The sequence below is a fragment of the Zingiber officinale genome, chromosome 8A (assembly GCF_018446385.1).
Source record: "Zingiber officinale cultivar Zhangliang chromosome 8A, Zo_v1.1, whole genome shotgun sequence".
NCBI classification, from domain to species: Eukaryota; Viridiplantae; Streptophyta; class Magnoliopsida; order Zingiberales; family Zingiberaceae; genus Zingiber; species Zingiber officinale.
Window position 1 is genome coordinate 17,729,063 of NC_056000.1, and position 71,382 is coordinate 17,800,444.

At 41.9% G+C, this 71,382-nt stretch overlaps 5 protein-coding genes and 1 pseudogene across 6 annotated transcripts; 5 read left to right on the forward strand and 1 right to left on the reverse strand.

Annotated features, from left to right (window-relative positions):
* Nucleotides 1-24,477: 24,477 nt before the first annotated feature.
* On the forward strand, nucleotides 24,478-27,873 carry LOC122012850 (ABC transporter I family member 1-like). 2 transcript variants are annotated; one of them, XM_042569508.1, is made up of 2 exons: nucleotides 24,478-24,787; nucleotides 27,097-27,873. In XM_042569508.1, exon 2 carries the CDS (start codon nucleotides 27,119-27,121, stop codon nucleotides 27,791-27,793), a length of 675 nt encoding a protein of 224 aa, XP_042425442.1. In that variant the 5' UTR covers nucleotides 24,478-24,787; nucleotides 27,097-27,118; the 3' UTR covers nucleotides 27,794-27,873. The 2 variants fall into 2 exon arrangements, with proteins under 2 accessions (XP_042425442.1, XP_042425441.1); XM_042569507.1 differs by having other exon boundaries at nucleotides 24,479-24,678.
* Nucleotides 27,874-28,023: 150 nt separating this feature from the next.
* On the forward strand, nucleotides 28,024-29,126 carry LOC122012849 (annotated as a pseudogene).
* A 1,209-nt stretch (nucleotides 29,127-30,335) lies between these two features.
* LOC122012851 (ABC transporter I family member 1-like) lies at nucleotides 30,336-33,753 on the forward strand. The gene is made up of 2 exons (XM_042569509.1): nucleotides 30,336-30,428; nucleotides 32,844-33,753. The coding sequence occupies exon 2, from the start codon at nucleotides 32,866-32,868 to the stop codon at nucleotides 33,538-33,540; it is 675 nt and encodes a 224-aa protein (XP_042425443.1). The 5' UTR covers nucleotides 30,336-30,428; nucleotides 32,844-32,865; the 3' UTR covers nucleotides 33,541-33,753.
* A 1,614-nt stretch (nucleotides 33,754-35,367) lies between these two features.
* LOC122012848 (polyubiquitin) lies at nucleotides 35,368-37,229 on the reverse strand. The gene is made up of 2 exons (XM_042569505.1): nucleotides 37,071-37,229; nucleotides 35,368-36,751 (listed from the first exon to the last, which is right to left on the reverse strand). The coding sequence occupies exon 2, from the start codon at nucleotides 36,749-36,751 to the stop codon at nucleotides 35,606-35,608; it is 1,146 nt and encodes a 381-aa protein (XP_042425439.1). The 5' UTR covers nucleotides 37,071-37,229; the 3' UTR covers nucleotides 35,368-35,605.
* Nucleotides 37,230-56,047: 18,818 nt separating this feature from the next.
* On the forward strand, nucleotides 56,048-60,217 carry LOC122012854 (RING finger and transmembrane domain-containing protein 2-like). The gene is made up of 8 exons (XM_042569511.1): nucleotides 56,048-56,952; nucleotides 57,624-57,700; nucleotides 57,802-57,970; nucleotides 58,074-58,162; nucleotides 58,825-58,989; nucleotides 59,181-59,258; nucleotides 59,776-59,879; nucleotides 60,026-60,217. Exons 1-8 carry the CDS (start codon nucleotides 56,331-56,333, stop codon nucleotides 60,129-60,131), a joined length of 1,410 nt encoding a protein of 469 aa, XP_042425445.1. The 5' UTR covers nucleotides 56,048-56,330; the 3' UTR covers nucleotides 60,132-60,217.
* An 830-nt stretch (nucleotides 60,218-61,047) lies between these two features.
* Nucleotides 61,048-71,272, forward strand: LOC122012857 (probable calcium-binding protein CML27). The gene is made up of 2 exons (XM_042569514.1): nucleotides 61,048-61,751; nucleotides 71,233-71,272. The coding sequence occupies exon 1, from the start codon at nucleotides 61,161-61,163 to the stop codon at nucleotides 61,734-61,736; it is 576 nt and encodes a 191-aa protein (XP_042425448.1). The 5' UTR covers nucleotides 61,048-61,160; the 3' UTR covers nucleotides 61,737-61,751; nucleotides 71,233-71,272.
* The last annotated feature ends 110 nt before the right edge of the window (nucleotides 71,273-71,382 follow it).

Genomic DNA, 71,382 nt, shown 5'->3' on the forward strand with positions numbered 1-71,382 from the left:
GAACGTAAGCCTCTTGTATTTGGTATTATTTCCATAAATAACTAGCATGATGCGGAAAGAAAAATTACTAGTTATACCTTGTAGAAAAACCTCTTGATCTTCTATCGCATTCCTCTTCTAACCTCGGACGTTGTGTGGGCAACGATCTTCCGAGATGAGAAACCACCAAGCACCTTCTTCTCCTCCTAGCTAGGTTCGGCCAAAACAAGAAAGCACCACCAAGGAAGAAGAAGAAAAACACCAACCAAGCTCTAAGAGATGCAAGCTTCCTCTCCTTCTTCTTCTTCTTCTCCAAGTAGTATCTGGCCTCCACAAGAGCTCTAAGCAATAGAGAGTTTCGGCCACCACAAAGAGGAAGAAGAGAAGAGATGATGGCCGGCCACAACACCAAGGAAAAGAGGGAGAAAAAATAATAGAGGTTATCTCATGAAGGCACCCTCACCCCTTCTTTTATATTCCTTGGCCTAGGCAAATTAGGAAATTTAATTACAATAAAATTTCCTCAATTTCCTTGACATGATTTTATTGAGAAAAATAAAATAAAATTTCCCAAATTAAAACCAATGGCCGGCCACATCAATGAAGGAAAAAATTAGACAAGTTTTAATCAACAATTAAAACTTCCTAATTTATTTCCGAAAATTTAAAAAAAATAAAATTTCTCTTTAAAATCTCTTCATGGTTGATAAAAGGAAATTTCTATAATTTTAATTTTATCAACATGTGAATAATTTTTAAAGAGAAAATAAAACATCTCTCCAATCTACAAATAAGGAAAGAGATCTAATCTCTTTCTTTAATCTCTTGTAGATCTTTTACAAGAGAGATATTTTAATTTTAATTCTCTTTAAATTATATCTTCCACATAATAATAAAAATTAAAATTAAATTTCTTTTTTAATTTAATTTGGCGGCCCTACTAGCTTGGGTTTATACCTAGGCCGGCCCTAGCTTGTTCCCAAGCTAGCTTGGTCGGCCCCCTATGGGTGGGTATAGAAGGTGGGTATAGGTGGGTATAGAACTCTATAAATAAGAGGCTACGATAGGGAACGAGAGGAGGAATTGGTTTTGATCTCCGATAAAATTAAGCATCCCGTGTTGCCCAACACACAACTTAATTTTATCAATGATAATTCATTCCACTAGAGAACTATCATTGAACTACCGCACCAATCCCAAATTACATTTTTGGGCTCCTTCTTATTATGAGTGTGTTAGTCTCCCTGTGTTTAAGATATCGAATGCCCACTAATCAAGTGAGTTACTGACAACTCATTTAATTAATATCTAAGTCCAAGAGTAGTACCACTCAACCTTATCGTCATGTCGGACTAAGTCCACCTGCAGGGTTTAACATGACAATCCTTATGAGCTCCTCTTGGGGACATTATCAACCTAGTATCTCTAGGACATAGTTTCCTTCTATAATCAACAACACACACTATAAGTAATACCATTTCCCAACTTATCGGGCTTATTGATTCATCGAACTAAATCTCACCCATTGATAAATTAAAGAAATAAATATCAAATATATGTGCTTGTTATTATATCAGGATTAAGAGCACACACTTCCATAATAACCGAGGTCTTTGTTTCTTTATAAAGTCAGTATAAAAGAAACGACCTCAAATGGTCCTACTCAATACACTCTAAGTGTACTAGTGTAATTATACAGTCAAGATAAACTGATACCTAATTACACTACGACCTTCTAATGGTTTGTTCCTTTCCATTTTGGTCGTGAGCTACTGTTTATAATTTATAAGGTACTGATAACATTATCTTCTGCATGTGACACCACAAGCTATGTTATCTACAATATAAATTAATTGAACAACTACAAACAAATGTAGATAATTTGACCAAATGTGATTCTTTATTCAAGACAAATGTTTACAAAAGCTTAGGCTTTCAGTATACACTCCAACAGACCGGCGTACTACCCGATCAGAGAAATTCGATTAATGGTATTCTTCAGTCGCTCAGAAAGACAACTTCGTCCATCCGGTCAATATGCGCCACCAAAGAAACCTGTTTTATCAGCTGGCTAATCACGACCGGTGATAATGAACTAGCTAACTTATCCAGTTCATCTGCTACTTGATTGTCCGATCGAGCGATCTTCTGTATAGTGACTTCTTGAAAATTTATCTTTAGCTTCTCAAAGGTTTCTGCATATAACTTGAGTCAGGGGCTAGTAATCTCAAACACCCTCGCCAGTTGTTGGGCGGCCAACTCAGAGTCCAAGTGAATGAGGACCTTTGTGGCTCCGACATGCTGCATCACTTGCAAGCCGGCTATCAAGGCTTCATACTCAATTTCATTGTTGGTGGCGCGATAATCTAACCGAACGGAAAGTTACATTCGATCTTCCCTTGAGGAAATGAGCAGGATGTCGACCCCACTGCCTTGTCGGGTGGAAGAGCCATCAACATATATTCTCCAAGTTGCTTCTAGCTCGTCGTTCTAGATTTCTATGACGAAATCAGCCAAGGCCTAAGCTTTTATCACCGTTCGGGGCTGGTATTAGATGTCAAACTCACTTAGTTCAATTGTCCACTTGATCAGTTGGCTGAATGCTTCTGGGTTGGGAGGACTTTTCCCAAAGTACTGTTGATCATCACGATGATTGGATGGAAGAGGAAGTACGGGCGGAGTCTCCAAGCGGCTAGTACTAAAGCGTAAGCTAACTTTTCCAAACCAGTGTAGCGGGATTTGACATCTTTCCATATATGACTTAAAAAATACATGGGCTCTTGATCTTGCACATTCTTCTTAACTAATGTCGAGCCAACCGCATTCTTGGTGGATGACAGATAGATCCAATGCGGCTCTCCTATGCTCGGCTTAGCTAATATAGATAAGGAGTTGAGATAATCTTTGAGCTCTTCGAATGCCCGATCGCACTCTCCATACCACTGGAATTTTGTCGCCCGACGTAGCACCTTGAAGAACAATAGGCTCTGGTCGAATGATTTAGATATAAATCTGGATAGAGTGGTAATACGTCTGGTCAGTCATTGGGCTTCCTTCAAGTTGTGTGGCGATGACATATCTTGCAGAGTCTTGACCTTGCTTGGATTCGCCTCGATCCCCCACTCAATGACGATGTATCCTAGGAATCGGCCACTCTTAGCGCCGAATATACACTTATTCGGGTTCAGCTTTATTCCATAAGCCCTCAGAGTTTGGTAGGTCTCCTTGATGCATGCGCAAAGATCAATAACTCTTGGAGATTTTATTAATATGTCGTCGACATATACCTTTATGTTGCAGCCGATCTACCGCCAAAACACCTTGTTCATGAGCCTCTGGTAGGTGGCGTCGGCATTCTTTAGTCCGAACAACATGACATTATAGCAGAATGTTCCGTTGGCCATGATAAAGTTGACCTTTTCTTGATCTTCTTAGGCGAGCAGTACTTGGAGATAACCTTGATATGCATCGAGCATGTAGATCAACTTACAGGCTGCCGTAGAGTCCACCATCTAGTCTATCCGGGGCAGCGGATAGAAATCCTTCAAGCACGCTTTATTCAAGTCGCGGAAGTCTATGCAGACCCTCCATTTGTTGCCCGGCTTGGGGACCAGTATGATGTTAGCAAGCCAACTCAGAAATTGTACCTCCTGTATATTGGAGCAATCCCAATGGTCCGTGTGACCATGTGTTTTGGTATTTGAGCAAAGAGTTTAAGTTAGATTCACCCTTGTTATTTGATATGTGCATGTGAGTGTGCAGGTTTACAGGATACACATGTGACTCAGGTTGACGGCTTCAAGTCCGGTGAAGGATGGAGCATTCGAGGGACCGTGGACAAGGCAGTAAGGATAAGGGCCGAGGGAAGCGACTTCGAGTCATACGTGAAGGATGGCATTGGGGGCGAGCCGCAGGCTTGAATGCATCCGAGGGACGAGAGCCAAAGGAAGTAGGCTTGAAGGTAAGAGGTCGAGGCTGCGAAGGAAGCGTCAAATCAGTCATAAGGGTGACGGTTCGAGTGCTGAGAGATTGTACTCGGGTACCAATCGACTGGTGGTTTCATCAGTCGACTGGTGTAGTTGACTGGGAGCAAACAGAATGCTTCTGTTCGTCGACCACTGTGGAGCAGTCGATTGGTACTTTTACTAGTCGACTGGTATCGAGCCGTTGGGATGTAATGATTAAATCTCCACAAGAGGGCAGTCGACTAATGATTTTGGCAGTCGACTGGTAGGCGGAGTTTTCAACCCGTGGCCTATATAACCAAGTCTTGGGAGTTTGGTTAAGGTTGATGAAATTAGTGGTGGTAAACCCTAATTAGTAGTCTACTAGTTCTCAAGTGCTTGTGAGTGTTGTGGTTAGGTTTCTCCACCCACAAGGAGCGACTTGAGATAGCCGGAGTTTGCCGGGGGCTAATCCACCGACGGATCGGGATCGTCCACTTACGGACAACCATGGAGTAGGAGCAACCAATATGGAATGGGGCAAACCATTAGAGTGGTTGTAGTGTAATTAGATATTAGTTTATCTTGACTAATAAATTACACTAGTACACTATGAGTGTATTGAGCAGGACCATTTGAGGTAGTATTTTTTTATACTGATTATATAAAAGAACAATACCTCTGTATTATGGAAGTGTGTACTCTTAATCATGATATAATAACAAGCACATATACTTAATATTTATTTCTTTAATTTATCAAAGGGTGCAATTTAGCTCGTTAAATCAATAGACCCGATAAATTGGGAAATGACATTATTTATATGGTGTGTTGTTGATTATAGAATGAAATTGTGTCCTAGTAATCTAGGTTGATGATGTCCTCTTGAGGAGCTCATAAGGATTGTCATGTAAACCCTGCAGGTGGACTTAGTCCGATATGACAATAAGATTGAGTGATACTACTCTTGGAGCTAGATATTGTTGGTGCGGTTAGCACTAATGATTTAACCCAGGTTTTGATGAATGACAAATCAAGTTAAGTTAGTTTGTTGTTGTCTGACACTTTGATCGAGTGTGCAGGAGAAGTCCAGACAGGTCGACGGACTGACCGGATGTCTGGCACGAAGCCCAGCTAGGTCGACGGGCTGACCGGATAGCTGGTGAGAAGTCCAAGCGGGTCGACTCTTGGCGAGAAGTCCAACTAGGTCGACGAGCTGACCGGATAGCTGGCGAGAAGTCCAGACGGGTCGAAGGGCTGACCGGACGTCTGGCAGGTAAGTGAGGTAAGTCACTGGAGGGGAGTGACTGCGAGGACGCGTTCCCGGGAAGGGAACATTAGGCGTCGATCCGGCTTAGATCCATTTCGGATATCTAAGTCGAGATCGTGACTAGATTCTGGTCTTGGAAAGACGGAATCTAAGTCATACTCTTTTCTGATTCATACTCAATTTGCTTATCTATACAACTGTGCTAACAATCTGTGTTGCAGGGTATATTTGCCTCGGACTAACCTTTTCTTGCAGGAGAAGGACTTTCTGGAGAAGAGGGGTCCGGGCGCCCGGAGGTCCAAGCGCCCGGAAGGGATCCGGGCGCCCGGAGGTGAATTATATCCAAACCGAGTCGTCGCCACGTGGAGTTCGCTGATTAGACCTGCCACGTCGCACCAGGGCGCCTGGAAGGGATCCAGGCGCCCGGAGCAGCATATAAAAGAAGCCCTAGGGGTGGAGCTTCAGAAGTAACTCAGAACTCTCAAACTGTCTGCTCTACTGCTCTGCGCTCCTGCGACGCTAACGAAGATCCGACGATATACTCCTTTCCTATTCTTTAATTCTTGTCGGTATTTTCTTTATTTTGCTAGCATTACTGTACCTTAAATTGTAATCATTTTCGAACTGCTAGTAATTGCCCAACGAAAGTACTCACGGAGTACGGGCCTTCGAGTAGGAGTCGTCACAGGCTCCGAACGAAGTAAAATTCATTGTGTCCAATTTTTATTCCGATGCGTTTATACTCGTTATTTTTTGAATCGATATTCACCCCCCCCCCCCTCTATCAACGTTTCACGATCCAACAAGTGGTATCAGAGCCGGTACCGCTCTGATTTAGTGCAACCACCAATCAGACAGGGGGTGAAAATTTTTTGCCTAATTCTAATATGATATTATTATTATTAATCTGGAAAGTTTTTTTTCTTTTTCTTTCCTCCGTTGCAATTAAATCCATATTGGTGTAACACTAATTTAGATATTCTTATTATCTTTCCCGCACTTCTAATCCAAGACCAAGTCTTGGAATATTTTTGTTGTTGTTTACTTGTGTGCAGAATGTCTCAACTAGAAGACTTTAGCACTGTACGTCCTCCCCTATTTAACGGGGATGATTTTTCGTATTGGAAGAAAAGAATGGAAGTATACCTAAAGATGGATTACGATCAGTGGTTCAGAGTTATAAAGGCCTACCGAGCTCCATCCGACAACTCCGAAAATCCACTAGACACGGAACAGTGGACTCCGGACATGAGGAAAAAGGCATCGACAGAAAACAAAGTGATCAATACGCTACACTGCGGCCTAACACGAGAAGAGCTGAACCGGGTCGGACCACATCAGAATGCTAAAGAATTGTGGGACAAATTGATCGAGTTGCACGAAGGAACAAGCGACGCTAAGGTAACAAAAAGAGACCTACTTTTAAATAAAATATTTAATATAAAAATACAGGAAGGGGAAACGGCAAGTCAACTACATGCAAGAATCAAGGATGTCCTCAACGGACTTCACGCGATATGCCACCAGATGGAAAACAGAGATTTAATAAGGTACGCTCTAAATGCTTTTCCTCGTAATAGCTTGTGGGCATCAATCGTAGATGCCTACAAAATTTCGAAAAATTTATCTAAGTTAAAATTAGACGAGCTTTTCTGTGAGTTAGAATTACATGAACAAACTAATGCTGGAGCCGAGAAAGGTATTGCTTTATTTGCAGGCTCATCCAAAGAAAAGAAAAGCAAGCCTGAATCTGAAGAAGATTCTGATCAAGATTCCGAAGACGAAGAACACTTGGTGAACCTGGTAAGAAAAATTTTCACCAGGAGAAAAAGAGGCTTCAGCAAGAAGGACCTTTAAAAGATCAGTTCTCCCTCGGAACAAAAGAACGTGACGTGCTTCGGATGCAACAAAAATGAGCACTACAAGAACGAATGCCCAAGGCTGAAATTCGACAAACCGAAGCCAACCAAAAAGAAGGCCCTCAAAGCAACGTGGGATGACTCCTCGGACGAATCGGAGGGAGAAGAGCAGAAACACCAGATCCACCTTGCGCTGATGGCTCGCGAAGCTGAAACAGAAGACGAGTCGGAAGATGAAGACGGGTCTGAACCCGAATCAAGCCACGAGTTCGTACTCGTTTCCGAAGGCCCGGATGAGGTATATTTTAATCTAAACAAAAAATTCTTTAAAATGATTTCTTGCCTAAATAGTAAGTTAATTAAAATAGAAAATGAAAACAAATCACTCCTTGAGGAAAATCAAGACCTCAAGGAACAAATAAAAAAATTAAATCCAACTCAAGATATAATACTTGAAGAGAACTCAACATTAAAATCAGAAATTAATAACTTAAAAGAAATACTAGAAAAATTCACTACAAGATCAAAAAATCTAGACTTAATCCTGAACAATCAAAAAGCATGTTATAATAAAACCGGACTTGGATACAAGTCGAACTCAAATAAAACTTTCAACTCGTTAATAACCCAATACAAATCAACTAATCAAGCTTGGGTTCTGAAAGTGTGTTTGACCACGCAAGTAGGTATTAATCAATATTACATACCTAAAGAAAAAATATACTATATTAACTCGAATAAACTAAATCAAAACCCAAAACACAAATCAAAGAAATCAAAATTTAAAAATATTAAAACTCAACAAAATATAAATTATCACCAAGTTAATTATAACTATAAGAGGAATCGACACTGATCCGGCGGTAAGAATGGGGGACCCACTTCCTGAAGGGTCCCAGCCTGAGGACAGATGGAGGGCTGACTAAGCGGGTAAGGGCCGCGTCGAGCAGTTGAGCGGGTCCAAGCGGAGCCAGATATAACCCAGCCATCGGCTTGGGTTTCCGACGCCAAGGCGGGTGTCTGCCCGGCTGGAACCGAAGGGTCGAGCGGGTGTCTGCCCGGCTGGAACCGAAGGGCCGAGCGGGTGGTCCGTTCGGCCAGGATAAGGGCGAGGATACAAAGATTAGCCGAACGGTCTATTCGTTCGGCTCGGGATATGGGATGTCAGCAAAGGCATGTCTAATGATTATGCCGTACACAAGATTTCACGATAGAGGATCTTGCCGTCACATCATGGAGAGGTTGATACAGTAGCGGTATGGCCTTATGGATGCCCTTCTGACAGACTCATACCTGGGCATGGTCGAAAGCAGGTGATTGCTTTGATTGGCGCGCCCAGGCTCCTTCGAGAGGTCTATATAAGGTCTCCATTTCTTCACCGGAGGTACACGAGTCTTCTGTTTCTAAGCCACCTCTTTGTTATTCCTCGCCTGACTTGAGCGTCGGAGGGTCGTCGCCGGGACACCCCTCCCGGCTCGGTTTTGTTGCAGGTTCGCCGGAGCACTCGAGGATCTAGCAGGGAGCGCCACATCCCCAGCGTTCGTTGACCCCTGGTTCGGACAGGATCAGACACAAACCTAAAACCAAAAATTTAAATTAATGGCTAATAATTCAAGGGGAGGCTCCAGAATAGCTGGCACCTCCAAAACTAACTTACCCGACAGGGTAACCTAAACAAACTAACCCGGCAGGGTAATTAGGATTAGTTAAAGAGAGACCAAGTTTAACTTGAATCATGGTACTGGTGAAGTTTTTGGATGATAGTACGTTAGGGAAGCTTGGGCATCGCATGTCTAGAAAGATATGGTTTCGATCTAGTGCATTTGGCCAAGTGGAACTGACCGAAGCTACCCTTAAATGAATCCCAACCAGTTAGACCAAGTTTTAGTACTAAGCTCCGTGGACAGGACTATTCGGAAAACCTCGAAAGGTTGGTTACTTCTAATGGCGTCCATGTGACTCACCAAGCTTAGAAGTTTATCCGAAGAATGCCTGTTTGTAGAGACCAAAGCTAAAACTGAATCTAACACAAGTTAAACCAAAACTCCATAATTAAAAATCCAATCCATCTCACAAAATTATAGGATTCCCTGATTGACAACTTAGATCAGGTGAGATGACTAAGAATCTAAATTAAATTTCAAATTGAATTAATTAAATTAAATTTCGAATTAATTAAATTTTGAATTAAATAAATTAAATCTCAAATTAAAATTAATTAAATTAAATTTCGAATTTCAAATTAAATTTTGAACTGAATCAGTTAAATTTTAAACTAACCAAATTTCGAATTAAATAAATTAAATTTCAAATTGAATTAATTAAATTAAATTTTGAATTAATTAAATTAAATTTTGAATTAAATAAATTAAATCTCAAATTTTGAATTAATTAAATTAAATTTCAAATTTCAAATTAAATTTCGAACTGAATCAGTTAAATTTTAAACTAACCAAATTTCGAATTAAATAACTAAAATGAATTATGATTAATTTACTTTTAATTCTAAAACCAAATTAACCTCAAAAACTAGTCTTAAAATTATTTTAATTTAAAAAAAAAAAAAAACGGGCCGGTTAGCCCTGGTATACCCTTCCGGGGCGCCCCGCCCGAAATCAACCCCGGGCGCCCGGAGTTCTCTATAAATAGGGGGCAGCAGGCGCCCCCAACATTTGCCACAAACTCCTTCACTCTTACCAAGGTTCTATCTGAACCTTAGTGTGAGTGTGTTCTAAAAATTAAATTTTCTTGCGGTAAAGACGCTGCCGCGACTCAACCGAGGTCATCAGTTCTATATTTTACGATGACTCCTCGGTAAATCCTTTTTCCTTGTCCAAAATTTTTTTAAATATTGTCTTAATATTTTTATTTAGAATATCTCTTTGATATAACAGTAGGAAACGAACAAATACTGGTGCTGGACCCTCTAATGCTAGTACTGACCCTAGGTTTCCCACAGATGAACTTAGGCTTAGATTTGAGTCAACCATTTATATGGCCATTAGGACTAAATGCATAGATAGATCGTTCTTTTTAGTTTCTTGTGCTCCTGTTATGGAGGTTATAAACTATTATAACCTACGAAACCTTGTTGAATGTACTAGTCCTGTAAACATAAGTCTGTGTGCTGAATTCTGCAACAACCTAGTAAAAGTAGACGACCTTACCTATACTACTAGGGCAGCAGGTACTGATATCACGCTATCACCTACGACGATCCGGGAGTTTTTAGGGTTACGTCCATCCACTTGTTCCTTTTTGTGCTATCCTCCCGGGGATCTACCATTCGGAGATCCCTACTCACATATCACTCTTGATACGATTTATTCGTATTTTTTTGGGGGAGAGCGAGATCTCACTGTGACGCAGTTTAGGTCTGTAGAACTTCGAGTCCAGGACTACGCTCTTTATAGGGTCTTAGTCTTTTGCATCTTACCACTGACTACTCGGGACATCGCTGTGATGCGCCCGTTCCACTCATTTTTACTCTATGCCTTGAGTCATAGGTTAGATATTGACATCAGCCTACATATCTTCTCCACCATTATCTACTCTGCTGGATATGTGACAAATAGTCGAGTCCACATGCCTTTTTGTCACATTCTGACAGCATATATGTCCTCGTTGCACATTGATGTCACTAGAGGAGGCATTCGTTGTATGACTGAGTTTGACGTCATAACAGCTAGGAACTTCTCTCTGGCTAGTATCCACATAGATGAGGGCGACGGTACTATGTCTTGGCGGAGGGGGGCACAGCACCAGCATGACCCAGGCGCGCAGGGGGAGGCCGAGCAGGATGAGTTCATGCTTGCACTATTTCCGGAGGAGGCCGTTCCACCTCCACCACCAGCTCGAGCACCACGTCACGCACCACGCACTCTAGCCGACCGCATGACTGGACTAGAGAGGGCCATGGCGAGTCTCCAGCAGGAGAACTCTGACTTTCAGCGTGACATGCGGCAAGAGGTCTCCGAGTTACGAGCTGACGGACAGACTCGACACACTGAGCTGATGACACTACTCCGCTCCTGGGGATCGGGACCACCTCCTTCCTCATTTCAGTAGCTCTAGTTGTAACACTTCAGATATCGACATCACTTGTAGGATACTTATTGATCTATCTAGTGTTCTTTCTGGTATGAATTGATCATGTACAATTTTAATAGACTAGGAGTTTCAAATTTCAAAAATATTTTCAAAAATGATTATTCTCAAATTATAGGTTAAAACATATTTTGTTTTCAAAACTTTCCTATTTTTTTAGATTTTCAAATAAAAGTTTTAGCCTTAGTGTAGTTCAAAATCCTTAGAGAATATGTACCCACAGGACTAGCTTTGAGCATCTCACCAAAACCCTAGGCTTACCTTGCTTGTGTTTGACAAACATAGAAAGGGGTGAGATGCATAGGCCACTTGCCTAAGACTTAAGATGCTTACTTCAGTGCATCGACATAAGTCTGGGCGTTAAATACAAAATATATATTAATCAAGCTAAGGTTGACCTTAACTTGACTAACCAAGTGAAAGCTGCTATCCTTTGATAAGTCAGTCAGTAACAAACTGGTTAGACATTTGATTTAATGTCAGGTTCAGGGGGAGAAATACAACTATTTCAGACTTTTACATTAAACTTTAAAATTATTTCTGAAAAAGAATTTTACAAAATCATTTTAAAACTCCTTTATCTACTATGAATATTTTAAAACTATGTTTGCAAACTAACTCGTATACAATAAGTTGTATTGGGTTTCACTTTTTATTTAAAATTGATTTTTAGATTTAACTTAGTTTTGAAAATTAAATCTAGTTCTCAAAATTTGATTGTCCTTGATTTGAAAGTTAAATTTTGCAAAAATTAGTTTTAAAAATTACTTTGTTATTGAAAAATTGTGAAAATTAGATTTTTTCAAAACTTAAGCTTACAAACTAAGCTTCTCAAAATCATTTTCCTGAGTTTTGAAAATTGAATCTTTTACAAACTTAGTGTTGAAAAATAAATTTCTTAGCATTTCAAATTAAGTTTCAAAATTAAGTTTCAAAAACTTATTTGAAAAACATTTTGATCTTGAAATTTATAACTTATATACTTATGTTTGAAAATTAGACTATCTAAACTTAGCTACTTTTGTAAAAGCTAAAAGCTAATGCGTTAAAACAAGTTTTCAAAAAATTTAAACTCTCCCAGATTAACTTGACATTATTTCTTACTTTGTCTGAAGTCTATGTTTACTTAATCCATGCTTATTTTTTTTGATGAATGCCAAAGGGGGAGGGTTAGGTGGTTAAGTTAACTGAACCAAACTGAAAATTCAAACTAACTTAAAAACCACATAAATGCATGTTTCTTGCATATGTTTTCACTAACTTAACCAGGTTGTCATTCCATCAAAAAGGGGGAGATTGTTGGTGCGGTTAGCACTAATGATTTAACCCAGGTTTTGATGAATGACAAATCAGGTTAAGTTAGTTTGTTGTTGTCTGACACTTTGATCGAGTGTGCAGGAGAAGTCCAGACAGGTCGACGGACTGACCGGATGTCTGGCACGAAGCCCAGCTAGGTCGACGGGCTGACCGGATAGCTGGTGAGAAGTCCAAGCGGGTCAACGGGCAGACCGGACGCTTGGCGAGAAGTCCAACTAGGTCGACGAGCTGACCGGATAGCTGGCGAGAAGTCCAGACGGGTCGAAGGGCTGACCGGACGTCTGGCAGGTAAGTGAGGTAAGTCACTGGAGGGGAGTGACTGCGAGGACGCGTTCCCGGGAAGGAAACATTAGGCGTCGATCCGGCTTAGATCCATTTCGGATATCTAAGTCGAGATCGTGACTAGATTCTGGTCTTAGAAAGACGGAATCTAAGTCATACTCTTTTCTGATTCATACTCAATTTGCTTATCTATACAACTGTCCTAACAATCTGTGTTGCAGGGTATATTTACCTCGGACTAACCTTTTCTTGCATGAGGACTTTCTGGAGAAGAGGGGTCCGGGCACCCGGAGGGGAACCGGGCGCCCGGAGGTGAATTATATCCAAACCGAGTCGTCGCCATGTGGAGTTCGCTGATTAGACCTGCCACATCGCACCAGGGCGCCTGGAAGGGATCCAGGCGCCCGTAGCAGCATATAAAAGAAGCCCTAGGGGTGGAGCTTCAGAAGTAACTCAGAACTCTCAGACTGCCTGCTCTACTGCTCTGCGCTCCTGCGACGCTAACGAAGATCCGACGATATACTCCTTTCCTGTTCTTTAATTCTTGTCGGTATTTTCTTTATTTTACTAGCATTACTGTACCTTAAATTGTAATCATTTTCGAACTGCTAGTAATTGCCCAACGAAAGTACTCACGGAGTACGGGCCTTCGAGTAGGAGTCGTCACAGGCTCCGAACGAAGTAAAATTCATTGTGTCCAATATTTATTCCATTGCGTTTATACTCGTTATTTTTCGAATCGATATTCACCCCCCCTCTATCGACGTTTCACGATCCAACAGATATTAATTAAGTGAGTTGTCAGTAACTCATTTAATTAGTGGGCATTCAATATCTTAAACATAGGGAGACTAACACACTCATGATAAGAAGGAGCCCATATAGTAATATGAGATTGGTGCGGTAGTGCAATAATAACTCTTTAGTGGAATGAGATATTATTGATGAACTTGAGTTGGGTGTTCGGGGCGAACACGGGAAACTCAAGCTCATTGGGAGACCAAAACCAATTCCTCCTCTCGGTTCCTATTATAGTCTCTTATTTATAAAGTCGTATATCCACCAAAACTCACTTTCTTACCCACCTCTTGGTGGCCGGCCAAGCCTAGCTTGGAGCCCAAGCTAGGGCCAGCCAAACCAAGCCAAGAAGGGAGCCAAGTTGTGGTCATCCCTAGCTTGGAGCCCAAGCAAGGGTGGCTGGCCACATTGAAATCAAAAAGGAGTTTTAAATTTTGAAATCTTTCCTTTTGTGGAAGTCATGGTTTTAAAAGAGAATTTTAAAATTTTAAAATCTTTCTACAAAGGATTAAGAGAAAGATTTGATATATTTCCTTATTTGTAGTTAAGAGAAAGATTTTAATTTTTGATAAAACTTTTCTTTTTGTAACCATCCACATGTTTTAAAAGAAAGATTTTAATTTATAAAATTTTCCTTTTATAACCAACCATGAAGGGATTTAAAGAAAGAATTTTTTTAATTAAAATTTCTTACCGGAAACAAATAAGGAAATTTTAATTTCATGTTTAAAATTTTCCTTGTTTGGATTTAAAGGGGTGGTCGACCATGACAAGAAGAAAAAGAAGTTTTAATTTTTTGTTTTAAAACTTTCCTTTTTAGTCATTGGCAAGGAATATAAGAAAGTTTTAATTATGTTTAAAACTTTTCTTATTTGCCAAGACCAAGGAATATAAAAGAGAGGGTAGAGGTGTCTCGCCTTTATATACATCTATTATTCTTCCTCTCTTATTCCTTGTGGCCGACCCTTCCTCTCCTTCTCTTCCTCTTTGGTAGTCGGCGGCATCATCTCTTGGAAATTGGTGGTTGGCCGGATTTTGCTTGAAGGAGGAGTAGAGAAAGGAGGTATTGTTTCCTAGCACCCCTTGAAGATTGGTTGGTGGCCGAAACTCATCATCCTTTGGAGGTTGTTGGTGGCCGAAACTTGTAAGCTAGAAGAGAAGTCTCGGGTGGATTTCCTCTTGGAAGATCGTCGCCCACACGACTTCCAAGAGAAGTAAAGGAATACAATAGAAGATCAAGAGGTCTATAAGCTACGAAAGGTATAACTAGTTATAAGTTTCCACATCATAACTAGTGCATCCTTTTTGTATAGATCTTGTAAAACCAAACACAAGAGGTTATCGGTTTTAAGTTATCATTTTTTTTATCGATTTTATTTTTCGATTTCATGCTTTGATAATGTGCTTTTATTGAGGTCTCTATAGTTAAACCTAGTTTAATGTAAGAAGATAAATCTCCAATTTCTTCGTGAGGCTTTGTCTAGGAAGTGGTGGATGATCTCATATCCAAGAAGGCCTAGTGCCTCGCCATGTTTAACCTGGAAGTCGATCTTAGAAATAGATATTTGATAACTTCTGTAATATGGTTTAACTTAGGAAGATCACATCGGTTGAACTTGGAGTAAGAATGTTAAGTTTCGTTCTCAATCCAAGTTTATCTTCTAAAGGGAAATTTAGATTAATAATGTTAAGCATAGTTTGTAATCCAAATTTAACTTTAGTAGAGCACATGAGTAGCTAGGATAGTTCTATACTTGTACACATTTTTGTATAGGGGAACTAGGACGGTATTCCGAGTAGCAACCAATAGGAGTCACTGCTATTATTTGTATGGCCGGAGATGAACCAACTATTAATTTTATTTGTCATAAAGTTAGGTTGACAAGATAATAAAATTAATGGGTAAAACCTCCTCTTACAAATGTTTGAATTAGTATACGTCCACACTATCGTGGCATACGAAATTCACGATGTTTTGAAGTGTTGGTGAATTTAAATTATATTGTTTGAGGAATCAATATTATTTTAAATTCTAAAGTTTTGACCAAATATTTTATTTTATGATTCTTAGGATTTCAAAATGGTTTTCAATCCTCTTGTTGTTATTTTAAAAGAAAACAAACTTACTGGTCCAAATTATATTGATTGGAAAAGGAACTTGGACATTGTTTTAACTGCTGAAGAATATAAGTTCGTACTTTTTGAGGTCTGTCCTAGCGTGCCTGATAAGGATTCTAGTGAAGAGGAGATAGAGAGATATAGGAAATGGGTCAAGGCAGATGAGATGACGCGGTGTTACATTTTGGCTTCAATGTCAAATGTGTTGCAACATTAGCATCAGACCATACCCACTGCCTATGACATGATGCTCAATCTCAAGGAACTCTTCGGACATTAGAATCGGGCTGCCAGGTAGGAGGCCATGAAAAACTTAATGACGACCACCATGACTGAGGGGACACCCGTGAGGGATTATATCCTCAAGATTATGGCTCATTTGAATGAGATGGAAGTCCTTGGAGCCGAAATCGATGAGGAAACCCAGGTCGATATCATTTTGCAAATTCTGCCCAAGAGTTTTGAGCAATTCTGCCTGAACTACAACATGAACAAAAGGGTTTATTCGTTGGCGGAATTTCTGATAGAACTCCAAGCGATAGAAGAGTTATTTCGTCAAAGTTCTCAAGTTCACATTGCTGAAAGCGTTTTTGCCTCTAAGCCGAAAGGCGGAAAGAAGAAGAAGAAACAAGTTGGTTCGGTAAAGAAAGTGATTCGACCTCAAGGGACTGGGTCGCAGGCAGGTGTGAAGAAGTCGAAGGGCAAGTGCTTCACATGCAAGCAGTCTGGACATTTGAAGGTGGACTGTCCTCGCAGAAAGGAGAACAATAAAAGTATATCTTATTCATTAGTTGTTGAAACATGTTTAGCGGTGTGTTATCTACTGGTACCTGGTGTGTAGATACGGGAGTCATTGATCATGTCTATAATTCATTGCAGGGGTTCCAGGAAACCAGACGACTATATGAAAGGGAGATCACCGTCTACATGGGCAATGCTACGAGAGTGACGACTGTTGTAGTGGGAGATGTTTATTTATCTTTTGATAGAAATAAAACTTTGATTTTAAAAAATTATCTTAACGTACCATGTTTTAGAAAGAACTTGATTTCAGTTTCTAAATTATTTATGGATGGATATTTTGTTTCTTTTGATGACAAAGTGGTTGTCAAGAAAAATAGGGTGGTTATCTTTTCTGGTGTGTTGGTTGGTAATTTGTATACTCTTAATCCAATAACTCTCATGATGCAACAAATGGAAATTAATAACACATCTTCTAATTCTAATAAGAGAAAACAACATTCGTAAATGAACCAAACATATCTTTGACATCTAAGGTTGTGTCATATTAACTTGATAGGATTCAAAGGTTAATAGCCAATGGATTTTTGGATTCATTGGTAGTGGAAAACTTTCCGACCTACGAGTCTTGCTTGGAAGGAAAAATGACCAAGAGGCCTTTTAAAGCAAAGGAGCATAGAGCCAAAGAAGTGTTGGAATTGGTTCATTCCGATTTGTGTGAGCCTATGACTATCCAGGCAAGAGGTGGTTTCGAATATTTTGTCTCTTTTATAGACGACTATTTTAGATATGAGTACATTTACTTGATGCGCCGCAAGTCTAAGTGCTTTGATAAGTTCAAAGAGTACAAGGTTGATATGGAGAAACGTCATGGTAAAAGTATCAAGACACTACGGTCTGATCGTGGTTGAGAGTACCTCTTAAGAGAGTTTAGGAGTTACTTATCAGAGGCCGGGATTCAATTCCAATTGTCTGCACCTGGTACACCCCAACAGAATGATGTGGTGGAATGAAGGAATATGACTCTTATGGAAATGGTTAGATCAATGATGAGTTATTCAGAATTACCAAATTCATTTTGGGGATATGCTCTGGAAACGACGACGTACATTATGAACTTGGTACCTTCTAAGTCAGTACCCTCTACTCCCACAGAATTATGGAATAGGCGTAAGCCTAGTTTAAAACACATTCGGATTTGGGACAGTCCAACATATGTGCTGAAGGGAGACGTTGATAAGTTGGAATCATGTGATGAAGTTCACTTGTTCGTGGGATATCCTAGAGGAACAAAAGGTGGTTTGTTTTATAGTCCTAAAGATCATAAGGTCATTGTTAGCACCAATGCCCGATTTTTAGAAGAGGACTATGTAATGAACCACAAGTCCATGAGTAAAATTGTTCTTGAGGAAATAAGAGATAACACTTCTATTTTAATACCAACGGTACAAGATGAGATACCACAAGTAACTGCAACATGTGTCACAAATGATGCACAATTACAGGTAGTGTCTCGTTGTAGTGGGAGGGTTGTTAGACAACATGATAGATTCATGTTTTTGGAAGAGTCTTCGGACTTGATCCCTGATGAACATGAAGCTGATCCCTGAACATATGATGAAGCACTTCAAGATAAAGATGCAACATCTTGGCAAAGTGCAATGAACTCTGAAATAGAATCTATGCATTCTAATCAGGTCTGGGAGCTTGTAGAATTACCAAATGATGTAAAAGTCATTGGATGTAAATAGGTCTACAAAAGGAAAAGAGGAACAGACGGGTAGGTGGAAACTTTTAAAGCGAGGCTTGTTGCGAAGGGGTATACTCAGAAAGAGGGAATCGATTATGAAGAAACTTTTTCGCCGGTAGCCATGCTTAAGTCTATTCGGATTCTTTTATCTATTGTTGCTCATATAGATTATGAGGTTTGGCAAATGGATGTCCAGCTTTCTTTAACGGAAGTCTTGAAGAAAACATCTATATGAAGCAACCAGAGGGATTCATTGCGAAGGGCAAAGAGCATCTTGTATATAAGCTCAATCGATCTATTTATGGACTGAAACAAGCTTCGAGATCTTGGAACATCCAGTTTGATGAAGTGATCCGGTCTCATGGATTTATTTAGCGTCCGGATGAGTCTTGTGTATACAAGAAAAATGACGAAAACGTGGTGGTATTTCTTGTACTATACGTAGATGACATTTTGCTCATTGGCAACAATGTCAAAATGTTGTTAGACGTAAGGGTATGAATGTCCAAGCAGTTTGATATGAAGGACTTGGGAGAATATGGACTTATTCTTGGGATCAAAGTAATAAGGAATCGCAAGAAAAGAATGTTGTGCTTATCCCAAGCTTCATACATCGATATTATCCTAGCTCGTTTTAGCATGCAAAACTCTAAGAAAGGTTTTCTACCTTTTCGGCATGAAGTACCTTTATCTAAAGAGATGTATCCTAAGACACCAAAGGAGATAGAGGAGATGAAGACAGTTCCTTATGCTTCGGCTGTAGGAAGCCTAATGTATGTAATGCTATGTACGAGACCGAATATCTGTTTTGTCGTGGGCATGGTTAGCATATATCAAAGTAACCCAGGATAGAGACATTGGACTGCCGTAAAATATATATTAAAGTACCTGAAAAAGACTAGAGATTATATGCTGGTTTACCAGACAGATGATTTGCTGTCTGTGGGTTACACGGATTCGGACTTTCAATCAGATAGGGACAATATTAAATTAACCTCGGAGTATGTGTTTGTTGAATCGGATGAGTGCGATAGAGGGGGAGGGGGTGAATATCGCACTCTTAAAAAAACTTTTCTTTTACTTTAGAAAACATAGTCAAAGTAAAAGGGACTCGTTCGGTTACTTGGTTCGAAGTCTAAGTCGACTCCTAATCTAAGGCCCGTGATCCTTAACCGCACCGATGGGTAATCATTATAACCCTTCTTTCCGAAAACCTCGGAAAGAAGCAGTGCGTACAGATAAGCAAGATAGTAACAACCTACTATCTTACTGATAAATGAATACAATGCAAGCCAAAATATGATATACCGACAAAAGTAGAAATTGAAGCTTGGTCGGTACATCTGGACAGAGTAGCTTGGAGAGTTGTAGAAGACTTGTAGCACGAGCAGCTTGCCTAGAGGAGAGCTTTGAGATGATCAGTAAGTGTTATCTAGCCTCAGACCTCGAGCCACTTTTTATAAGTGTCATTGAGGTTTGGTCGACCAATCCCTTTGTTCGATTGACCGAACCAGCTCCCTTCCTTCCTGGCTAAGTCTGACGCTGGCTCGATCTTTTGCATTAACTGGTCATTAAGGGTTCGGTCAACCGATCCCTTTGTTCGATCGACCGAACAGGCTCCTTTCCTGTTCGTTGAGATTTGTCGAGATTCGCATTTACTATGCCTTTAATGTTGATTGTTCGGTCGACCAATCCATGGGTGCGGTTGACCGATAAGCTCAATTTCCTTTTGCTTCTAATCGTTGCTGACAGAACTGATCTGTGCTGAGTCAACTTGGTTCGGTCGACCGATCCCTACGTTCGATTGATCGATCCGGCCGAACCTGCAACACAGAGTTAAACAAAGTATCCCTGCAACACAACGGTTAACACAGTAATATATATAATGCATGAGTAATATTAGACAGTAGAACTGTCTTGATCTCAACTTGGAAACCTTCCCGGTTTCTTCACTTTAATCAGCGACCTTAGGTTGTTCCTTTTAGGAACACGACTTCACTGTCGCTCCTCCAGTTGCATACCACAACTTACCTGCCAAACATTTGTCCTCCAGACTTGTTTGGACTTTGCGTGCTCAGTGTCTGATCCACTAAGACCTTTCATGCGATACTATATTTGCTAACAACAATAATAATGCAGAATACAATGGTAAACCTAAACCTATATTTGTTACCCAGGGATCAGACCCTCCAGACCTATCCACCTGACTTCCACGATCTACCGAGATTTCCCTTGCCTCGGTATTTAGCTACCCAGGGATCAGGTCCTCCAGACCTATCCACCTTGCTTCCACGATATACCGAGATTTCCCTTGCCTAGCATACAACTAGGACTTTCCAAGACTCAGTTGACTTCTCACCCTTGCCTAGCCATGACTAGGACTTCCCATGATCAAGCTCCATTAAACATACTTAAATATATTTGTCGAACATTAAAATCTTGGAGGTCGATTGCACCAACAGTGTTTACTTTGGGAGGTGGAGCCATAGCATGGAGGAGTGTTAAGCAGAAATGTGTTTCAGACTCCACTATGGAAGCTGAGTATGTGACAGTTTCTAAGGCAGCCAAAGAAGCTGTATAGCTCAGAAACTTCTTGATGGACTTAGATGTGGTTCATGGTTTGCCCAAAGTTATCACAATTTATTGTGATAACAGTGGTGCAGTAGCAAACTCGAAGGAACCACGAGCCCATAAGGAAAGTAAACACATTGAGCGTAAATACCACATGATACGAGACATCGTAAAACGAGGAGAGGTTATTGTCGCCAATATTACATCATTAGATAACCTGACAGATCCTTTCACTAAGGCCCTTCCTGCGAGAGCTTTTGATAGGCATGTTGAGGTGATGAGAATCAGACGTATGACAACATAGTCTTTTAATATTAGTGGGAGATTGTTGGGATGTATATTATAAGTCTAGCTTTTGTATGAACATCTATTTTGAAATATTTTTGAAATGAGAATCACTTTGGTTAAATGTTTGCATTTTATATTTATATATATGCCAATGCAGTTGTCTATTTAATTTATATTATTGATAACATAGTGTGTGGTGTCACACAGAAGATCATGTTATCGGTTCCTTATAAATTATAAATAGTAGCTCACAACCAAGATGGATTGGGACAAACCATTGGAACAGTTGTAGTGTAATTTGATATTAGTCTGTCTTGACTATAAAATTACATTAGTACACTATGTGTATATTGAGCAGGACCGTTTGAGGTTGTTTGATTTGTACTGATTACATAAAAGAATAAAACCTCTGTTATTATGGATATGCACCCTCTTAATCCCTATATAATAACAAGGACACATACTTAATATTTATTTCTTTAACTTATCAATGGGTGAAATTTATTCGTTAAATCAATAGGCCCGATGAGTTGGGAGATAGTACTATTTATATGGTGTGTTGTTGATTATAGAAGAAATCTGTGTCTTAATTATTTAGGCTGATGATGTCCCTTTGAGGAGTTCATAAGGATTATCATGTAAACCCTGCAGATGGACTTAGTCCGACATGATAATAAAGTTGAATGGTACTACTCTTGGAATCAGATGTTAATTAATTGAGTTGTCAGTAACTCATTTAATTAACAGACATATGATATCTTAAACACAAGGAGATTAACACACTCATGATAAGAAAGAGCCCATATTGTAATATGGGATTGATGCGGTAGTTCAATAATAACCCTTTAGTGGTATGAGTTATTATTGATGGACTTGAGTTGAGTGTTCGGGCCGAACACAGGAAGCCCAAGCCCATTAGGAGGCCTAAATCAATTCCTCCTTTAGGTGTCTATTGTAGCCTCTATATAAAGCCTCGCATCCATCCATCCACAATTTGGTTAATCTTACCTTCCTAGGGCCGGCGACAAAGGTTATAAAAGGGAGTAGGTGACGCCCCCTAAAATCTATTTTTTCCCACAATTCTCTTCTCCTCATTGGTAGGGCGACGGCTTGGAAAAGAGGAAGAAGAGGAGAACGCACCCTATCATAGAGCTTCTCTTGGTGGTCGACGGTTTGGAAACAAAGAGGGGAAGGGTGTTTATTGTCTTGGTAGATCGTCGCCCACACGATGTCCAAGAAGAGGAGAGGAATACAACAGAAGCTTAAAAGGTCTTTGGCTACAAAGAAAAGGTACAACTAATTCTTTGATTCTGCTGTGTAATCAGTTTAGTTTTCTTTGTATCGATCCTGAATACCAACACAAGAGGCCAACGATCTTGTACTTCGATCGAGGCGTGCTTTGATCCGTCAAAAACTTACTCGATTGATCAAACACATGTCTGATGGAACATGCGAGTTGCTAGAAAAAGTTCTATACTTGTACAATTTTTGTACAGGGGAAATTGAAATAGAACAGAATTCCAGTGCCTTCAGGTTGAAGGGGACTAACGTATTACGAGTGTCCCCATAGGAGCCGATCGATCTCCTATTTGGCTCCCGAGCGTAAAGTTGATTCGCTCGATCTTCTCTTTCAGCCTATCGACCTGCTGTAGAGGCAGCAAGCTCATGCGTTGGCCTATCGGCCAACGCCTATTGTTGTTGCTCCAATATTTTGGTCACTCGAGCTTGTATTAGTGCATCAAGATCTTCTTGCATCCACTGTTATGAGTCGTCCAGCGTCTTCCATCTTCTTATTCGGATGTAGGCTATGCTCCCACAGACGGTGCCAAAATGATCCTATCCGAATGAGAGAAGCTGGAAAGCTGGGGATGGGGTGACTACTGACGGGGTGAAGACCTCAATCATGCAAAACAAAACCAAACCAGGGAAGGGGTCCCTGGCGTTGGCCCTTCGACGCTTAAGTTAGAATCAGGAAGAGAGAATGAATAATCAAGAAATAGATAAATCTTGCCTTTCCTCATATCTGGCGTACCCTTTTATACTTTTCTTTGTGATTATTCATCTTCCCTTATTTAATGATATTAATTGCCATAGAAAGACTTCTTTGTCTTGACTTTCGTGCATTAATGATAGATGAAGTGTTCTTCTTTGTCTTGGTTTTTTCATATTTAATGATAGACGGAGTGTTTTCTTTCGTTTTCTCGTTCCCTCTTGTGTAATGTCATTTCTTGCGCCGGACTGGTGGTCTGAGCGACTTGTTTTCCTGCTAATCGAAATAACCTGCTACGGGTTTGTCCATTTATCCAACCGGCTCATGATATTCATTCATCTGACAAGAGGAGTGATCCGCTCAGCCATTCCTTTGTTGGTCGGGATAACCAGATAGCCATTCGTCTGACTGGCCGATGATGTCAATTCGTCTGACCGGCCGGGTGATCCACTCGGCTACTCCTTTGCCGACCAGGATAACCAGTCAGCCGTCCCCTCGGGACAGTTTAGTGGCTAGCGCATGAGGTGTTGCCACCATGAGGCCTGGGGTTCAAATCTCGGCAAAGTCGAGGTAAATGTCTCCTTTATGTGTTAGTCACTATTCCAAAGGCTAGTAGCCGCCCATGATTTACCTCCTTCTTGTTGGCCCTCGAATGGGTTGGCAGGGCGCTAGGGGCGAGCGTATTTACCTTTTACCACCAGGATAACCCGACAACCACCTTTGACCGAGACTCTTTTCGTAAGCCCGGGCGTTGACCACCTTGAGCAAGTTCCCGATACCGTGTCAATTGACCCGTGACATGTCGACTCTCCCTTTTCGCCGCATCAATAACTATAAATTAATTTAATTTACTCTAACAATATAAGAAAATATTATATAAAAAAAATCACAATGTTGCCTTAGTGTTTTTTTTTTTTGTAATTATCCCTATTAAATATGTTATAGTTAGCTTATCTAGAAAAATAATTCTAGTTTTAAGATTTTTAAATTTATTAATACCTAAGATATTTTTAAACCATCTTTGTATTTGCTAAAATTATTATACAACAAAAACTTATATGCATAGGATTAAAATTAATAATTTTAATCAAAATTGTTATAGCATAAAATTGCTATATATTCATACACTAATTTTAGTCAAAATCTAATGCACTTACTTATGAGTAATTCAATGATTATATTTATATATGTAAGTTTATAATAATTCTAGATATTACTGTTGACTATTTTAAAATTATTTGCTTAATAAAATGGTATTTTATTTTATTTTTACCGAATACTACTACTATGCATTCATCAAGATGGGAAGACATTAAATTGTTTACTATTATTGGCATTATAATTGGCATAAGCCAGTAAGGATAAATTGCTTTTAGCTATTCAAAATTAAAAGTAAAATTAAACACTCTCCTTGATAATAAGTGAAGTTCGCCATTCTTCAGTGTCTTTTCTGAAAATTTTGCCGTTTATCCAATTAGGAACCCTAAAATCCTTTTCTCTCCCAAACCAGCGGCCGCACAGCCGCTCCTTACCGTTCCTCTCAGCTCTCGCGATCTTTGTATGGATATCGTTGCAACCTCGCTGCCGGTCGACTAATCGTTCTTCCGTCCATCCGCCTCTCCTTGAGGCCATCGCTCCTCCTTCTGCCTGTTGTGAACTCGTAGGTTAGTCTCTTTCCTGGGACACCAAGTTTCCACTGTCCAGCTGCTACATCATCGTCCTTCTTCTCTCCAACGGCGTCGCTCTTCTTCAACATTGTCTCAACGATATTAGGCAATAAAATACTTTTGTTTAAAAACATAAATTTAGTCAAGTAATCTCTTCGTTATTTAGCATGAAGTTTGAGATTGATTATTTTTTTGAAAACATAACATTTTAGGTTGATATTGCTAAAATTTGTGTACTTTGTTCATTATTTGGTTTTAGTACCTATTGACGTGATAAATTTACTGATGTCATAAATATGAGAAAGCTATGTGCTCTACAATATATTAAGCTTTCTCCTTAAATGAATTTATTGGGAGAACCCAACTTATTTGTGAGAGTGTTGTTTTCTTGCAATAGTTAAAGACCTTTCTTTATATTGTATGACTATTAGTGATGTATAAAATACAGTGATCAAGTTTTGCCGCTTGCTTTCATTGGGTTTTGTGATGAAATATGAAGATAGTAAGGTATCTGAATTTAAAATTAGAAAAAACAGTATAAATAATCATTTTTAAATTTTAGCAGAGAACATTAGACCCATTGAAGCTTCCTGTGCTTATATAAATCTTCATTTAGTGTATATTGTTAAATGTTAGTCATTCTGTACTCTTTTCATATGTTAGTTTGCCGTATTTCAGACAAGGTCAAACTTTTGTTCTGTATTTTAAGGTCTTAAGAAAAGCATTTTGGACAATAGATGCAAATTTCCTTTTTTTATTATTAATTTTTGTTATTTTCTAGTACACATTTCAATGGCTAAACATGTTACCAAAATCGCTGGTCTAGTATCCACAGCCTCAATTTTGATATATGGTTCTATAAAAATAAATGTTAAAATTAACTGGCTTTGTTCTTGAATCATAACTTCTTTTGACCAATTAGAACAGTTTGGATTGGGATCTAGTTGGTTTGAGCTAAGAAAACCACCGGCAGGACTTGAGTCTTGAATTTCAACTGCAACCCAAAAGTACTCGAGTTTCTTGATCTGCTTGTGTCTAGCTGATGATTTAAGTTCCTTTAGTGAGTGCAACTGACTTAGAGAATTCAATCTAGAGGAAATCATTTGGAAGATCCATTACGCTAGAATCTCTACAACTTAATAGGATTGTAACAGCCATCTTCAGATAATATAGAAGGATGGGACTTCGGAGAAATACTTGATTCTAAGTTTCTTCCTTTGTTGCCTTCTTTGCTGAAGCTGGCCAATCCTAAAGTTAGTGGAGTTGTTTTTTGATTGTACATGCTAGCTGTTGATTCTCATGTACACCCATATAAATGTAATTGTTCCCACAAGAGAAAAACTTTGATGGAGCCCACAACAAGGCCGATAGCTGCTTGAGTTTTTTATGGGCATAAGTTGTAGTTCCGAGATGAGATCCTGCTGCCGGATTGATATTGAGACATCAAAGCAGTCAAAGAGGAAGGAATTGTTACAGGGTAAGGAGTGGTTTCACCTCCTCCCCTATTGCAGTGCAGCAGATGTGAACAGAAACTGGTGTCTCTTTCTGCACCACAGGATCATTGGGAATGACACTTTAATTTCTATTAATTTGGAGAATTTAAGATTTTCAAGCTAGATCAAAGTTTGTTCAGTTATATATAAATTAAAGTTAGTTCAATCATATATTAATATCCTTTGGTGCGTGAGGATTTTAATTTGAATCTCAGTCCTTGCCTAATTACTTTGAGTTCCATCTTAATCTTATGTGCATTTTTTTGTAGTATCTTGCCATCCATCTAGTCAAACCAAGTTAGCCATTTTTTGCAAATATCTTAACACTTTAGAATATTTTAGCTGCTGTATAATTAAATCTCATATGATGCCAGCTTGTAATCTTTTTTGTATAAGTGAGATTCCGAACTTGATTGTTCCCCCTTTTTGAGTTGTATTAGGCATACAAAAACCTGATGTCTGGATGATGATTGTATGTTTGATTATCAATGTGAGCCATGATAACTCTCTTTTCTGACTAAAATTGATGTGATGATTTTTTTTGGCTTTATTGTGGATGCATTCCTGCTGTTGTGATACTGGTAAATGGTTTGATGGTCTTCGGTAACAATCTTTCATTGACAAACTTCGCTACCATTGCATGCTTGACTGCATATGTGAATCGTAGAAATTAGCTTCATAATGCTAAAGTCTTGCTTTGCATCAAAAGAAGTGTCTATATCTTGCTTCTCGCCATATTTAATGTACTAATTGAAGGGGCATGTCATCTTGAGAAATAATATTGCAACTGTCTATTGAAGATGTTAGTGCATCACTAAAACCTTTGTTTGTTTTTTTTTTCCTGTAACTTTGTTCCTTGGTTTCAGGAGCCATTTTGTTTTGTTGATTCTTGTCTGGTTTTTGATGATACAAGTCCTTGCAGGTAGGAGACATTGTTGCAATAAATGCCACCTCTTCGGCCTCCTCTGCCTCGAATCCTGCTCAACAATGTCTCTTGCATGCGTAACGCACAGATAATCCTTAGACATATCAACGTTTCTGTCCATGATGGCACTGCCCTTGTGTTGACGGGTGCAAATGGTTCTGGAAAGACAACCCTCCTTCGTATGCTTGCTGGATTCTCTCGCCCCTCGGGTGGGGAGATCCTTTGGAATGGACATGACATCACGTCTGCTGGAGTCTTCCAGCAGTACAAGCTGCAACTCAATTGGTTATCACTGAAAGATGCCATCAACGACAAGCTCTCTGTGTTGGATAATGTACAATGGTTTGAAGTTCTCGAGGGGAAGTGTGGGAGATCATTGCCTGCGCTCGAGTTGATGGGAATAGGTAGGCTGGCAAATGACAAGGCAAGGATGCTTTCGATGGGTCAGAGGAAGCGATTGCAGTTGGCGAGATTACTGGCACTTGACAGACCCATTTGGCTGCTCGATGAGCCATCAGTTGCTTTGGACGATGAAGGTGTCCGTTTGTTGGAGTATATAATAGCCGAACACAGGAAGAAAGGTGGGATTGTGTTCGTGGCAACCCATCTGCCTATCCAGATCGAAGATGCAATGTCGCTTCGTCTTCCACCAAGATTCCCGAGGAGGATGACTTTCTTCGATATGGTCCGATGAATGTAAAACTTATGTATGTTTATTTAGACTGAATAAACAATGGAAGGCATAAACATGTGTGTTATGATCGACTCATCTCATAACCTGGCTCACTGTCTTCATCAGCCATGCTACTGATCAAACAGGCAAATTCTCATGAAACAGGGGAATTGAGGTTTTCTTAGACCTGATACACAAGAATTGTTAGATGTATAAAGAGAATTTGTTGAGACTTATCTCAGGAAGAGATAAAGATGAAGTCAAAAAAGATAAATGATTGTTTGAACAGATTCCATGTTGCAGCTCCTAAACCTCGTGATACAAAGGGGCGTCTGCCATGCATTCCTCAAGCTCTTCTTGAAGCTATAACCAAGGCTAATGAGATGGAGAAACGGAAGCTTGAGAAGGATCTGGAAGAGGAGAATGGTGGGGCTGGTGTTTATTCTGCGAACTTAAGAAAGCATTATCTGTTGGTTCATGAGGAATGGAAGGAAGATGTTACGCCAGAGATCCTAGATGGGCACAATGTGTATGATTTTGTCGATCCTGATATCTTGCAGAGGTTGGAGGAGCTGGAACGAGACGAGGGTCTTCGTCTTGAAGGAGAGGCAGCCGAGGAGGACTTTGAAATGAACAGAAATGAACTTACTGAGGAAGAGCAAGCTCCTTGCAGAGATCAGAAGAAAGAAGAATTTGCTTATCCAAGAACATAGGATAAAGAAGAGAAGCACTGCAGAGAGCCGACCCATTGTACCGAGAAAATTTGATAAAGACAGAAAATACACAACTAAGAGGATGGGTAAAGAGCTATCTGCTCTTGGGATGGAGTTGGACCCTACTGCAGCAGTCAATCGTTCTCGAAGTCAATCTCTCTCCATGGGAGGCCGCAAACGGGATAGATCAGTAGCGGGACAAGATGAAGATGGAGAAGCTATGGATATTGATAACCAACAGTCTAACAAGAAGCTGCGTGTGCAATCATGGTCGAGATCAGCATCTCAATCACGGGCATTAATGGTGCCCACTGGTAAATTCACCCCTGGAGAAGGGTTCAGAGATGCTGCTCAGAAACAGCAGGCGCTTAAGATTGCTAGGAAGTCAGTGAAGCTGAGGAACAAGGCCGCTCGCAAGGGAGAAGGTGATAGAGTTATTCCAAACCTGAAGCCAAAACATTTGTTCTCTGGAAAGCGAGGGATTGGAAAGACCACCACGCGTTAATTTATGCAAATGCTTTTGAAGTTCTAGATATCAGTGTTATTGCTTTTTAGTGTTTTCTCATATAGAGTCACCTTTGAAACTAATAGTGAACTTATAAATATGCTTGGTGCTAGCATTTGTTCTCAGTGTTATTGCCTTTCTAGTTAGCCTTCAGTTCTAGGTTATGGGTTGTTTTTTCTTGTTTGTTTCATAAGCCTACACATATTGATTCGTGAGTTCAAAAATAGAAAACGGATTTTCTAATAAACTAACTTTTAGGAGGTAGTGTCGCTGACATGAGGTATGGTCGACAGGTGGATCGTATGGCGGAAGCTTCTATTGTCTTGTCAGGAATATGCATGCCTTGTTAAGATATGATATTAGAGGTACTTTCCTGACAGGTCATTCCATAGGACATATTAGAGAATGAGCCCATACTTTGAGAAGCGTGCACGATGCCAACCAGAGCTCTATATAAAGGAGGGAGGGGGGGGTCTTTCACCGGCAGTGATACGTGTTATTATTGTTTGTGCTGGCATTATTGTTGCTCCACTTTCTTCTACACTTTTGGTGACTGACTAGTGTCGAAGGTCCAACGCTAGGGACCCCTTCCCTGGCTCGGTACCGATGTTACTTCTTTTTCAGAGCGGAGCGAGATCTATAGCGCCATATCCCTAACTTGCACCTTTTCACTTTCGGACATGATCAACTAATTTTAGTCAAAATTCAATTGACTTACCTATGAGTAATTCAATGATTATATTTATATATGTAAATTTATAATAATTCTAGATATTACTGTTGACTATTTTAAAATTATTTGCTTAATAAAATGATATATTTTTAAACATTTTCTATTTTTACCCAATAATACTATGCATTCATCAAGATGGGAAGACATCAAATTGTTTACTATAATTTGCATAAGACAGTTAGGATAAATTGCTTTTAGCCATTCAAAATTAAAAGTAAATTAAACACTCTCCTTGCATAAGTGAACTGTTCTATTCACCATTCTTCTCATATGAAACAAAGGAGCAAACAATAAAATGACACCTACTTAAAATATCTTGATTTAATTTTCTTCTTATGATTTCCTTAAATAATATGAAAATAAGTATAAAAGGGGATATTTTGTTAATAAAACAGACATTAGGGGAAATTTAAATTGGATAAACATTTGAGGTTCGATTTGAAAATTAGTTACATGACGTTGGTATTTTAACAATTATTTTAAACGGACAAACTCATGTGTCTTTTCTGAAAATTCTGCCGCTCCTAAAAGCCTTTTCTCTCCCAAACCAGTGGCCGCACAGCCGCTCCTTACCGTTCCTCTCAGCTCTCGCGATCTCTGTATGGATATCGTTGCAACCTCGCTGCCGGTCGACTAATCGTTCTTCCGTCCACCCGCCTCTCCTTGAGGCCATCGCTCCTCCTTCTGCCTGTTGTGAACTCGTAGGTTAGTCTCTTTCCTGGGACACCAAGTTTCCACTGTCCAGCTGCCACATCATCGTCCTTCTCTCCAACGGCGTCGCTCTTCTTCAACATTGTCTCAACGATATTAGGCAATAAAATACTTTTGTTTAAAAACATAAATTTAGTCAAGTAATCTCTTCGTTATTTAGCATGAAGTTTGAGATTGATTATTTTTTTGAAAACATAACATTTTAGGTTGATATTGCTAAAATTTGTGTACTTTGTTCATTATTTGGTTTTAGTACCTATTGACGTGATAAATTTACTGATGTCATAAATATGAGAAAGCTATGTGCTCCACAATATATTAAGCTTTCTCCTTAAATGAATTTTTTGGGAGAACCCAACTTATTTGTGAGAGTGTTGTTTTCTTGCAATAGTTAAAGACCTTTCTTTATATTGTATGACTATTAGTGATGTATAAAATACAGTGATCAAGTTTTGCCGCTTGCTTTCATTGGGTTTTGTGATGAAATATGAAGATAGAAGGTATCTGAATTTAAAATTAGAAAAAACAGTATAAATAATCATTTTTAAATTTTAGCAGAGAACATTAGACCCATTGAAGCTTCCTGTGCTTATATAAATCTTCATTTAGTGTATATTGCTAAATGTTAGTCATTCTGTACTCTTTTCAAATGTTAGTTTGCCGTATTTCAGAAAAGGTCAAACTTTTGTTCTGTATTTTAAGGTCTTAAGAAAAGCATTTTGGACAATAGATGCAAAATTCCTTTTTTTTTTATTTATTTTTGTTATTTTCTAGTACACATTTCAATGGCTAAACATGTTACCAAAATCGCTGGTCTAGTATCCACAGCCTCAATTTTGATATATGGTTCTATAAAAATAAATGTTAAAATTAACTGGTTTTGTTCTTGAATCATAACTTCTTTTGACCAATTAGAACAGTTTGGATTGGGATCTTGTTGGTTTGAGCTAAGAAAACCACCGGCAGGACTTGAGTCTTGAATTTCAACTGCAACCCAAAAGTACTCGAGTTTCTTGATCTGCTTGTGTCTAGCTGATGATTTAAGTTCCTTTAGTGAGTGCAACTGACTTAGAGAATTCAATCTAGAGGAAATCATTTGGTAGATCCATTACACTAGAATCTCTACAACTTAATAAGATTGTAACAGCCATCTTCAGATAATATAGAAGGATGGGACTTCGGAGAAATACTTGATTCTAAGTTTCTTCCTTTGTTGCCTCCTTTGCTGAAGCTGGCCAATCCTAAAGTTAGTGGAGTTGTTTTTTGATTGTACATGTTAGCTGTTGATTCTCATGTACACCCATAGAAATGTAATTGTTCCCACAAGAGAAAAACTTTGATTGAGCCCACAACAAGGCCGATAGCTGCTTGATTTTTTTATGGGCATAAGTTGTAGTTCCGAGATGAGATCCTGCTGCCGGATTGATATTGAGACATCAAAGCAGTCAAAGAGGAAGGAATTGTTACAGGGAAAGGAGTGGTTTCACCTCCTCCCCTATTGCAGTGCAGCAGATGTGAACAGAAACTGGTGTCTCTTTCTGCACCACAGGATCATTGGGAATAACACTTTAATTTCTATTAATTTGGAGAATTAAGATTTTCAAGCTAGATCAAAGTTTGTTCAGTTATATATAAATTAAAGTTAGTTCAATCATATATTAATATCCTTTGGTGCGTGAGGATTTTAATTTGAATCTCAGTCCTTGCCTAATTACTTTGAGTTCCATCTTAATCTTATGTGCATTTTTTTGTAGTATCTTGCCATCCATCTAGTCAAACCAAGTTAGCCATTTTTTGCAAATATCTTAACACTTTAGAAATATTTTAGCTGCTGTATAATTAAATCTCATATGATGCCAGCTTGTAATCTTTTTTGTATAAGTGAGATTCCGAACTTGATTGTTCCCCCTTTTTGAGTTGTATTAGGCATACAAAAACCTGATGTCTGGATGTTGATTGTATGTTTGATTATCAATGTGAGCCATGATAACTCTCTTTTCTGACTAAAATTGATGTGATGATTTTTTTTTTGGCTTGATTGTGGATGCATTCCCGCTGTTGTGATACTGGTAAATGGTTTGATGGTCTTCGGTAACAATCTTTCATTGACAAACTTCGCTACCATTGCATGCTTGACTGCATATGTGAATCGTAGAAATTAGCTTCATAATGCTAAAGTCTTGCTTTGCATTAAAAGAAGTGTCTATATCTTGCTTCTCGCCATATTTAATGTACTAATTGAAGGGGCATGTCATCTTGAGAAATAATATTGCAACTGTCTATTGAAGATGTTAGTGCATCACTAAAACCTTTGTTTGTTTTTTTTTCCTGTAACTTTGTTCCTTGGTTTCAGGAGCCATTTTGTTTTGTTGATTCTTATCTGGTTTTTGATGATACAAGTCCTTGCAGGTAGGAGACATTGTTGCAATAAATGCCACCTCTTCGGCCTCCTCTCCCTCGAATCCTCCTCAACAATGTCTCTTGCATGCGTAACGCACAGATAATCCTTAGACATATCAACGTTTCTGTCCATGATGGCACTGCCCTTGTGTTGACCGGTGCCAATGGTTCTGGAAAGACAACCCTCCTTCGTATGCTTGCTGGATTCTCTCGCCCCTCGGGTGGGGAGATCCTTTGGAATGGACATGACATCACGTCTGCTGGAGTCTTCCAGCAGTACAAGCTGCAACTCAATTGGTTATCACTGAAAGATGCCATCAACGACAAGCTCTCTGTGTTGGATAATGTACAATGGTTTGAAGTTCTCGAGGGGAAGTGTGGGAGATCATTGCCTGCCCTCGAGTTGATGGGAATAGGTAGGCTGGCAAATGACAAGGCAAGGATGCTTTCGATGGGTCAGAGGAAGCGATTGCAGTTGGCGAGATTACTGGCACTTGACAGACCCATTTGGCTGCTTGATGAGCCATCAGTTGCTTTGGACGATGAAGGTGTCCGTTTGTTGGAGTATATAATAGCCGAACACAGGAAGAAAGGTGGGATTGTGTTTGTGGCAACCCATCTGCCTATCCAGATCGAAGATGCAATGTCGCTTCGTCTTCCACCAAGATTCCCGAGGAGGATGACTTTCTTCGATATGGTCCGATGAATGTAAAACTTATGTATGTTTATTTAGACTGAATAAACAATGGAAGGCATAAACATGTGTTATGATCGACTCATCTCATAACCTGGCTCACTGTCTTCATCAGCCATGCTACTGATCAAACAGGCAAATTCTCATGAAACAGGGGAATTGAGGTTTTCTTAGACCTGATCCACAAGAATTGTTACATGTATAAAGAGAATTTGTTGAGACTTATCTCAGGGGTGTTTGGTAGAGACTTATCTCAGGGAGAGATAAAGATGAAGTCGAAAAATATGAATGATTGTTTGAACAGATTCCATGTTGCAGCTCCTAAACCTCGTGATACGAAGGGGCGTCTGCCATGCATTCCTCATGCTCTTCTTGAAGCTATAACCAAGGCTAATGAGATGGAGAAACAGAAGCTTGAGATACTTAAGAAAGCATTATCTGTTGGTTCATGAGGAATGGAAGGAAGATGTTACGCCAGAGATCCTAGATGGGCACAATGTGTATGATTTTGTCGATCCTGATATCTTGCAGAGGTTAGAGGAGCTGGAACGAGACGAGGTCTTCATCTTGAAGGAGAGGCAGCCGAGGAGGACTTTGAGATGAACAGAAATGAACTTACTGAGGAAGAGCAAGCTCCTTGCAGAGATCAGAAGAAAGAAGAAATTGCTTATCCAAGAACATAGGATAAAGAAGAGAAGCACTGCAGAGAGCCGATCGACCCATTGTACCGAGAAAATTTGATAAAGACAGAAAATACACAACTAAGAGGATGGGTAAAGAGCTATCTGCTCTTGGGATGGAGTTGGACCCTACTGCAGCAGTCAATCGTGCTCGAAGTCAATCTCTCTCCATGGGAGGCCGCAAACGGGATAGATCAGTAGCGGGACAAGATGAAGATGGAGAAGCTATGGATATTGATAACCAACAGTCTAACAAGAAGCTGCGTGTGCAATCAAGGTCGAGGTCAGCATCTCAATCACGGGCATTAATGGTGCCCACTGGTAAATTAACCTCTGGAGAAGGCTTCAGAGATGCTGCTCAGAAACAGCAGGCGCTTAAGATTGCTAGGAAGTCAGTGAAGCTGAGGAACAAGGCCGCTCGCAAGGGAGAAGGTGATATTGCTTTTTAGTGTTTTCTCATATAGAATCACCTTTGAAACTAATAGTGAACTTATAAATATGCTTGGTGCTAGCATTGAGTTTGAATTACTGTGATTAAAAAAAAAAGTTAACATATCTGGATCACAGAAGTGACTATTCAAGTTGTGATAAATTTCTTAGTTATGCGGTTTGTTGGGAAAATAAACCCGAAATGTCGATATTCCTATTCCCTCTAAATCCAGTTTAGGCAGTCCTTTTATCCATCTGAGGAATATCCACTTTGATAGGTTAGAATTGCTCTCTTATTTTTTTATAAAATATTTAAACTATTTTTAATAAAATAAAGTGCCTTTATAGTTTATTTATTTTAATCAAGGGAGTGGCATTTTTAGTATTTTAGATAGAAAAATTCACTGCCTGACTGGTGTTCAATACGTGAGCTAGGCTGGACCAGAACTGGACTATAGCTGGGTTGAACTTGCATCCTCTTCTTAGCTTAGTCTCGGGCTTAGTTAGGCACAATTATAAAAAAAATTCAAGGAAGTTGATACATAGAAATTGTATTCCTGGGTAAGGAATTAATTATAAAAAAATTCAATTATATTAGAAAATGAATTGTTTAAGTGCCATTATGGTGAACATATTCACAATGTATCTCCACACTTGGTTTTTCGGTTAAAACAAAGGACGTATTGTGTAAAATCCCAACAGCCAAAATTGGAGATCATGAGAACAAGAATTTCAGAAAAGAAATACGTAATTCAGAACTGCATTTTAGACACTACGACAATGATAGTGTTTTAACATTCAACCAGACTCCAAAACGAACAAAGACGAGGCAAACAACAGCGTCATACCTTGAGGTTTCAAGGTTTCTTTCTTGGGACTCGAACACAAGACTGTATTATTCATGCGACACCACACGACTCGAACTAGACACCATGACTTCAGGGCAGAATACGCAGCCAAGCAAGAGTTCACTGACCCCCACGGAGGCGGAGAACCAGGTGAAGGGTAGATTCCTTCTGGATATTGTAGTCAGCGAGGGTGCGTCCGTCCTCCAGCTGCTTCCCTGCAAATATGAGCCTCTGCTGGTCCGGCGGGATCCCCTCTTTGTCCTGAATTTTCGCCTTCACGTTATCGATCGTGTCCGAGCTCTCCACCTCCAAAGTAATAGTCTTGCCGGTGAGGGTCTTGACGAAGATTTGCATCCCTCCCCTCAGCCTCAACACCAAGTGAAGGGTGGACTCCTTCTGGATGTTGTAATCGGCCAGGGTGCGACCATCTTCAAGCTGCTTTCCAGCGAAGATCAGCCTTTGCTGGTCGGGGGGAATTCCCTCCTTGTCCTGGATCTTAGCCTTCACGTTGTCGATGGTATCCGAGCTCTCCACCTCGAGAGTGATGGTCTTACCGGTCAAGGTTTTCACAAAGATCTGCATGCCACCGCGGAGACGGAGCACAAGGTGAAGGGTAGATTCCTTCTGGATGTTGTAGTCGGCCAAAGTGCGGCCGTCCTCCAGCTGCTTGCCGGCAAAGATCAACCTTTGCTGATCTGGAGGAATGCCCTCCTTATCTTGAATCTTAGCTTTAACGTTGTCGATTGTGTCAGAGCTCTCCACCTCGAGAGTGATGGTTTTGCCGGTCAGGGTTTTGACAAAGATCTGCATACCGCCTCGGAGACGGAGCACAAGGTGAAGGGTAGATTCTTTCTGGATGTTGTAGTCGGCGAGGGTGCGGCCGTCCTCAAGTTGCTTCCCGGCAAAGATCAACCTTTGCTGGTCCGGCGGAATACCCTCCTTGTCCTGGATCTTGGCTTTGACGTTGTCAATGGTGTCAGAGGATTCCACCTCAAGTGTGATGGTCTTTCCGGTTAGGGTCTTGACAAAGATCTGCATGCCACCGCGGAGACGGAGCACAAGGTGTAGGGTGGACTCTTTCTGGATGTTGTAATCGGCAAGGGTCCTGCCGTCCTCGAGTTGCTTGCCGGCAAAGATTAATCTTTGTTGGTCAGGGGGGATCCCCTCCTTGTCCTGGATCTTTGCTTTTACGTTGTCGATGGTATCAGAAGACTCAACCTCAAGGGTGATTGTCTTGCCAGTGAGCGTTTTAACGAAGATCTGCATCTGAATCAATTATAAGGAAGAATAAGGCAACCGACCAGAATACATGATTTGAGAATCAATCAAAGCGACAAACCAATCTACAAAATAGGGACAAACGAAAGCAATCCATTGCAAACCAGACAAGAATCTAGTTATCAGAGTATAACAATCTCCCAAACAACTTTCCGCAACAGAATCGAAAGAAAAAAAAAATCTCGATTCAAGAATCAATTATTTGCAACAATATCAAACAACAAAACCCTACGAATCCAAAAACCCAATCAATGACCACACCAGAAGAAGAAAATAAGAAAATATTTTCACAAAAAAAAAAGCATACCTTATGCTTTTTCACAGAGAAGGGGATCTCAAAAAGCGTTTAGTTTGGATCTGATAAACAAACATCGATACGGGGATTGCGGTTCTTTTATAGAGCTTCCAATGGATAAGAACACATCTCGGTGACGGTACCGACAGCTGTTGTTTCCAATTAGAGCCGAGCAGATGGACGGACGATTAGAAAGACGTGTTCTGCAAGCAACCTGTGCAGAGCGTTATCCCCAAAGCACACCTCTGTGGGGCCTAAATAATTAACCAACGTGGATGTTGGTGTTGGCGGGTAATTAGAAAGCAACGTCCAAAATGCAACACCAGCCGACGTCCTCGGTGGACGGATTCTGCTTTTTTCTCTTTGACCGTAGAATTTGGGGACGTCTCCAAATTTCCGCTGAGCCACCTAAGTGGACCGCTGTGATTTTTTTTAAATAGAACTTTAAAATTTAATTTTATTATTATATTTAAATTAAATATTAATGATTCTATTATTTTATTAAGAACATAGGTATTTCCTAATTAAATCTAAATTAATTTAGTGAACCTAAAATTAAATTAGATTAATTTTTATATTTTTTTAAAAAAAAAAATTTTAGATTTATTAATCAATAAAAAATTTAGAATTTAAAAATTTTATATTATTAAAAAAATTATTAATTAATTAGAGGTTTAGACTTCGAGAGAGATGTATTATTAATTTTTTTTATAAATATATAAGGTCCGTGCACCTACGGCTTTTTGTAAGATTAGGCGTTATATTTTTTTCTTATCATTTTACAATGAATTAAATTAATTTTGTGGGATGAAAGTCCGTTACAAATATAAAGGGAGACAGTTAAAAATAAATTATATTATTATTAAATAATATTATTTGACTAAAAATATTTATTTTATAAAATTTATGTATATTTGTATGTTATATTATAAAATAACAGGGATCAAATAAAAGTTTCAAACATATTTATTTAAGTGATTATTTTAAGTTTTAAATTATTTGGGTGAACATTGTAATATTTGGAGTTACGAGAAGTAAAATGGAAAATTCATTTTCTCTCTCGCTCACCAAATCCGGGGGAGTGGCTCCGGCTCGCTGTTTGTGGGAATTGTAAATTGCGTTATCCGTAGTGTTTGCATTCAATTCAATTTGGGATTAGGTGAACAGCAAATGACTTTTGTTGTTCATTTCATTCAAATTCCTTTAAAAAAGTTGATATAGTGTTTATCCATGATGATTAGTTGTGTCAGTATTGGCAGATCTTCGTATCCTGTTTACAAATTTCGTTTCCATGGGAAGGAAAAAAAACAATTTATTTTTCTTCTAATCGATCGGTTAAGCTGGATTTAGAGGATAAGCAAATGAATTGATTGTATAGATATTCAGACGATGAGAAACTCTGTCATATATGTCGGGAGGCTTTCACTGATTCAAGACATAGACAGACTTGTTGAAAATGGAGAAGTGTTCTACGTTCAATTTGTAGATTTTTAGTGTTCTTTGTCATGCTGAATCTGAGAAGATAACTGCCTGCACCAAAGAACTAGAACAACTCCACAGGAAAACTTAGAAGGCATGGTCGTTGACGTTGATGGAGCTGGTAAAGTAGCTGAATTTGATAGCATTGGTGGAGACCATTTTCAAGGTTTAGTTGCAGAAGAGTTGGTAGTGCTAGATGTTAGGATCCTTGCGGTCGATTAGAGGAGGATGAATAACTCCGATACAAAAACAAAATAAAATCTTTCTCGGACTTATAACTTAATTAAAAGAATATTTGCATAACAAGGATAAAGAAACTAAAAGACAAAGGCATCGAGAATTTACTTGGTTATAATCGGGAAGGTTGTTAATCCAATGAAGTAAAACGCACTAATTTCTCCTTCAGACGGAGAAGCCTCTTTACAGCAATGACAACATAGAAATAGAAAGTTAAAACAAAAAGTGTCTACAAGTGTCGTTTGATTATTTTTCATTTTTTGTACTTAGCTTCTGAGAGCGAGACTGTTTATATAGCCCTGCTCGGGGTGCTTGGAAGCGTTCCAAACTCCTGGAATGAGATAGAATTCTATCCCTGACGCAACGTTCAAATGTCACGTCGAAATGACTAAGAATCGAATTTCGAACGCCTGGAAGGGTTCCGGGCACCCGGAGTCCAGCCGCTCCGGGCTGGTTCGGGGGCCCCGACCTGGTTCGGGGGCCCCGACCTGGTTCGGGGGCCCGAAGGTTGAAAGTCAACATTTTGTTGACTTTCTCTTTGGGCCTCCAGCTTCGACTCCGCTTGCTTCGGTCCGAGTCTTCTGCTCTGGCTCCGCTCATTTGGATGATTTCGGTAATCCAGAATAGGACTCACCCAAACCCAACTTCCGGTCTTCTCGAGCAAACTTCCACTCTAGCTTCTCGTCCTTCGGAATCGCTGCTTGCTTCCTTCTTATCTACTAGCGTACTTTTCCACAACTTTTCGTCCCTCGGACAGCTGCGTCTTTTGTTCCTCGAACAATCTTCCGCTCCGGCTTCTCGTCTCACGGAAACACCGCACGCTCCCTTCTCGCTTGCCGGTGTACTCTTCCGCAGCACCTCATCCCTCAGACGCACCAAGGCTGTCGGCTCTCTCTCGTGTCGTCCTTCTCGCTAGCTGCGTCTTTCGCTCGACTTCCTGTGCTCCTAAGTTCCTGCACACTTAGACCCAGGGTTAAACATAACAGGACCTAACTTAAGTTGTTTGATCACATCAAAATTACCTTGGAGTACCAACAATCTCTCCCTTTTTGATGTGAGCAACCCAAGTTAGGGTAAACCAACAAAAAGCAAAAGAAATAAATTTTACAATAAAGTGTAAAAATTGAAAAAAGTTAAGCTACCTCTCCCTAGACTTAATCTTCCCTTCTCCCCCTTTGATCACATAAAAAATGGGGTAACTCAAAAAAATCTAAGGGTAATATTTCAAAAATAGGAAATTTTTTAATTAAAAAAAAAACTCTGATTTTCCAATATTTTGAAAACATATCAAGTTTTTGAAAACATTGAAAATAATTTTGATATCACTTATAAAAATTTAAAGTAAGTTTAAAAACTTTAAATTTCGCAAAAAAAATTTCTAAGTAAAATAAATATTTGAGTAACTATTTAAAACATTAATTATAATTAAATGCTTTATTAGTTAGTCAATTAAATATTTTATTTTATTAATTGGCTTCCGGCGAGACACTAGGCTTTCTTGGTTATTGGAGCAACAACCACTTTTTAGACAAAGTCTCTTAAGGAAATTAAATATTTAATCTACTCTCTCTGAAAGTCCTAAGTTCAATTAAATTTTAATTTAGATAAAATTTTGGAACCCAATATAGATTCTAATCTACCGGATTAATTAAAAATCTTTTGGGTATGTATTTCTTTGAAAATTTCTTAATTTGTCCCTTGTGGTGGTTAATATACCAGTTCAAATTATTATATCTTTTATTGTTTTAATTAAACGAATATGCACGATTTTTCAAATATGCTATTTTTGTTTGTAAATTATCATTTTCTAATTTTATTTTGTCAAATTCTTCTAATAGACAAGATTTGGTTAGAATTAATTTTAACTCTTGGTTTTCTTTTACTAACTTACAACAATCCTTGACAATAATTTAACAAACTTGAATAATTTATCGAGAGGTCGAGATCGTACCTGACTTACCTTATCGATCCCATCATCCGTAGCTTTCTCTGAATTGCTACTTTCATCCGATGTAGCTCCCCCTTCATCGATGTTCTTGATGCTCATTTCAGATGAGCTTGTTTCGTGTTCGTTTTCTTGATGTCTTCCCATTAACGCAAGTCCGGAGAAAGCCTCAATCTCTGATTCGGACGATGTTTCGTCCCACGTAGTCTTTAGGGTCATGTACTTGTTAGATTGGACAGGCTTCTTGTTCTTGCCCTTGTCTTTGTTCTTCAATTAAGGGCAATTGTCTTTTACATGTTCTTCTTTATCACAGTGGTAGCATCTGATTCTTCTTCATTTTCTACCTTAGACTTTCCATATTTAAGCAATTTTTTAGATCGCCTTACCATCATTGTCGTTTCGTCATCATCGAGAGAGGATTATGAATCTTGTTTGTCCATCTTTGCCTTAAAGGAAATGTTGTGCTTCAGCTCCTTCTTTGAATCTGCACATCTTGTTTCATGGATTTCAAAAGTTGAAAATAACTCTTCTAAGGTAACAGATTCTAAATCCTCAGGGTGTGTTTGGTTAGGAGTTATTCTTGATAACCTTGGTTATCCATCAAAGGTTATCAACGAAAACCCTGTTTGGTTTAGGTAATCAATGATTCTCGAGCAATGTTCTATGCCCGACACATTAACAAAAGGGGCATGCAATACGAAATCAGAAAACCTCGAAAAACTGAGGTTTTTCTTGATTCCGGGGTTAACGAATTTTTTTTACCAAAAATACCCTTGAATGAGAGAAAAATGTGATAAAAAAATTATAAAGAAAAAATAAATAAAATAAAAAACGTTAGAAAAATAAAAAATGTAAAAAAATAGAAAAATGGGAAAAACATAAAAAATAGAAAAATATAAAAAATGTAAAAAATAATAAAAAAAATATAAAAAATATAAAAAAATAGATAAACCATAAAAAAATTTTAAAACATAAAAAAAATAAAAATAGAAAAATGTAAAAAAATAAAAATAAAAAAATAAAAAAATAAAAAAAACTTTAAAAAATTTTAAAAAATAAAAAATGAAAAGAAATTATTGATTTTGTAACTAAGGGTAATGATCCTGTCCGAGCGCTGAGTCGACGGACACTGGGGACGTGGCACTCTCCGCTGCTGATCCGACTGGTGGCGTAGATCTCCGACGAACCTGCAAAGAAGCCGAGCCGGGAGGGGTTTCCCGGCGACGATCCTCCGACGCTCAAGTCAGGCAACGAGAAATGAGAGAGGCAGCGTAACTGTGGCTACAGTGAGGATTTCGCATACCTTCGTCGGTGTCTGGGGGTCCTTATATAGGACCCCGGGGAGGCGCGGACACACTTCTCGATGCGTGCACACTTCCCCAAACATACCTTAACAAGCTCATGTCAGAAAAGTACCTTTGACGCTATTCCGCAATCGTCCGAGCATATCCCGGATGTGACGGTGGAAGCTTCCACCGTATGATCCTGTGTACGGCTCGGCCGCCAACCCTGCTGCCTGTCGGCGGCAGATGTCTCGAGGATGATGTTATCCCCTGTCTCCTTTGTCCTCTTGCGTCTCCTGTCTGTTCAAGGGTTGAGCGATTCGGCCGCTCGGCGGGCATATCACTTCTGCCTCGGTCGTATGCTCGGATGAGATTGCTCCTACCTGTCTTTGTTGCCTTGTGCCCCGGGCGAACGAACTGCCCGCTCGGCCCTGAAACCTTTTTACCTTGAGCATCGGAAACCCGACCCCTAGTCGGGTTGTCTTTCATTTGGCTCGGGGGATTCCTGGCCGGTCGACCCTCTTCGTACGGTCGGGCGGGTCTCAGAGTTGAATCTCTTGACCTTTGACCTTCTGCCCACGAGGGTCTCCTGTCCTTACCACCGGATCACATGCCTCCCCCTCAAGTCTAGTCGAAGGAGGTGCTAAGTCCGACTGACAGGACTTCCGGTCGGTCGGAGTGACACCGCTCTGCAACTTTCTGGAATGTTCCTCCTTACGGCTGCTCAGACTCTTACTGCCGCTGGCTTTGCTACCGTGTCGACGGTCAACGCTGACGCCCTTCGGATCTCCTCGGAATATGTGCAAATCCTCTCCATTAAGACCGAGCACGCGCGCTGCGCGCCGTAATGGCGCTCATTAAATACACCCTTGTGGCATGGCGCCACGTGGCACCTCCGCTGGCGTCATTGTACGGCTCAGCGATGTGTCCGATGGGACATTGGCGGTTTGAAATGAACGGCCCGATGTTGGCCTCGGTTCCTATGACCTGCATCCGACGGCCAAGGCCGATCGGGCCCGACCTTATAAAGCCTACGCCTTCTTCCTTCGCCGCACCTTTGCGTTCACGTGTCCCCCAGCCTTCTTTGGTGCTTCAGCGTTCCGGCGACTCCGATTTTCCCCGCATCCTTCCTTCGATCCTCAGCTTCTTTGTAAGGTTCTTCCGCCTTTCTTCTCTGTTTCCCTTGTGTTTTTTGTCAAGTTCTTGTCTTCTGGTCGCTGTCCCCTTCATCATCTTCTTCCTTCTGCCGTGTTTTCCCTTCCAGTGGCCTTTGCGCCAGTTCGATACAATTTCGATCTACTCCGTCAACCCTTTCATTCTTTCCTTGGTCCTTTCTTCCTCGGTACTGTTCCGGCGATGGCTAGCACCTCGCAACCTTCTGATCCCTCTCCTGGCCTATGGTATATGACCATGATAAGCCGGTTTGACGAGGATGACGCGAGATGCTTCCTTAACGAATTCGAACTTCCTCCTGACCATAGACTAGTTTTGGCCACCTCTTCCGATCGGCCCAACAATTTGCCGACCGACACTGTTTACTTCTTTCGCGACCAATTTGTGGCCGGTATGCGCTTTCCTCTACATCCTTTTATCCCTGAGGTTTGTAATTATTTTCGCATCCCGCTCGGCCAACTTGTCCCCAACTCTTTTAGGTTGCTGTGCAGCGTAGTAGTCCTTTTCAAACTGCACAACATTCCCTTAGTCCCCAGAATTTTCCATTACTTTTACTATCCCAAACAGTCCTAGTGGGGTACTTTTCTCTTCCAATCGCGGATCGGTCTTGTCTTTTTCGACAAGATGCCGACGTCGAACAAGCATTGGAAGGAAAACTATTTTTACCTTCGCTTTCCCGAACGACCCTCCTTTCGCACCCAATGGCAGATCACTGTGCCGAGCCTGCCGGACCTCGGTAAATACAAGAGTCAGCCGGATTATCTTCATGCAGCCAATCTATTAGCCGACCAGAGGTTCAGTATCAATAAGCTACTTCATGAGGGGGTGTTATACATATTCGGATTGAGCCCGATCCGAACGAAGCTTCTGAGCAGCATGGGTAAGCGCTTTCTTTGTCCCCGCTCCTTTTGGTCTAACTGATTTATTCTTCTTTTATGCAGGTGAAATCATGTGGCACGCCAAGGCCACCGAGCGGATGAAATTGAAGGCTGCCGAAATAGAAGCAGCAGCGGCTAAGGAGATGGTCGATCTGGGAATCGTGTCGGTCGGCTCGCGTGAGGGCGAGAGCGAAGAATCTCCAACAGAGGCCCGAGAGTCCACCGACCGGATCCCTGTGATCGGAGCGATCGGTGATGCTATATCGTCAGCTGGTCAGCCTACCTCCGAAGACGTGGGGCAGTCGGCCGACGACTCCCCCTTGATAACACGCAAGCGGCGCCGAACGGATCTCACAATTGTGGAACCAATGACCGTGCCAATTGACGCCCCCTCTGAAGCGGTCAACCCAGTTTCTGCTTCAACCGAGGCCATCTCTTCGGACCGCACTCCTTCCCAACTCGACCAACCAGCGGCCTCCCTTGAAGCGAGACCCGTTAGTTCCCTGCCCCGGGTTCGTCTCCGGCTTAGGCGCTCAGGAATAGTTTCTACTCCGCTTGGCGAGTCATCCGGTCGATCCCCCTCTTCTCAATCCGATCCGAGCGGACGCCGAACGGCCAAGGTCGTCATCCATCTTCCCACTGAAGAGTTTCTTTTGGCCGCTGATCGGCCAACTGTTACGGAGCATCAGATCACCATCCGAGGACCGCTTGCCAAAGTATGAGAAGATGTGAGGGCTCGCGTTGCCCTGATGACCCCCAGACAGCTCAGCGACAGCCATCTGCAACAAACAACCGGGGTATGCTCTTTAACCTACTTTATGCTTAATCTTGGTTCTTAACATTATTCCGTTCGAACAGTACTGGGTGGAGAACATTGCAGTTAGCAATCACCTGGCTGCCCTAGAAGAAGAATTGAAAAAACTTCAAATTTCTGGAGGGGCGCCAGCTCAGGGCCCATCATATGCCACACTCCGAGCCGAACTGAGCAAATCGGAGAAATTACTGCAGGTCGAACAACACAAGTCCTCTGGTTTGGAGACCAGGGTAGCCGACCTTGAGGCCTAAGTCAAGTCGCACGATCGGGAGATGAAGCTGGCGACCAATAGGAAGAATACAACCATCTCCGACTTGGAGGCCAAGAATCAGCAGGCCCGAGCGCTGGAGCAGCGCGTCCAGGAGTTAGCCGATCTGCTTTCTGCTGAGCAAAAGGGGCGATCGGCTACTGAAGCTAAACTTCGAGGAGACATTAAAGATCTCCAAGACGCCTTAGAAGCCTCCCGAGCCGCTTTCAAAGAATATCAAGATGGCGAACCAGGGCGCTTCGCGGTGATGAGGCACAACTACTTCTGGTCGGATGACTTTGGTAACAAGTTCAGCGATCGGCTGGTCCTTGCCTTTGAAGAAGTCATCCAAGCCACCATTACGTATTTGAAGGCTAAGGGCCTGCTCCCGGAGGCGTCTTCTATCCCCCCCAAGGATCTGGCCGGGCTGCTGGAGCACATTCCCGAGCCCATTTTTGAAGTTCTTGAATGAAAAGTGTTTTCTGTAATTCTCCCGGTCGGCTCCTACAGCCTTACCTTTAATGAAGATTTGCTTTTTCCGTACTTTCCCCGGTTGGCTTAAACGACCTCGCTTTAAGGAATGGCACCTGTGACTTTGCCCTTGGTCGGCGAGATTTTAAGTGTAATTTTGTAATGCCAACTTTTGCACTGTTAACCTTTCGTTTTGAGTGTTCCTTGTAACTATGCCGACCGGTCTCTCGACCTTTTTTCCGCAGGGAATTTCTTAACTTTGCCGATCGGTCCAACGACCTCCCACTTTGCTTGGGATTTTTATGAGTTTGTCGCTGGAATATTTTTTTTTTCTGCGCCGATCGGTCAAACGACCCCTCATTCTACCTAGGACTTCTATGAGCTTTTTGTTGTAATGTTTTTCTTTACTATGCCGATCGGTCAAACAACCCTCCATTTTATATGGATTTTCTGCTAGTGTCTTGCTGAAGTGCTTCAACGCGACACTGCCTCGTCTGGGGGGTTTATAGTTGCTAGTTCGACTCTAGAGTTTAACGTCGCCGCTCGACGGTCTTCAAGCCGGGGGGTTTATAGTCGCCGGTCCGACTCTAGATTTTAACGTCGCCGCTCGACAGTCTTCCGGCCGGAGGGTTTACAGTCGCCGGTTTGACTCTAAGATTTAACGTCGCTGCTCTACGGTCTTTCGGCCGGAGGGTTTATAATCGCTGGTTCGACTCTAAGATTTAACGTCGCTGCTCGACGGTCTTCAAGCCGGGGGGTTTATAGTCGCCGGTTCGACTCTAAGATTTAACGTTACTGCTCGACGGTTTTCAAGCCGGGGGGTTTATAGTCACCAGTTCGACTCAAAGATTTAACGTTGCTGCTCGACGGTCTTCCGGCTGGAGGGTTTATAGTCGTCGGCTCGACTCTAAGATTTAACGTCGCTGCTCGACGGTCTTCCGGCCGGAGGGTTTATAGTCGCCGGTTCGACTCTAAGATTTAACGTCGCTGCTCGACGATCTTCAAGCCGGGGGGTTTATAGTCGCCGGTTCGACTCTAAGATTTAATGTCGCTGCTCGACGGTCTTCCGACCGGAGGGTTTATAGTCGCCGGCTCGACTCTAAGATTTAACGTCGCTGCTCGACGGTTTTTCGACCGAAGGGTTTATAGTCGCCGGCTCGACTCTAAGATTTAACGTTCTGCTCGACGGTCTTCCGGCCGGAGGGTTTATAGTCACCGGTTCGACTCTAAGATTTAACGTCGCTGCTCGACGGTCTTCCGGCCGGAGGGTTTATAGTCTCCGGTTCGACTCTATGATTTAACGTCGCTGCTCGACGGTCTTTCGGCCGGAGGGTTTATAGTCGCCGGCTCGACTCTAAGATTTAACGTCGCTGCTCGACGATCTTCCGACCGGAGGGTTTATAGTCTCCGGTTCGACTCTAAGATTTAATGTCGCTGATCGACGGTCTTCCGGCCGGAGGGTTTATTGCCGCTGGTTCGACTCTAAGATTTAATGTCGCTGCTCGACGGTCTTCAAGCCGGGGGGTTTATAGTCGCCGGTTCGACTCTAAGATTTAACGTCGCTGCTCGACGGTCTTCGACATCGAGCCCGTGGCTCAGATAATATACGACCGGCCGAACGACACGGGATCTTGGACATCGAGCCTGTGGCTCGGATAATATACGCCCGGCCGAACGACACGGGGTCTTCGACATCGAGCCCGTGGCTCGGATAATATACTCCCGGCCGAACGACACGGGGTCTTCGACACCGAGCCCGTGGCTCGGATAATATACGCCCGCTCGAACGGCACAGGGTCTTCGACACCGAGCCTGTGGCTCGGATAATATACGCCCGGCTTAACGACACAGGGTCTTCACCACGCCTTCATGCAACTACCCGCTTGGCGCACAATGCTCATGCCTTTGCTTTGTTCTTATAACTTTCATTCCTGTAGCCAAATGATACAGCCGAACGGAATATTCATGAAATATATTACATCGGCGTACCTTTCATCCGACCCGATAGGGCTGGAGGTGATTTGCACTCCATGGTCTCTCCAGCCGCCGTCCATCCTCATCCTCCAAGTAGTAGGCTCCCGATCGGAGCTTCTCGACGACTTTGAAGGGTCCTGCCCAGGGAGCCTCCAACTTACCTACATCCCCGACCGACTTCACTTTCTTCCAGACCAAGTCACCCACCTGGAATGCTCGGGGAATCACGCGGTGGTTGTAGTTCTGCTTCATTCTCTGCCTGTAGGCCATCAGCCGGACGGACGCTTTGGCTCGCTCCTCGTCGATCAAGTCCAATTCTAGCTGCCTCCGCTCGAAATTATCCTCGTCATAGTTCTGGATTCGGACGAACTCTACGCCGACTTCGACTTGGACGACTGCCTCGCCTCCATACACCAGGTGGAACGGTGTTACTCCCGTTCCCTCCTTAGGGGTCGTGTGGATGGCCCATAGGGCTCCCGGCAGCTCGTCCACCCAACTTCCTCCCATGTGGTCGAGTCGAGCCCGAAGAATTCAGAGGATCTCCCGATTGGCTACTTCGGCTTGACCGTTACTTTGGGGATACGCCACAGACGTGAAGTGTTGCTCAATGCCATATCCCTCGCACTACTCCTCGAGCTGCTTTCCGACGAACTGTCGCCCGTTGTCTGACACGAGCCGACGCGGAATGCCGAACCGACAGATGATGTGTTGCCAGATGAATTTCTTGACCATCTGCTCGGTTATCTTGGTCAATGGCTCAGCCTCCACCCACTTGGATAAGTAATCGACTGCCACCAATAGGAATCTCCGTTGTCCGGTCGCCATAGGGAAAGGTCCTACGATGTCCATGCCCCACTGGTCGAACGGGCAGGACACTGTGGACGCTTTCATTTCCTCCGTCTGCTTATGAGAGAAACTGTGGTACTTCTGACAAGAAAGACATGTTGCGACGGTCCGAGCGGCGTTCTCGTGTAGAGTTGGCCAGAAGTATCAAGCCAGCAGGATATTCCTAGCCAAAGACCGGTTGCCCGGATGACCTCCGCAAGATCCTTGGTGTATTTCCTGGAGAATGTACTCGGCGTCTTCCGAACCGACACACTTCAGCAGAGGTCTGGAGAACGCCTTTTTGTAAAGCTGATCTCCGATGAGCGTGAACCGACCGGCTCTCCTCCTCAGTAGCTGGGCTTCATCCCGATCGGACGGCATAGCACCTGAGCGCAAAAACTCTATGATGGCTGTTCTCCAATCGCTCGAGAATGTGAGGCCTTCCATCCGGTCCACGTGCGCTACCAAGGATACTTGCTCGATTGGTTGCTGGATGACGACCGACAATATCTAGCTTGCGAGCTTGGCTAATTCATCTGCCGCCTGGTTCTCCGTTCGGGGTATCTTCTGGACCACCACCTCGGTGAAGCTGGTCTTGAGTTTTTCAAAGGCCTCCGCGTATAGCCTGAGTCTTGCATTGTTTATCTCAAAGGCGCCCATGAGTTTGTTGAGTGGCTAGCTGGGAATCCGAGTGGATCACCACCCGGTTGGCTCTAACATGCCGTGCGGCCTGCAGTCCGACTATGAGGGCTTCGTACTCTGCCTCATTATTTGTTGCCCGATAGTCCAGCCGGACGGACAAATGCATCCGATCTTCCTGAGGCGAAAGTAGCAGGATCCCAATTCCGCTTCCGAGCCGAGTGGACGATCCGTCCACATATACTTTCCATGTAGCTTCGGGCTCGGGCTTTTGTACCTCAGTCACAAAATATGCCAAGGACTGTGCCTTGATCGCCGAGCGGGGTTAGTATTGGATGTCGAATTCGCTCAGCTTCGTCGTCCACTTGATGAGCCGTCCGGATGTTTCAGGGTTTAGGAGTACCCTTCCCAACGGGCTGTTCATCATCACAATGATGGTGTGCGCCAAAAAGTAAGGGCGCAACCTCCGAGCGGCAAGGACCAAGGCGAAGGCCAACTTCTCGAGACCGGTGTAGCGAGATTCAGCATCCTTTAAGATATGGCTTAAGAAGTACACAGGTTGTTCTTCGCCGTTCGGCCTTACTAATGCCGAGCCCACAGCATGCTCGGTTGAAGAAAAATAAATGCGGAGTGGCTCGCCTACGGCCGGTTTTGCCAACACGGGTAAGGAATTCAGGTAAGTTTTCAGTTCCTCGAATGCCCGATCACACTCCTCATCCCATTGAAACTTGGTAGCTTTACGCAGAATCTTGAAGAACGGCAGGCTCCGGTCGGCAGTCTTAGAGATAAACCTTGACAGCGCCGTTATCCGACCGGTGAGACGTTGTACCTCTCGAAGATTTCTGGGAGGCGGCATGTCTTGCAATGCCTTTATCTTGCTGGGGTTCGCCTCTATGCCCCGCACGGTCACGATGTAACCCAGGAATCGCCCGCCTTTTGCTCCGAACAGGCACTTCTAAGGGTTAAGCTTGACTCCGTATCTTCTTAAGGTTTGGAAAGTCTCCTCCATATCCGCATAGAGATCTGCCGCCCGGAATGACTTGATAAGTATGTCATCCACGTACACTTCCAAGTTGCGTCTGATCTGCTCCCTGAATACCTTGTCCATCAGACGCTGGTAGGTAGCTCCTGCATTCTTCAGCCCGAACGACATTACGTTGTAGCAGTAGGTGTCGTCCGCCGTGACGAAACTGACCTTCTCCTGGTCTTCTCGGGCGAGCGGCACTTGATGGAAGCCTTGGTATGCATCCAGCATGCATATCAGCTCGCACCCGGCCGTGGAGTCTACCAATTGATCGATCCGGGGCAGGGGGTAGAAGTCCTTCGTGCATGCCTTGTTCAGGTCCCGGAAATCGATGCAGATTCTCCACTTGTTGTCTGACTTGGAGACCAGTACCACATTTGCGAGCCAACTCGGGAATTACACTTCCCTTATGTGGTCGGCTTCCAGAAGCTTCTCTACCTCCGCCCGAATAATTACATTCTGCTCAGCGCTAAAGTCCCTCTTCCTTTACTTCACCGGCCGAGCGTCTGGCCGGACGTGAAGCTCGTGTTACGCTACGCTTGGCGAGACCCCTGGCAGCTCCTGGGTCGACCAAACGAAGACGTCGCGGTTTCGCTAGAGGCATTTGATCAGCTTTTCCTTCTGGTTCTCCTCCAGGTCGGATGCTATGAAGGTGGTGGCCTCCGGTCAGGAAGAGTCAATCTGCACCTCCTCCTTTTCTTCGTAAACCAAAGAAGGTGGTTTTTCGGTTATAGCATTTACCTCGACTCACGGCACTTTCCGAGCGGACTTGACTTCGGCTCGGACCATCTCCACATAGCATCTTCGAGCTGCCAGCTGGTCTCCCCACACCTCCCCTACTTGATCTTCCACCGGGAACTTGATCTTCTGGCAGAAGGTAGAGACGACCGCCCGGAACTCGTTGAGAGCCGGTCGGCCCAAGATAACTTTGTACGCAGAAGGAGCATCAACCACGATGAAGCTGGTGGTCCTTGTCCTTCTGAGCGGCTCCTCTTTCAACGAGATAGCCAGCCGGACCTGGCCGACCGGCAAGACTTCGTTCCCAGTGAATCCGTAGAGGGGGGTTGTCATTGGCAGTAGTTCAGCTCGGTCGATTTACAGTTGGTCGAAAGCCTTCTTGAATATTATGTTGACCGAGCTGCCTATGCCAATGAAAATGCGGTGAATAGTGTAGTTAGCTATTACCGCTCGAATGATCAGGGCGTCATCGTGCGGGACTTCGACTCCCTCGAGGTCCTTAGGCTCGAAGCTGCTCTCGGGTCCGCTCGCCCTCTCCAGGTTGCAGCCGACCGCATGTATCCTCAGCTGCCTTGCGTGTGCCTTTCTGGCTCTATTGGAGTCTCCTCTGGTCGGGCCTCCGGCAATGATGTTGATCTCGCCTCGAGATGCGTTTCCCCTATTCTCCTCCTCCCGAGCGGATGGTCGAGGTCGTTCATGCGACGCCCGATGGTGGGCTTCGGGCTGCTGACGATGCTGCCGCTCGGGGGATCTCCTTTCTATTCTTTGAACGGGGCTCTGTTGTCGATGTCGCCGGTCTGGTGAAGGTGATCGGCGGCGGTAGCTCTTTGGCGCAGGATGAGTGATGGGAGGGAGGCTCCGATAGTCGCGTGTGTTATGAGTAGCTGACTGATGGAGTGAACAAAACATCGGGGGTCCATACCTTCCCCTTGGGCTTGGGCCGATCAACCGCGACTTGCTGGACGACGTGCGACCGAGTGTGCTGATGAGGACAGGCGGCTTCGGCTCACGGTCCTCTGGGGGGCTGGTGACTGACGGGTTGTTTCCGCTCGGCGGAAGCTGGTTGGTCATTCAGGGCTTCCTTTCTTCTCGTCGCCTGGGCTTCCTCTACATTGATGTACTCGTTGGCCTTATACAGCATGTGGTCGTAGTCCCGAGGCGACTTCCGGATGAGCGAGCAGAAGAAATCACCGTCCACGAGCCCTTGCGTGAACGCGTTCATCATTGTTTCCGAGGTGACCGTTGGAATGTCCATGGCCACCTGGTTGAAGCGTTGGATGTAAGCTCGGAGCGACTCCCTCGTGCCTTGCTTAATGGCGAACAGATTGACGCTGGTCTTCTGGTGGCGCCTGCTGCTCGCAAAATGATGGAGGAATGCCGTTCGGAATTCTTTGAAACTCGTGATAGATCCGTCCGGCAACCTCCGGAACCACCAATGCGCCGATCCCGAAAGGGTGGTGAGGAACACTCGACACTTCACACCATCTGTGTATTGATGCAGAGTGGCAGTGCTGTCGAACTTACCCAGATGGTCGTCTAGGTCGGTTCTCCCGTTGTATTCCCCGATCGCAGGGGGCACATAATGCTTCGGCAGTGGATCACGCAGGATGACATCTGAGAACTGCCGGTTGATCCGCTCGGGTGACGCGTCCGTTCGGGGCGCTTTTCCTTTTCTGACGTCCCGGATGGGTGCTTCATCCGATGAAGATCCTCTGTCCTGATTAGCTTGCGCGACCTCCGAGGGCGTCTGGAACAGAGCCCGATGAAAAGGTATCGGGGCGGGCGGCGCCCCCATCTAGGTACCGGTCAGTCCCTTATTTTGCCCCCATATTAAGAGCTGCTCCGGCCGCTCTTCGGGTGCTGCTCGACCCCCCGATGCTGATGTAACCTGCTGCGCTGCCCGCTCTGCCAGAGCTTTCTGCTGCTACTCCATGATTTTTGCTGCTCGCGCTTGGATGAGTGCGTCGAGTTCCTCTAGGGAGAGCGTCACCATTAGTTGGCGTCCAGCTTCTTCCATCGTCTCCGCTCGGATTCAGGTGCGCTCCCACAAACGACGCCAATTTGATCCTGTCTGAGCGCTGAGTCGACGGACGCTGGGGACATGACACTCCCCGCTGCTGATCTGACTGGTGGCGTAGATCTCCGACGAACCTGCAAAGAAGCCGAGCCGGGAGGGGTTTCCCGGCGACGACCCTCCGACGCTCAAATCAGGCAACGAGAAATGAGAGAGGCAACGTAACTGTGGCTATAGTGAGGATTTCGCATACCTTCGTCGACGTCTGGGGGTCCTTATACAGGACCCCGCGGAGGCGCGGACACGCTTCTCGATGCGTGTACGCTTCCCCAAACATACCTTAACAGCCCATGTCAGAAAAGTACCCCTGACGTCATTCCGCAATCGTCCGAGCATATCCCGGATGTGACGGTGGAAGCTTCCACCGTATGATCCTGTGTACGGCTCGACCGCCAACCCTGCTGCCTGTCGGCGGCAGATGTCTCGAGGATGATGTTATCCCCTGTCTCCTTTATCCTCTTGCGTCTCCTGTCTGTTCCAGGGCTGAGCGATTCGACCGCTCGGCGGGCATATCACTTCTGCCCCGATCGTATGCTCGGATGAGATTGCTCCTGCCTGTCTTTGTTGCCTTGTGCCCCGGCCGAACAGACTGCCCGCTCGGCCCTGAAACCTTTTTACCTTGAGCATCGGAAACCCGACCCCTAGTCGGGTTGTCTTTCATTTGGCTCGGGGGATTCCCGGCCGGTCGACCCTCTTCGTCCGGTCGGTCGGGTCTCAGCGTTGAATCTCTTGACCTTTGACCTCCACGTGTCGTTGACCTTCCGCCCACGAAGGTCCCCCGTCCTTACCACCGGATCAGGTAATATAGTAAAATATTAAACTACGTTATTCATTAAAACCTTCAAACAAACAAGTTTTTGTTGCATTACCTAGGTTGAACCAAATAATATTTGATTATGTTTTATTCTCCATAACCAAGGTTATGTTGGATCGATGAGTTTCTCTAGAGGGGGGGGGGGGGTGAATAGCGATTTAAAACTTTCGGCGTATAGAGTAGGCAGCGGAAAAACAAAAACACGATGCTAACAAGGTCATTTTACTTGGTTCGGAGCCTTTGTCGACTCCTACTCGAAGGCCCGCACTCGTAGAGTGCTTTCATTGGGCAATCACTAATAATTCGAAAGGTTTTTACAAAATGTAGTACAGGAATTATTTAGTAAACGAAAAGACACCAACAATAAGAGAATAAGACAAACAAACAAAACTTGTCAGAGAGTCTTCGCAGCGTTGTAGGAGCACAGAAGCGTAGATCGTGAATTGTTGAGTTGTTTCTTTGTTTCAGCCTTCACCCTCCTTATATAGGAGGTTCGGGATGCCCTGAATATGACGCAGCCGAGCCAGTCAGTGATCTCCACATGGCGAAACGACGTTGTGGATAAAAATTACCTCCAGGCGCCCAGACCTCCGGGCGACGGGATCCCTTCCGGGCGCCTGGATCCTTATTTTCCAGCAATCTCCTTCCTGCAAGAAAACGTTAGTCCGAGGTAATGTAAATTATATATCCTACAAAATAGAATGTTAGCACAGTTTATAATAAAATAGAATAGTAATTAGATTCCGTCGAAGTAGCTGCTACAACGTTGTAGTTGTTAGTTGTTGAAATAATGCTATAACGTTGAAGCAGTAAACCTTCCAAGTAGTTGCTACAACGTTGTAGCAATTAGTCGTCGAAATAACTGCGACAACATTATACCAGTTATCTGTCGAAATAACTGCTACAACATTATAGCAGCTAGCTGTCGAAGTAGCTGTTACACCGTTATAGTAATTAACATTTCAAGGAGCCGCTACAACGTTGTAGCAACTAGCCATCGAAGTAGCTGCTACAACGTTGTAACAGCTAGCCATCGAAGTTGTTGCTACACCATTGTAGCAGTTAACATTCCAATTAGTTGCTACACCGTTGTGGCAGTTGCCTATTGAAGTAGCTGCTATAAAGTTGTAGCAGCTAGCTGTCAAAGTATCTGTTATACCGTTGTAGCAGCTAACATTCCAAGTAGCTGCTAAATCATTGTAATAACGTTGTAGTAGCTAGCTGTCGAAGTAGCTGCTAGTAGCAGTCAACATTCCAAGTAGCTACTACAACGCTAGCTATAACAGCTAACATTTCAAGTAACTGCTACAACATTATAGCATCTATACGTCCAATAAAGGCAAGTAGACAACATATGTGGAAAGTGGTTGCAGGCGTTGCATAAATCATTCTAATATATATTAGGATCACTGATGAATGGAATTACAAAATAAAATAAGACGAATTATCATTGGTTATGAAATGGTGGAATTGATGTTTGACAAGTTCCCTACAAATCATATAAGCAAAAACTGGTAAGAAAGTGCCACCGAACACATAGCTGACGTTAGTTTGCTGATCGAGAATGGAGAGGGGTGGTAAGCAAACTAACGTCAGCTATGTGTTCGGTGGCAGTTTCTTGAGCTTCCAGCCAGCTTGAGAACAAGCAAGTGACTATAAGTTGTCCAATTAGCTTGCAGTGCCTTTGCTTTTGCTTGCCCGACAGGAGTGCACTACGATGGAAGATGGCGACAAAGGAAGAGGCGAGAGCGACAAGGGAAATTTAGAATTTGGAAAATTTCTCTTGCCGTCGATTTGAATAGAAGACGGAAGGGGAGAGAGAATAAAAAGAATATTTTTTTATAAAAAAATTGAGCTAGTAGTGTCACGTATGCGCGTCGCTCACGGTCGCGCACAAAGAATCGCCTGATATATATATATATATATATATATCTTATTATTTAATGATATGTTTTTTTAATAAATTAATTATATTTATTGGAGCAAAGATAATAACGATGACATTAGCCTTCATTAGATACCAGGCAAATTAATTGTACTTATGAATGGTCATTATTTCGCCTAACAGAGTATGATAATGTAATAATTTTCTGAAGCTTTGAACACAAGTAACCGGCATTTATTCTGCAAAACGTCTACTAATCTAATGCCCCACCGTCCCGGCATTTGAGCCTTCATTAATGCTAAATAATGTTAAAAAAATAAAAAAGGACAAAAATAGCAATCACACGGAGTTTAATATTCGATTATTATAATAATACGACAAGCCACTTAAAATTTATTTATGTTTTGTATTTATTTATTTATTTGAAATATTTCCATTTTTATAAAAAATATTTAATACAGTCTTATTGTTAAAACCTTGAAAGGAAATTACAACGGCGACTCCGGAGTCAGAACGCGATACCCAAATATATGCCTTTCCCTTCGTCTTTATCTTCTACGTTTCTTGCTGGTCCTACTGTAAAAGGTCTCCATCCTTGTGCCCCTTTCGAATTCGATCCATGCGCTAGGGTTCTCCATCAATTCTTCCGCCTGCGTCCGATTTCTTGATTTCTTCGTTCAATCGTTTGGCCGGCGCTCCCCTCTTTCGCCGTTCCTCGTCGCTGTTTCTGCGATTGATTTTCCTGATTCTGATTCAATTTCGGCTTCTGGTGATGGAAAGCTCCGGAGGAAGCTCCGATCACCACCGAAGCCAGTCGACAGAAGCCTCCGGTGGGTCGTCGAGGAGGTACAGGGTGCACTTTTCGCCGTCCCGTTTCATCCAGGCGCGGCTCTCGGCGGCTCTGGAGCTGTTTGGGGTCATTCGGACAAGAGGAAGTCGTGCGGGGAGCGACGAATTAATCGGAGGCCGGTCTCGAGGTCATGGCCACCGTCGGATCGATGCTTCCGGAGTCGACGGCGGGGAGGTTTCGATACGGATTGTTGGGGCCGGAGACCCGGAGGGACTGAGAACGGTGTCAGAGACAGAAGGAAGGTCCATTGATGTTGGGATTTCGAGCGGATTGGTTAGAGGTCCCATTGGGAGGCAGCCGCAGGGAGGAGATGGGGAGGGCAATAATGTGGTACGGGAAGTGCCTTTGCCATCTTCCTCTGCGCCTGCATCTGCCTCGCCTGTTGATAGTGGAAGCTCGGACGGTGAGTCTAACGCCAGTGGAGGTAATAATAGAGACGCATTGCACCAGAGATACGATATACAGCAGGTGGCCAGATGGATAGAACAGATTCTCCCGTTCTCTTTGTTGCTTTTGGTAGTCTTTATAAGACAGCATTTGCAAGGTACAAACAAGCAAAATCTATTCTTTTGAACCATATGTCTAGCAATATGAAGTGAGAGTTGTTTATATCTGTAATCACTGTTATATAATCTAATCCCTCATTTTCATTAAATGTGATGTATAAGTATGAAGAAGAAACATGTAGATATGGTTTATTACAATATTGATATTGGATTCTGTGTGTTTAGTGCATATGCTGATAAAATACTTTAGCTCTTATCTGAATTTATGAACTACAGAATTAAGTGACCTGGGTATCACTTGCAATGCAGCTTTACATAGAGTTAAAATTGGGATAAGAGCCATAGAACTAATCGCAAATAATTAGTTAGACATTTTTTTAACCAAGTAAAGAATTATAGATTCACTCTAGTAGTTTTTTGAGTACTCAGATTTTGATCTAAAGCAGATTGGCAGATTCACATTTAGGCTATTTTAGTTTTATTTGATAGCTTTTCTTGGTGTAGTTGTTTCAATTTTCCACTGTTATTTAGTTAGGTCTGGGGCTTTTGCTAATCTGGATACTTATCTGAGTCCATTGATTATTCACTCACCCCAAAATAAATCCAGCACAATATGTCATTTGACTAGAAGCTTACTATGAAAGATTTTCTCATTCTCTCTATTTTTTTTTAAGTGTGTGATATGTTTCTTCAATATGGAATATATCAGGTTTCTTTGTCACAATTTGGATTGCTGCGGTGATGTTTAAGTCGAATGATATTTTGAGGAAGCAAACTGCCTTAAAGGTTCACTATTTGTCAACCTTAGGATACTCTTTATAACAGTTGATCTTTTTTCTCATGTACGCTGTATTTCTGATTATCTTCTCTTGTTTTGGGCTCTGCAGAATGATAGAAAACTCTCTATGCTTGTTGGAATCACACTAGTGTTTGTTATTCATATATTTGGAGTGTACTGGTGGTACAATAACGACAACCTTCTTTACCCACTAGTCATGCTTCCCCCAAAGGAAATACTGCCATTTTGGCATGCCTTATTTATCATCATGGTCAACGGTACCTATTTACATTAGAACGCTTTTCCACATTATAAACATATCTTATTTTGTTTTCATCTAGAATATCCAATACATAGCTTCTGATATGGGTATGGTTTCAGATACAATGGTACGCCAAGCAGCAATGGTTGTTAAGTGTATTTTGTTGATCTACTACAAAAATGGTAGAGGACACAATTACCGCAAGCAGGTTAGCCATCTTCTCTTGCATTTCAATCTCCTTGGTAGTTTTATCTTTTCATTCACCCAGAGTGTCTTAAGCACTTAATAGTGTGCTACTAGAGCAATTGATAAAGTCAGATTTTTCTAGTTCAAAACTGAAAGGGAGTATTTTGTTTTGCATAGCAGAATGTATCTTATGGTGCATAACATTTGAAATGGGGTAAAGTATTATGTTGTCATTTTTTCCCTAAGCTGTTCAATGATGTTGTGATGATCATCTTTGGCAATCTAGGCTTGATAATTTTCTCATTCAGAATTGAGGATGTTTCATTGGCTTTAGTGGGATCATTTAGACATGCTGGGTAGAGAAGTAAGACCAGAATAGGTAGAAAAAATATTCTCAGTTCTTTCTCATTGTTCATAGTTATCCAGTCTCGTCGCTGGCTTAATCTATTTTGTGAACCTATTGCAATCAACAGAATCAGCTGCACGGTGTAAAATTGACTAGCTGTCTTTCCATGCATAGTGTGGTATAAAGATGCGTGATAGGAGTTGTTTGCGGATTTTGATTTTGTAATTTTCTAAGTTTGTGTTTGCATAATGATTTTAGAAACCGTTTGTTTGATTGGTAAATGCAGAAAGTGTAGTGAGCTACAAGTTCATACAGCCTGTCATTTTTCTCTTCCTCAGGGGCAAATGTTGACAGTTGTGGAATACTTTCTTCTTTTGTATCGTGCTCTGTTGCCAACTCCTGTTTGGTACAGGTTCTTCCTGAACAAGGAGTATGGCAGCCTCTTTTCGTCTATAACTACAGGGCTATACCTTACTTTCAAGCTGACATCAGTTATTGAAAAAGTATGTTCTTCTACTCTTTCTGAGTTAGCAGTTATTTGTTCTTATTATTGGATGTTCTAACTGGATGAAGTTGCCCTCTACTGCTACTATTGATTTTCTGTCCTAGCCACCTAAACTTTCTAGGATACTATAATAAATTTATTTTTTCTACTGTGAGCAATGTTCCTTACACTTTCAGTCTTCGATCCCAGGTTCAATCGTTTTTGACTGTATTAAGGGCACTATCGAGGAAAGAAGTACATTATGGGTCGTATGCAACCACTGAACAGGTAAAATCTCTATATATTCGCCACTTAGAAAGTCTTACAATTGATTGACTTGCATCATTGTTGTTTCATTATCTACATCATCCTTCATTAAAAGGATATCAAAGATGGCTAAGGCCTGCCTTTGTTCTTCACAAACTATTCTTGTTTGTTGCGTTTTGCTCTGTTTATTTATTTTTTCTAGTTTGATATGCCATTCTCTCTTAAGGATTGGCAAATTCCGCTCCACTGGAGGATAAGTGGACAAAGTAATAATATAAATGGTTAGTGCGACCTACAGATACTAACGTCATCGAGTACCCTTTTTGTGCATATTGTTGATAATGAATTTGGAAATTAAACGTTCTTCTAAAAGTCAATGGTGCTCATTACAAAACATTAGATTAGTCTAAATTTCTTTCTACTATGTATGCTTTCCTGCATGTAGATATGGTACTAGTGCTTGCTCCAATATTTTAAGTATAAAGAAAAAAAAAGGAAAAAAAAACTCTTTAATCCACTGCATACCAAATCAATGCAGGTAACTGCTGCCGGTGATCTCTGTGCCATTTGTCAAGAGAAAATGCTTGCTCCTATTCTTCTTAGCTGTAAACATATTTTCTGCGAGGACTGCGTCTCCGAATGGTAAATTCTTTCATCAATCTTTTTCCTTTCTGCGAGATGCTATCTTTTCGAATGCACTATTTTCATCTTCAAGCATCCATATACTTTCATGCCACAGTGCTGCTATGAGCTGCCTATCAAATATTGTCAGCATTTGTTCTTTTCAGGTTCGAGCGAGAACGGACTTGCCCATTGTGCAGAGCGCTGGTGAAACCGTCAGACCTCCGATCATTCAGTGATGGCTCTACCAGCTTATTCTTTCAGTTGTTCTAATTAAGCATTGTCAAAATCTGCGGATACACTGGAATTCCCTGTTCTCCTCAGAAATTAACAACTTACGCTCATGAATCACGCCCAAGCTTCGTGAAAAATGCTGCACCTGTCAGTGACAAACAGTTCATGTCGACAGCAATTTGTAACCGAACCGATTTGCATGTGTATCGATTACACGAAAATTCTATAACTATCAAAGTGAGAGATACCTGAGGGCATCTACACGAACAGAAATATATGTTCTTACATTACTGTCAGTAAAATGTTCACAGTGTATATTTCTTTGACTAATGACCTGTGAGAAGTTAGCCATCTTCCAATTTATCTTTTTGGGAAGATCTAAAAAGCCTCTTTATTTTATTCGCTCAGAGTAAATTGATCTTCAATTCTAATTTAGGGTATGACTGTAGCACATAAATGTTTGTTTTTTATAATCTTTTAGTATTAGGTCTAACAAAAAATTGTCAAAGGGAAAAAACCCTTATTAGCCAATGGAGAAAGGACGTTTTTTGGTAGGGCGTCCGTGTGAAAGAGAACCATTTTTCTATCCTAGATAAAATATATTGCACATGAGCCTAAAGGACTCTTAAATAGTTCGTTGATTTCTTTCTTGTTCAGCGGTGACAGGTTGGTTCCCTTCCCATATTCAACGTGTTCCCACTTCATACGCCCCACTTTGAAAAGTATATGAATCTTGTAGAAATAATTTTGTAAGAGATGGTGACTGAAAATAAAGTCGAGAAAAGTCTTACTAATTTTATTATATTTATTAAATTATTATTTTATAAAGAAATTTAATGGTGTTAATGATTTGAGATTACTCATTTTATGACTTTTGAGGTAGTTTAACGATCTTAAGATTTCAATCCCATTTTTTCTTCAAAAAGAAATATATAAATATTAGTGGTTAAATGAGAATTCTCTTTCCTTTCAGATTTTGATCCTCTTTTATAATCAATTGAGCCATTCTTTGCCGTCCCTCTTCGTCCATCGTTGTTCTCGTGGCCGTCAACGGCTTTGTAAACCGCCATGGGCGAAGTGGGTGAGGCCGCCCAACAGCCGCTTCTGGCAGCGGAACTCGTTCGTCCGTCGCCGTCCTTCCGCCTCAGAACCCAGAGCCTCAATACCCTCCGCCTCCGACGCATCTTCGACCTTTTCGACCACGACGGCGACGGGGAGATCACTATCGAGGAGCTCGCCTTCGCCCTCGACCGCCTCGGCCTCGGAGCTGATCCAGGCGAGCTTCGATCCACCTTCTCCGCCTACATCCCGTCCGATCGCGCCGGTCTCGCCTTCGAGGACTTCGAGACCCTCCACCGCGCGCTCGGCGACGCCCTCTTGGGCGGATCCGCCACCGAGCCGTCGGATCTAGCGGCGGTGGAGGAGGAGATGAGGGAGGCGTTCCGGGTGTTTGACGAGGACGGCGACGGGTTCATCTCGGCGGCAGAGCTGCAGTCGGTGCTGGCCAAGCTGGGGCTTCCGGAGGGGCGCAACATCGAGCGGGTGCGGGAGATGATCGGCTCCGTCGACAGCAACGCCGACGGCCGGGTGGATTTCTGCGAGTTCAAGCACATGATGGAGGGCATCGCCGTGTGGGGCGCCTGATCTTCGCAATTTTAGGTTTGTAAAATTAATTCACCAAAAATTGTCCTTTTCAGTTATTGTTATTATTAGTTATTCGAGAATATTTAAATAATCAAATATACAAGTAAGACAACTTTTGGTTTGGAATTTGATTGCTCCTAAATCTACGAAGATGGTGTACTGATTAAAATTGTATAATTGTGCGTATTAGATCAATTGATCAGTTGATTTTTTTTTTTTTTAACAAGCTCGAAAGCATGATAGTTGGTCCCTGAGCATCTATAATAAAACACTTGCCTTTTGATATTTGTTTCATAGGAAAAAAAAAACACTATAACATTTTGTTAAAGAAATACACTACCTTGATTTTTTCTTCTTCTATCTTATTTACTCTGAAGTAATTGTCAGGGAATAAATTTCATGACAAATAGATTAATTATTGGTAGAAAATAAAGGATAAAAAAAGAAGATAAATCAACTGCAAACTGCAGGTTACAGACCGCAGTGTTCTCATAACAAGGCAATCTTTCATTTGTATTTCAAATTTTAGAGTTATGTTTTTGTCATATATTTATGGAGCACAATTCACTTGCGACTCAAAATTTCATGCTAAAAAGCATGAAAGTTTGGCAAGGCGTCATAAAATGATCATATTTTTATATTTCTATATAAATCCTATAAATTTTCAGTTATGTAAAATAAATTTCGATGTACATTTATTTCATTATCCAAAGAGAATAATTCAATTTTTAAAATTAATTAAGCTCAAATAAAATTTGATATTTGATTCAGTTTTTTTTTCCAATTTAAACCTTACCTAGTGTTTACTTTGATTTTCAAAATACATCCTTTAATAAAAAGATGGTACGTATGAAGATGAAGTAGAAAATTTCATTGAAATAACAAAAATAATTCGATAATTTATCAAAGGGCGCACGTGAAAATTTAAATTTACCAAAAGGCATATACTACTTTGGTATTTACCAAAGAGTGCATTTTTTAAAATGCATTTCCTATTTTACCCTCTTGATAATTTGACTTTTTCTACTATTTTTCTTTTCTTCACTATATTTCTCTCTCTTCTCTGTCGACAGAAGATAGGAATAACATTAGTCAATTTTTAATCACATTTTAATACATTTGAAGAAGTCAAAATAAATAATGGACACCATATTTGGACTCCTTACAATTTTAGAAATCCACAGGAACTGAAATGAGTGCAATCGGAGCTTTCTAGGTCGATCAGTGAGTTTCGGTCAAAACCTACTAATGGACCTAGAGAGCTCCGATTGTACTCGTTTCAATTTCTATGGATTTCTAAAATTGCAAAGAGTTCAAATATGGTGTACATTATTTATTTTGGCTTTTTATAGATGTTAACAAGCAAAATCAAAGAATCATCATAAAAGCTCACGTTGGGCCTTATATGGAATCATATCGGGCCCAACGTGGTCCTGATATCATTCCATATCATGCCCAACGTGGACCTGATATCATTCCATATCAGGATCACGTTGGGCCTGATTTGAGTCCATATCAAACCCAATGTGGGCTTTTTTGTCGATTCTTTAATTTTGCTTGTTAACATCTATAAAAAGCCAAAATAAATAATGTACACCATATTTGAACTCCTTGTAATTTTAGAAATCCATAGAAATTGAAATGGGTGCAATCGGAGCTCTCTAGGTCCATCAGTGGGTTTTGACCGAAACCCACTGATCGACCTAGAAAGCTCCGATTGTACTCATTTCAGTTCCTATGAATTTCTAAAATTGCAAGCAGTCCAAATATGGTGTCCATTATTATTTTTGGCATTCCTAGTGGTGGACCAGAGGTTTTGAAAAACCCTAAATCTCTCTTTCTTTTTTTTTTTCTTTTTTTTTTGTTTAGGCCTGATATGAAGAGATATCATGCCCACGTTGGGCCTGATATCTCTGTTAGGACCTTCGGACGCGGCTAGAGAGGGGGGGTGTGAATAGCCGACCCCAAATTCTCGTTTCTTCCTACAATTTACGTTAGCGCAGCGGAAATACAATGTAGAAACGAAAGTGGAGAAGATCAAACCTCAAACACGATGATGTAACGAGGTTCGGAGATGATACTCCTACTCCTCGGCGTGTCCGTAAGGTGGACGAAGCCTATCAATCCATCGGTGGATGAGACCCCGGATAACCAGCTAATATGAACTCCTTCTGGGTGGAGAAACCTCGCCACAATCTCTCTTGCAACAACAAGAATGGAGTACAACCAATATAGAAAGAAAACAAGAACAATATAAATGTAAAAACACTTTGCTTGCCTTCTCGTCGACTGGAGTTCGATGAAGTAGCAACTTCACGATGTCAACAGCAGCTGATCACCCAGTCGAGGGAAACTCACACGAAGCTTCAGGAATAGGGAGTTCAGCAAAGCTCAGATCGTAAGAGTGAGGAGGAAGAATATTGTGTAGAGGCGCTCAGCATCTGATTTATATCTGCACCTGCGAAGAAGAAGACAAAGAACAACACAGAAATCTAGCCGTTGTGTCGCAACGGCTAGGACTGGACCGATCAGACTCCACCCTGTTCGGTCTGGGAGGCTCCTGATCGGTCTGTGGACCGATCAGGCCCTAGGTTGATCGGTCCCCAGACCGATCCCCATACTTGTTCTCGTTTCTGATCGCTTCCTGATCGGTCTGTGGACCGATCAGTAGGCTTCCTGATCGGTCTACAGACCGATCAGATAACTCACAGTGACCTCTGTTTGGTTACTGATCGGTCACCAGACCGATTAGATAAACCTGAGTATCACTGGATCGGTCTGCTGACCGATCCAATGCCCATGTGGATTTAGAGCTTCTCATCCCTAAATCCTAAGGCCTTCCTGGTCTTGAGAACGAGCTACCGAGCCCTCTCTGACCTAGTCTGGAGAACGAGCTACCGAGCCATCTCCGACTTCCACGTCCGGTCCAGAGAACGAGCTACCGAGCCCTCTCTGACCTAGTCCGGAGAACGAGCTACCGAGCTCTCTCCGACTTCCCATGCCAAGCTTCCATACTTGGACTTCTCCCGTGCCAAGCTCCCTGCTTGGACTTTTCCATGCCAAGTCTCCATACTTGATCTTTTCTCGTGCCAAGCTCCCTGCTTGGACTTTTCCGTGCCAAGTCTCCATACTTGGACTTTTCCCGTGGCAAGTCTCCATACTTGGACTTTACCCGAATCAGGTCAACTCAAGTCGGGTCAACCAGGTCAACCTTGACCAAAGGTTGCACCCACAATCTCCCAAGTTTGTATTCTTGTCAAACATCAAGATACAACTTTTCTATTCTCGTCAAACATCAAAATACACCTCGAGTCAGGTCAACTCGAGTCGGGTCAACCAGGTCAACCTTGACCTAAGGTTACATCAACAATCTCCCCCTTTTTGATGTTTGACAAAAACCATAATCAAGTTAGGTTAACCCGATAACCTAACTTAGGTTTTCCAATAGTTCTCCAATGCTCTTCCTTGAGCATTCTCCCCAAATTCCAATGTTCTTCCTTGAACATTCTCTAGACATTCTCCCCCTTTTTGACACACATCAAAAAAGAGTGAATCAAGGTCAAGAGTTTCTTCCTAATGAAAGTCCCATACCTTTCATTGAAACCCTTAATTTCCCCCTTGATACTAAATACAACAATCAACATAGTGACAATCCCCATATCACTAATCTTGACGAGTAAAAACTCCCCCTAAAAGTCAACTCCCGCTTGACCAATAGGTAAAACTCCCCCTAAAGGTCAACTCCCCCTTGACCATTGCACCAATATTGTCTTGGAGAGTTTCAATCCTTTAGAAATCTAAAATACCAACTTCCAGCTGAAATTTCAGACAATCAGTCGAAAATCAGTATTTTGGCATGCTCAGCCCTTTACTGGATCGGTCACCAGACCGATCCACACTTCCCTGGATCGGTCCAGTGACCGATCCAGACCTCCCTGGACCGATCAACATCCCCTCTGATCGGTCCACAAAGCTCTGATAGGAATTTCTGATTTTTCTCCCGAAGTTCAGAAACCCCTAAAAAATTACAAAAAATTCCAAAAATTGTAAAATTTTGAGGATACATTCCTCATAACATATATTATCATGGAAAAATAGTTTTATATGAAAATAACTTCCATTTTTAAATCTTGATACAAAGTTCGAAAGACTTTGAAATAGTTCAAGGTTAATCCATCTTTGTATCAACTTGCTCAATGATGAATGCTATCACTAGAAAAGCTTCATCAAGGTTTTTCAAATCAATTTTGAAATGATTTTAAACCATTCAATTTAGGATCACAATCTTAGGGCTAAATGTACATGACTTGTACACAAGCTTTCCCTATGATCCTCAATTTAGAATTAGGCTCATCTAGGTACAAGAGCTATGCACCTTGATCCTAACTCATAATCCTAATATCTCACACACATCTAAGGTGTATCAAACACATCCAAGTCAATTTTGATGTGAGATATGGGTTTAGGTCATCTTAAGCTAAGTTCTCATGCATTTTCTAGACAACAATTTGATTTCCATATCAAATTGAGTTTTTATCCTTAAATCAATTTAATTGATCATAAATGCAAGAGATGATGACATGACATAAAATAATATCATAAGTGAACATATGTGCCAATGTCATGATGTCATGGTATAAAGTATGAAACTTAAATAAGGCATGACATATAACTAACCTATGCATTATCATGACATTTCAAATGACAATAAACTAAATATGATGTCATGACATGGCATATGGCAAACAATATATGACAAATAACATATAAAGGTATAGAAAATACCTAGTTAGGACCTTCGGACGCGGCTAGAGAGGGGGGTGTGAATAGCCGACTCCAAATTCTCGTTTCTTCCTACAATTTAGGTTAGCGCAGCGGAAATACAATGTAGAAACGAAAGTGGAGAAGATCAAACCTCAAACACGATGATGTAACGAGGTTCGGAGATGATACTCCTACTCCTCGGCGTGCCCGTAAGGTGGACGAAGCCTATCAATCCGTCGGTGGATGAGACCTCGGATAACCGGCTAATATGAACTCCTTCTGGGTGGAGAAACCTCACCACAATCTCTCTTGCAACAGCAAGAATGGAGTACAACCAATAGAGAAAGAAAACAAGAACAATATAAATGTAAAAACACTTTGCTTGCCTTCTCGTCGACTGGAGTTCGATGAAGCAGTAACTTCACGATGTCAACAGCAGCTAATCACCCTGTCGAGGGAAGCTCACACGAAGCTTCAGGAATAGGGAGCTCAGCAAAGCTCAGATCGCAAGAGTGAGGAGGAAGAATATTGTGTAGAGGCGCTCAGCATCTGATTTATATCTGCACCTGCGAAGAAGAAGACAAAGAACAACACAGAAATCTAGCCGTTGTGTCGCAACGGCTAGGCCTGGACCGATCAGGCTCCACCCTGTTCGGTCTGGGAGGCTCCTAATCGGTCTGTGGACCGATCAGGCCCTAGGCTGATCGGTCCCCAGACCGATCCCCATACTTGTTCTCGTTTCTGATCGCTTCCTGATCGGCCTGTGGACCGATCAGATAACTCACAGTGACCTCTGTTTGGTTACTGATCGGTCACCAGACCGATTAGATAAACCTGAGTATCACTGGATCGGTCTGCTGACCGATCCAATGCCCATGTGGATTTAGAGCTTCTCATCCCTAAATCCTAAGGCCTTCCTGGTCTTGAGAACGAGCTACCGAGCCCTCTCTGACCTAGTCTGTAGAACGAGCTACCGAGCCCTCTCCGACTTCCACGTCCGGTCCAGAGAACGAACTACCGAGCCCTATCTGACCTAGTCCGGAGAACGAGCTACCGAGCCCTCTCCGACTTCGTCCGGTCCAGAGAACGAGCTACCGAGCCCTCTCTGACCTAGTCCGGAGAACGAGCTACCGAGCCCTCTCCGACTTCCCATGCCAAGCCAAGTCTCCCTGCTTGGACTTTTCCATGCCAAGTCTCCATACTTGGACTTTTCCCGTGCCAAGCTCCCTGCTTGGACTTTTCCATGTCAAGTCTCCATACTTGGTCTTTTCCCGTGCCAAGCTCCCTGCTTGGATTTTTCCGTGCCAAGTCTCCATACTTGGACTTTTCCCGTACCAAGTCTCCATACTTGGACTTTACCCGAATCAGGTCAACTCAAGTCGGGTCAACCAGGTCAACCTTGACCAAAGGTTGCACCCACAATCTCCCAAGTTTGTATTCTTGTCAAACATCAAGATATAACTTTTCTATGCTCGTCAAACATCAAAATACACCTCGAGTCAGGTCAACTCGAGTCGGGTCAACCAGGTCAACCTTGACCTAAGGTTGCACCAACAATCTCCCCCTTTTTGATGTTTGACAAAAACCATAATCAAGTTAGGTTAACCCGATAACCTAACTTAGGTTTTCCAATAGTTCTCCAATCAATGTTCTTCCTTGAACATTCTCTAGACATTCTCCCCCTTTTTGACACACATCAAAAAGAGTGAATCAAGGTCAAGAGTTTCTTCCTAATGAAAGTCTCATACCTTTCATTGAAACCCTTAATTTCCCCCTTGATACTAAATACAACAGTCAACATAGCGACAATCCCCATATCACTAATCTTGACGAGTAAAAACTCCCCCTAAAAGTCAACTCCCGCTTGACCAATAGGTAAAACTCCCCCTAAAGGTCAACTCCCCTTGACCATTGCACCAACAATGTCTTGGAGAGTTTCAATCCTTTAGAAATCTAAAATACCAACTTCCAGCTGAAATTTCAGACAATCAGCTGAAAATCAGCATTTTGGCACGCTAAGCCCTTTACTGGATCGGTCACCAGACCGATCAGGGACCGATCAGCATCCCCTCTGATCGGTCCACAAAGCTCTGATAGGAATTTCTGATTTTTCTCCCGAAATTCAGAAACCCCTAAAAAATCACAGAAAATTCCAAAAATTGTAAAATTTTGAGGATACATTCCTCATAACATATATTATCATGGAAAAATAGTTTTCTATGAAAATAACTTCCATTTTTAAATCTTGATACAAAGTTCGAAAGACTTTGAAATAGTTCAAGGTTAATCCATCTTTGTATCAACTTGCTCAATGATGAATGCTATCACTAGAAAAGCTTCATCAAGGTTTTTCAAATCAATTTTGAAATGATTTTAAACCATTCAATTTAGGATCACAATCTTAGGGCTAAATGTACATGACTTGTACACAAGCTTTCCCTATGATCCTCAATTTAGAATTAGGCTCATCTAGGTACAAGAGCTATGCACCTTGATCCTAACTCATAATCCTAATATCTCACACACATCTAAGGTGTATCAAACACATCCAAGTCAATTTTGATGTGAGATATGGGTTTAGGTCATCTTAAGCTAAGTTCTCATGCATTTTCTAGACAACAATTTGATTTCCATATCAAATTGAGTTTTTATCCTTAAATCAATTTAATTGATCATAAATGCAAGAGATGATGACATGACATAAAATAATATCATAAGTGAACATATGTGCCAATGTCATGATGTCATGGCATAAAGTATGAAACTTAAATAAGGCATGACATATAACTAACCTATGCATTATCATGACATTTCAAATGACAATAAACTAAATATGATGTCATGACATGGCATATGACAAACAATATATGACAAATAACATATAAAGGTATAGAAAATACCTAGTTAGGACCTTCGGACGCGGCTAGAGAGGGGGGTGTGAATAGCCGACTCCAAATTCTCGTTTCTTCCTACAATTTAGGTTAGCGCAGGCCAATGTGGGCCTGATATGGGAGATATCAGGCCCAGTAACAATAAAAAATAAAAAAATAAAAATAAAGAGAGATTTAGGGTTTTCAAAACCTCTGGTCCACCACTAGGAGTGCTAAAAATAATAATGGACACCATATTTTAACTCCTTGCAATTTTAGAAATCCATAGAAATTGAAATGAGTGCAATCGGAGCTTTCTAGGTCGATCAATGAGTTTCGGTCAAAACCCACTGATGGACCTAGATAGCTCCGATTGCACCCATTTCAGTTTCTATAGATTTCTAAAATTGCAAGGAGTTCAAATATGATGTCCATTATTTATTTTGGCTTTTTATAGATGTTAACAAGTAAAATTAAAGAATCGGCAAAAAAACCCATATTGGACCTGATATGGACTCAAATCAGGCCCAACGTGGGTCTGATATGGAATGATATCAGGCCCACATTGGGCCTGATATGAAATGAAATCAGGCCCACATTGGGCCTGATATGATTCTATATCAGCCCAACGTGGACTTTTATGCTGATTCTTTGATTTTGCTTGTTAACATCTATAAAAAGCCAAAATAAATAATGTACACCATATTTGAACTCCTTGCAATTTTAGAAATCCATAGAAACTGAAATGAGTGCAATCGGAACTCTCTAGGTCCATTAGTGGGTTTTGACCGAAATCCACTTATCGACCTAGAAAGATTCGATTACACCCATTTCAGTTCCTGTGGATTTCTAAAATTGTAAGGAGTCCAAATATGGTGTCCATTATTTATTTTGACTTCTTCAAATGTATTAAAATGTGATTAAAATTAACTAATGTTATGCCTCTCTTCTATCGACAGAGAAGAGAGAGAAATATAGTGAAGAAAAGAAAAATTGTAGAAAAAGTTAAATTATCAAGAGGGTAAAATAGGAAATGCATTTAAAAAAATATACTCTTTGGTAAATACCAAAGTAATATATGTTTTTTGATAAATTTAGATTTACACGTCGCCTATGGTAAATTGTCGAAAATAATTTAACTTGAAAAAGGAAAAAAAAGGAGAATAAATAAATAAATAATGCTTCGATCGAGCCCTCTCCGCTCTTCTTCACACTCCTCTCCTTCTTCTTCCTTATTTTTTTACTTTTACTTTTGTTCACCACCAAATCGAAGCGCATTACGATGCAGCGAGCTTCGTCTAGAAGAATGGAGTGGCAGTAGCAGAGTCGAGGGAAGAGAACTGGAATATTACGGGAAGAAGAAGAAGAAGGGAAGCGTCAGCGTCGGTGGCTGGGGCAATGAAGGGTTTCGTGGTGATCTCGACTCCTACGTCGTCGAAACGGCAGTGACGCTCCTCCGCCGTTCCCGTACTCGTCTTCGTCGTCTTTTACCTTCTAGCACCCCTCTCCTTCCTTCTCGGCCTCCTCAATGGCTTCCCCTCCGGTAAGCCGCACATTTCATCTTTCCGGATTGGCGAAACCGTAGGGGTTCTATTGCTTTCACCATGGAACTGCTAACATTGCTTGCCAGTCTTTCGGTGAGACCGTTATTTGATTTACATTGCGGCTTTCTCACTTGGATTTGGGCCCGATTTTGTGGGCACCCTGCGTGCTTTGTTGAATTTGGGTATTGAATTAACCACAGTGTTCGTTTTCATCCCAATTTGGGAATTGGATTTACTCCTCTATATCATAACCGAACTATTGACTTCGTAAACATCATTGTAGCCTTATGATTCCTCGTTTCTTGTCTCTCGGTGCAGGGTTTGACGCAAATGAAGGCCTGGTATCACAAAAATTCTTACAGAAAGACAACTGTTCACGTGATAAATATTGAAGAACTTAACCTGGAGTGCCTTCAAAATACTAGCCTATCAACACTATTACTGTCTGAGGAATTTCGTATATCTGTT

Excerpts from the sequence above, each read along its gene's own strand:
- LOC122012850 (XM_042569508.1), top strand. The coding sequence starts at position 27,119 with ATGCCACCTCTTCGGCCTCCTCTGCCTCGAATCCTGCTCAACAATGTC.
- LOC122012851 (XM_042569509.1), top strand. The coding sequence starts at position 32,866 with ATGCCACCTCTTCGGCCTCCTCTCCCTCGAATCCTCCTCAACAATGTC.
- LOC122012848 (XM_042569505.1), bottom strand. The coding sequence starts at position 36,751 with ATGCAGATCTTCGTTAAAACGCTCACTGGCAAGACAATCACCCTTGAG.
- LOC122012854 (XM_042569511.1), top strand. The coding sequence starts at position 56,331 with ATGGAAAGCTCCGGAGGAAGCTCCGATCACCACCGAAGCCAGTCGACA. Across the intron at positions 58,990-59,180 it reads TGACATCAGTTATTGAAAAA|GTTCAATCGTTTTTGACTGT; the intron begins GTATGTTCTTCT and ends CTTCGATCCCAG. Across the intron at positions 59,880-60,025 it reads GAGGACTGCGTCTCCGAATG|GTTCGAGCGAGAACGGACTT; the intron begins GTAAATTCTTTC and ends TGTTCTTTTCAG.
- LOC122012857 (XM_042569514.1), top strand. The coding sequence starts at position 61,161 with ATGGGCGAAGTGGGTGAGGCCGCCCAACAGCCGCTTCTGGCAGCGGAA.